At 36.7% G+C, this 72089-nt stretch overlaps 2 protein-coding genes across 3 annotated transcripts; both read right to left on the minus strand.

The window, feature by feature from the left end:
- Positions 1 to 2168: 2168 nt before the first annotated feature.
- On the minus strand, positions 2169 to 25483 carry LOC149797972 (uncharacterized). The gene is made up of 7 exons (XM_089963058.1): positions 25272 to 25483; positions 23855 to 24158; positions 20488 to 21278; positions 19591 to 19759; positions 19094 to 19174; positions 4993 to 5088; positions 2169 to 3686 (listed from the first exon to the last, which is right to left on the minus strand). Exons 2-7 carry the CDS (start codon positions 24134 to 24136, stop codon positions 3372 to 3374), a joined length of 1734 nt encoding a protein of 577 aa, XP_089819184.1. The 5' UTR covers positions 24137 to 24158; positions 25272 to 25483; the 3' UTR covers positions 2169 to 3371.
- Positions 25484 to 27014: 1531 nt separating this feature from the next.
- Positions 27015 to 34504, minus strand: LOC149797973 (uncharacterized). 2 transcript variants are annotated; one of them, XM_089960511.1, is made up of 7 exons: positions 34126 to 34504; positions 33433 to 33512; positions 32371 to 32566; positions 30338 to 30409; positions 29387 to 29476; positions 28512 to 28851; positions 27015 to 27587 (listed from the first exon to the last, which is right to left on the minus strand). In XM_089960511.1, the coding sequence occupies exons 1-6, from the start codon at positions 34384 to 34386 to the stop codon at positions 28540 to 28542; spliced, it is 1011 nt and encodes a 336-aa protein (XP_089816637.1). In that variant the 5' UTR covers positions 34387 to 34504; the 3' UTR covers positions 27015 to 27587; positions 28512 to 28539. The 2 variants fall into 2 exon arrangements, with proteins under 2 accessions (XP_089816637.1, XP_089816636.1); XM_089960510.1 differs by having other exon boundaries at positions 29378 to 29476.
- Positions 34505 to 72089: the final 37585 nt, after the last annotated feature.

Consider the following 72089-nt stretch of genomic DNA (forward strand, 5'->3'; position numbering starts at 1 on the left):
CTGCACGCTGAAATTCTTTGCCAGGATCAACCTGTAACAGCTGTGGCCATCGTAGACCACCACGTTGATAGATTCGTTCAAACACAGAAGCTACTTCAGTTGCTGTCTTTGTTGACAACGACTCTGCTTCTTTGTATCTACTTGCAACATCAACTACAGTTAGCGCGTACTTGTATGTTATTTGACGTCTTTCTATTTTTACGGTATCATGTGGTAGAAATAATATATCAGCCTGGTGAACTTCATTGGGAACGCTGACAATGAAATGTGCAAAGTGAATTTGTTTAGGCGGTGGTAGATAAATTTGCCATATTGCCTGCTGGATAACCATTTTTCAGCAGTGGCACGTGCAACTTTTGCTGCTTCGGCGAGTTTACTAATCGCTGCGTTACCTTTCCAGTATCCTCTTGGGGAATAATAAACTGATTCCATTTATAATTAATTAACAGCACCTAGCGCTAATTTACCTTTCATTGCGGATCTTACTAACCAATTAGCCAATGTTTCCTTGAAAGATTTATTCGTAATGGAATTTAGCGCGTGAATTAATTTCACATCTGCGATATGCCTATGCTGCAGATCTTTACTTTTATAAGCTACATCATGAGCATGACACGCTTTATCAATAGCATTTATTGGATATTCACTGGTTTTGGTTGGTCTTGGTTATCAAGTCTGATATCAAGTCGGGTTCCAGGGCCACAGTAATTATATCCTGGGAGATGTTTTTTCTCCTGGGTATTTAGCCCACGGAGTCCCGGGTAATTCTGTTAATTTTGCTGCAATATCACCTCTCGTTTTTTTAATAATATTATCTGACTTTGACTGTGAGGAAATAAATTTAAATTTCTTTATATCGCATCGTTCACACTTACCCGTAAGCGCTGATCTGTTATTTTTTGTTGTAATAGTTGTTAGATCACCTGTTGGGGTACGCGCCCTGCATTTCACGCAATATAAATCCATATTCTTTTTATATATATCATGAATGTAATTGATTTTTCTGCGACAAGAAAACAAGAGCCAGTCAAGCATCATGCAGCGCTACCAAATTCGGTCCGTATGATTATTATAGGACCATCTCGAAGTGGTAAAACACAACTGCTACTTAATTTGACAATGAGATGGCTCAGGTGGGATAAGTTGTATTTGGTAGCACCATCAGTTGATGACCAACTGTGCTATGATGTACCTAAGGATTTTAATGAAAATGCAAAATCGTTGGATGAGCGCGGAGACGATGTTGTTGAATTTATCACTGATATAAGTAAAGCACCAAGTGTTGATGATTTAGACAGATTTATTAATAATTTGGTCGTTTACGATGATGTAATGCTTGATAAACAATCAAATCCTGCTAGAATATTTTAGAGGCAGACACAAAAACACTGATGTGATTTATGTAACCCAGCGGTACACACAAATTCCTAAAGTAATCAGGGAGAATTGTAATATTCTTGCTGTGTTTAACGGAGTTGATACTCACACGTTACGAAATATTCATCAGACCTGGTGTAGCGGTGATATGGACATAAATAAGTTTAGAAATTTATTTAGTCAGGTTCAGTTATCCCCGCATGGATTTATAACAATAAATTTACATGATCCTCGAGCACGATACCGAGTCGGTCTTGATACAATTTTTGGATAATATCAGCAGAGAGGGCACTGCCTCCATCTTGACACCGACGTGATCGCGTATTTTCCTTCGATGTATCTCGATCAGCGATAGGCTGGGTAAGTCAATTTGAGTCTATTAAGTTCGGTGAACAGGGTTGTTTTATACCGGGTACTGAGAAAAATCGCAATTTTTTGCGATTTTTCCAGGAGAGCTTATTTTGCGAAACGGAGAGTGAACCAATTATAGGTTGTTCGCCCTCTCTGCTGCTGCAGATGATACTTCATAATAAGGTTTTCTTTTATAGTGCTTTTATTATTATTCTATATTTCCATTGGTTTCTGGTCTCCTTTAACTTTGGTAATTGTTCAAATAATTACAGTCAAACCTGTTACAGCGACCACCTGCATACAGTGACGACCTGTGTGTAAAGGCCAAGTTCGATAGACCTCATTGGTACACAAACATTTAAAGGCAACCTGCTCAAACGTACCATTTCGAGATGGTTCCCTTTCAGGTCAAGTTTTCACGAGTAAAAAAGAAAACGCGCTTCTTTCAAATGCATTATTTAATAATATGATTTCCTTTTCTTTGTACATAACCATCGTACATCAGACGAGAAAGATAAAAACTGTTTTAATATTCACACATAAATCATATATCTCGACTCCCAACATAACTGCAAATCTGTTCATGGTACATTGTTGGCCCACCACAATGCTGAAAACGGACATAAAACTTTTGATAGCGTGACGGATGTAGTCGCAGATACACATAAATGTAACACGATATCCCACCACAGTCGTATTTGTGAGCCATGAGTTGTAACCGCATACAGAATAGGACGGTGATTATTTTACAAGATATAATTATATTTTATGTGCATAACACTTTTTTTTTTATAGTTGTGCAAGATCTTATGTCACATTATATTTTTTAATGATACAGGAGTGAATTCTTTAATTACGCACTATTTTCAGATTGGGTCCCCCTTCCCTTCCTAAATTTAGAAGAAAATTGGCTCTCCCCCATATCATCAGATCAGCGTGAACCTGTACTGCACTTGTAGCTATTTTCAAGTAAATTGATGCACGATTGAGGTTAAAACAGATGATTAGATTTATTTGTCTCAGACCAAACTTTTAAAAGGATATTATTATAACATAACACATCGGCTAACCAAAATTGATCATTGAAATAGCAATGTTTTGACGGACAAGCGTCGGGCGCAAAGGGGCTTAAAAAGGTTCAGAAGGTCTTACGGTTCGATATAGTCAAACAAAACAAGCAAACAAAATAAAGCGGTACATCGAGGGTTTGAACAAAGCTTAGCACTACAATATACAGGTGTTGGATGGTATCATACGGTTTTTGAGTCAAAGGCAATGTCTGTATAGTTATCTAATATCTCCATTTAATTCTTCAAAGATGGTACTATTCGATCGTTACTTTTTATCTTGAAACCATAATGTCATCACTTTTGAGAAAGACATAAGAAGTTAAAGCATACATCAAAACCAGGTGCGTTGGAACGAGTTTGTATATTAAACAGTCCCTTTGGGTCCGGGATAAATTTTCGACAGCTAGAATACCTCTTTCCACAGCGAGAATCTCTCTCTCGCAGCCAAACCCAACCATTGCTCTGACAACCTTGAAAAGTCATGGTGCACTTGTGCATTCGTACACCTTCAAGCACTTTGTATAAAAGAATGTTGTGGTGCTGGTGGTAATTATGATTATAAATTCAGTTCATTCAAATGGATATGCCTTGAACGATTCCTTTTTTTAAAATTGGACCATTTTCGTGCAAGAGTAATAAAGGCCAGACACAATAGTCTACGTATTTCTCTGGCTTTGTGTAGGGTTGATAAAATTCTAGATTGAAAAGATCCACCGCCTCTCCCTGCTTCCGGTCAGATGGCCACTTCATACATACGGGTGGTTCCTGGGTACAAAGGCCCCATACAATCTCCACACATCGTTCAGCATAGCGTCGTATCTCCATCCTGGCTATTTCATCCAGGGGGTAATGTGGAAGCAGACGTTCATAAGCAAAATCGAAATATTCCTGCAAAATTGAAAACAAAAGTTACATAACAGGTTTCGAAATGATTTCAAAGATTTTCTTCAAATAAAAAGTTTCTTCCTTTATTTGTATGCCCTTGCTGCGATAGCATGCGCTAGGGGTATATAGTGTTCATACTGTAAATACGCCCGTCCCGACTCCATTTTAATGAGGCAGTTCAAAAACAGTTGAACTGAAAACCGCAGAATGTTGCACGAATTATCATAATTTGAGTGGGTAACGTTGTAAGATTTCCTGACCATTACTGCAATTTGGCTTTTTTATGCATATTTTTGAAACTGTTTTGCATTTTTGAACAAACACCTTTTTAGCACAGTTAAGCAAAAGCCACTTGCGGTAGACATATGCAATTTAGAAAGCATATTTTGTACATCTGTAGGTGACCTTATCAAGTTTTTAAGTAATCACAACAATTTTTTCCTTCCTTCCTTTGTTACATATTGCTGAATATTCTGGATTGGCATTTTGGGCACAAAATCCTTGTTTTCACAATCAAAGAAAGACCAATTGAGGTAGGCAAATAAAATTCGTTTGACACTTGTGTTCATAAGTAGGTGATCTAATTAGATTTTCATGGCATTGCAGCAAATTGTTGTTCTTTTTCTTAATTTTTTTTTTTACTCATTATTGAACTTTTTAAACTGTCTTTTTAAACAAAATCTTTGTTAGCAAAATTAAGCCTAGACCACTTGACAGAGAGATACTATTCGATAAGTATGTTGGTGTCGTATGTAGATGACATCGGACCTCTATAGCAATTTAATTTAAGATAAATTAAGTAAAATCGTGTGAGATAAACCAGTGAATTTGTGCATATTTGTATACATGAATAGATGACCTGATTAAATTGATATGCCGCTGCAGCAATTGTTTTCAAGTTTTAAAAGTTTTGGAACTATGTTGTTTTTAACAGTGCAAGAACAACAAAGATGCATTTGTTTTGTACATCCTTACCTTGTATCAGTGCTAAAACATGACACGCTGATAAACAAAAGATTGTTTTATTACGGATCATGACGTTCTTTCCTGGAAGGGACAACGATGATTTGTGATTCTGATTGATGATAATGATGATGATGATAAGAAAAAGTATCTAATACTAGCATTACCACTCATTTCGTTGTAGTAGATTTCTTCTCTCCTGGATTCGCGATAAACTGGTTTATAACTCACTTCTTCATATTCTCTCTCTCTCTCTCTCTCTCTCTCTCTCTCTCTCTCTCTCTCTCTCTCAGTGCAGATTGCAACTATTCAGCTAGTACAATGACACGATACATTATTTGCTAACCTTTAGCACTCTGGAGAGAACAAGCTGCACAGTCCTTTTGCGTCTGTCAAGCAAATGTCTTTTGAAACCTTCATCAACCTGCCGATTCATGAGAGCCTGAAATTACAGAATTTGCCGGACGTTCAAAAGCTGCTATCTCTCTCTTTATATATATATATATATATATATATATATATATATATATATATATATATATATATATATATATATAAGTTGAGAGATTGAGACTGCATCTTCAACTTTACAGCCACAAATTACTATTATGTAAATATTCTTTACGCTTCAGAATTTACTAGTTTGTAGTTTTACTTTAAAGCTTAAACTAAAATTGTAACTCTGCAGGTGATATTCTCACAAAATCAAATGTGGCGAAAATTGTTTCTGTAAAACCTAGTAAAAGTCGTTTTTTTAAATAGATTTTGTTTCATCAGTTTGAAAGGAGGCTCGCATGGAATCAAGGCCTTCTGCCAGAAATTAGTAGTTTTCAACTGATGGTGGAGCAAGCTGCTCCACCTGCTGGCAGTTTATCTTCTCAAGAAATGACACTGCCACCTTAGGCTGAAACCAGTCAATTTCTTGCAGAAAACGCATGCCATTATTTTGACCCAATTTAGCAACGGATTATGCCAGCAACTCTAGCATTATTATTATTATTATTAACTTTATGACCACGTTTGAACAGTAGTAGTTAATGAGGGCAATATAGCGTCAATGGAAAATGCATACAGACCCCCTTGGGCCTGTAAGCGTCAAGGCTTTTCAGATCACCCTGGGCACGTTTAGCGTCAATGGGAATATAACATGGGGAATACTGGGCCTGTATAGCGACAAGGGAAAGTGGGGTTGTTGTACAGCGATAACAGGAATGGAACATGTGAGGTGACGTCACGGTACTGGAGATTGGCAACAATGTAGCAAGGGGCTGACATCAATTGGGTGGACACTGGCAACAATGTTGCAAGTGGTTGACCTGAATAAGCGCTACCCTAGATAAAGACAAATACAGTAGAGACATAGACATATATAACACATATACATAGATTGATGAACATCAATCTATCACAAACAACTATACAACTGACTAAAAAAAAATTAGGCAAGAAAGTTTCTTCTATTTTCATACAAACCCCAAATATACTATCCACACAAAACGTATGCACACGCATACAAACACACACTCTACTATCCACACAGAAGGAAAGGGTAAAAAACAAAATAATATCTACTATCAAAAATACCACAATATTTACTATAGAAAAACCCAATATATACTATCCACACAAACATACGCGCACGTATACAAGCACACACTCTACTATCCACACAAACGTACTCGAACGCATACGAATGCCAAATATACTATCCACACACGGGAAAAGAAAAAGAAATATACTATCCACACAGAGGGAAGAGGAACAAAAAAAAAACCAAATATACTATCCACACAAACGTACGCGAACGCATACAAACCCCAAATATACTATCCACACACGGGAAGAGAAAAAAATATACTATCCACACACGGGAAGCAGAAAAAACAAACCCCAAATATACTATCCACACAGAAGGAAGAGTTAAAGAAAAACAAACAAAAACCAAAAAACAAACAAACACACACTCTACTATCCACACAGAAGGGTAGAGTAAAAATCCCAGTATCTACTAACAAACATCCCCCAATATTTACTATAAAAATCCCAATATCTACTATCCACACAAACGTACGTGCACGCATGCAAGCACACACTCTACTAGCCACATAAACGTACGCGCATGCATACAAGCCCCAAAATCTACTATCTACACAAACGTACAAGAACGCATGCAAACACAAATACACACGCACACACACACTGAAAAAGTATAAAAACCTTTGTCTTCGTGCCCAAGGTGACATTCCTTTTGCACTATGGCTCCCTCTGTTGTCTCTGCTCCCTTTCCTCCACTTTCAAAGTCATCTACGATCACTTAGATCGTGCTAGTTGGGAGGCCTTGTATCTTGGCTATCCCTTTAGCATGTTAATTGCTGGACCTAGCGTTTCAGGCAAAACCGAATTTGTCAAACGTTTGATCGAACATAAACATCATTTGATCGATCTTCCACCTCAAAGGATCGTGTGGTGTTACAAAGAGTGGCAATTGGCGTACAGTCTCCTGCGAGAAAGTCAAGGCGATTCAATCGTGTTTGTGGAAGGCATTCCTGGCGAGGACGACGGAATCGTGTCTGACCCCAGTCAAACCCATCTGGTCATCTTCGACGACATGTTAGGAGAAGACGAAGAAGAAGTTAAACTGATGTTTACGCGCATAGGACATCATCGTAATGCCAGTGTCATTTACAGCACCCAAACTTTGTTTCAACAAAGTAAAGCCCATTGCACCACCAGTCTCAATGCTCATTACGTGGTCTTGTTTAAAAGCCCTAGAGATGAATCGCAAGTACAAGTCTTTGCCAAACAGTTAAGAACGCCTTGGCTGACTCATGCGTACGACGATGCCACTCAAACCCCTGCTCCCAAAATCAAAGTCCAAGAGAGATTGGGCATGTTAAAGGGTCTATTGGCTTTGTCCAAGCAAGAATTGTTCCGATTGAGTCCGTTGCGAACCCGCTCACGACGTATGATGCCTGTCATCAAGTTGATTGGAAGCAAAGACAATCAATTCCAGTATAAAAAAGACCTGCGCTAAAGGATGGGGATCAGTGTTTTTGTGATTCTGAACACCCAAGGATGTCCCCTAAAAGAAGTGAACACCACTCTCTGGCAAAAAAGGAAAGAACAGAAAGAAGTTCCTCCTGGTTTAGCCAAACATTGGGATATGTTGTCTGTCCTGTCGAAAGCTCCTTCACCCATGCGAAAAAACTCATTCAAACAGCCTCCAAAGACGTTGTCGATACCATGTGTGAATGTTACCTGAATGTCTTAAAAGGCACGATACCGTTGTCTCCACATCAGAAAGAATGCTTAGCCAAACATCGACACGTTCTTCGCCAAACGGTCCAAAAGAAAATACCCATCCGTCAAAAGAAGAAGTTGTTGGTACAACGCGGTGGAATTTTGCCCATGTTGTTAGAATCCTTGCTGAAAGGAGTATTGGGAACAATGCTGGGAGGACTCATGGGAGCAAGATAAAAAAAGGACCAAGAAGAAAAAACGGACCTCTGGAGTCAAAAGACCTCAGTCGTGGCCATTGAAATCCGATGGAAGGACGAAAACTGGCTGTAGTGCCTTACAAACAATGGATGGAATATCACTCCTCCTTCGACAGAATTCAAAAAGAAAGAAGGGAAACCAGAAGTCAAAAAAGAAAAGAAGACCAAAGCCATTCCATTACCACCATCACCACTGCTACCACTGCCCTCGACTTCTAATCCCGTGGCACATCGGACACGTAAAGCCGGTTCCATACCACCAACTCGTCCCATCCAAAGTAGCATCAGCGAAGAGTGGGAGACTTATTAAAAAACAGAGAAGGTGTTAGCCAGCATTTACTACGATCCAGCCCATCCTGCACGTTACGGAGGAGTTCAAAAATTGTATCGTGCTGCCAAAACCCGTCTGAAGAGTCTCCGTTTACATCAAGTGCAACGAGGGTTGCAAAAACAAGCCATGTACACTTTACACAAACCCATTCGACGAAAATTTTCCAGAAGTCGCACCCGAGTGGAAGGCATCGATCATTAATGGCAAGCCAATTTAGCCGATGTATCTCATTGAGCCAACTACAATAGTGGCTACAAATATTTGTTTTGTGTCATCGACGTCTTTTCCAAATTTGCCTGGGTCGTACCATTGACTTCCAAATCGAGCAGTGAGTTAGTGCGAGCCCTCATACTGGTGTTCAAACAAAGTGGTCATCACCCTCTCGATGGCAAACCGACAAAGGCACCGAATTTCTGAACCAAGCTTTCCCAAAAAGAACTTAAGAAACGAGACATTCATATTTTCACCACTGAGAATCCCGAAACCAAAGCCAGCATCGTGGAACGTTTTCAACGCACCTTGAAAGAACGCATGTGGAAATATTTTACGCATCAACACACTCTCAAGTACATCGACGTTTTACCGCACCTGGTCCAAGCGTACAACCAATCTTACCATCAGAGTCGGATGTGCCCCTCAAGAAGTGACTCCCGACAACAAAGTTACTGTTTTTGAGCGCCTGTTTGGTACGTTCCAGACGGTGGCTGTCCCCAAGAAAGGTGGAGTGTTGGCAACAGGAGATTGGGTGCGCATTGGTAAAACCAAAATCACTTTCGACAAAGGTTACTTACCCAACTAGACCACCGAATTGTTTCGTGTCACTGAAAGAGTGCGTGGCAGTCATCCTGTCGTCTATACATTGGAAGACATGAACGGGGAAGTGATAAAAGGAACGTTTTACTTGCCCGAGTAACAACGCGTGACCAAAAAAGAAGACGAAGTGAACGACATCGAAAGCATTCTCGAACCCGTAAAGTGGGAAAACGCCGTGTCAAAGAAGTCAAAGTGCATTGGAAAGGATATACGCCCAGTTTAGAATCTTGGATCAACGCTTTGCAAGTCATCGACTATAAAGAGAAGTGACCATCATGCCTTTCAACAATACCTCAATCGCTACCAACGCAGTTACTACTCCTTCACTGAGTTCTTCTCTGTAAGGTCTACAAAAGCAACCCTTGTGGGTGTGGTGTGGAGAACGTGTGCCTAAAACGTAAATTGATTATTTCTGCCAAATTTTTTTGGTGTATTGTGTCATCTGTGCGGACATTGTCAATCTGAGTTAGCAACAAAGAGACATACAATTGTGGACAATTTTACTGAGCCGTTGCATTGGTTACCATCTCCCCAATCCATCCCTGAAATACTTATCAAACGGGAACAACGGGAGTCTTTTGTCCAACGTCAGTCACCACTCCAACAATAACCACAACAGCAATCTTCTTTTAGACACTCCTCTGACTTCGAGTGACCCCTGGGACAGCAGCGGAACTCTGGAATTATGAACAACAACAACCAGTTTTACTTAACGTTACCCAGTGACAGATCCAGGGAGGTGTTTTCCAACAATACTTTGTGTTGTTACATGGCCAAATTTCCTCAGGCCATCGAATTAGATCACGAAGCCCATTGGGAAGTGGCTTTGGTGGAAATGATTTACCCTACACAAATCAAAAACATCACTGAAACTCAAAACACTTTCCAGGTCGAAATCCTGAACGTCCAATCGCAAGAAGAAATGAATAAAATCTGGATTTTATGTGGCACAAAGTTAGTAACCAATTCATCATTCAGCATCTACACGTTGGAAATTTCAGCAAGCTATTATTTTAGCGGTGAACATTTGTTGGACGCAATTGCTGACAGGTTCGAAGCAGCGTTTGGCAAAGTTCTGAACAGAGCCAAAAAAGTGTTAAGATTGAGGACCATAAAGTGGTTAGTCGCCTACTGATGAAATTTTAGGATACGGAAACGTTATCCATCAGGTTTAATGGTAGTTTGTTTGAAATTTTGGGTGGACATCCACAGATGGTAGCATATAATCTGAGCCCGAAGATCAACAGTAATATGGATTTTTAAAGGACTTTTGGATCCCCCGTAGAACTGAACCAAGGACGCAATTTAATCTTTGTGTATTCCGATGTGGTGGAGTACAACGTAGTGGAACACACCTCCGTACCGTTACTACGTGTCATTCCTTTCAAAGTGGATTCTAACACGACCAATGACCAGGAAGGTGGAAACACCTATCACGTTCACCGCAAATTTGTACATCCTCACTATTTACCCATCAGTAAGTCATATTTTCCCACTTTCAACTTTACCATAAAAGGAGATCTAGAACAAAATATTCCATTCTCCAAAGGGAAAGTCAAGCTAAAATTCCATTTTCGAAAACGATTCTTTAACGAGTTATAAGTCATATATCCACTGTACCGAGGCTTCGCTCGACAGCGAGGACATGGTTTAGGAGATATGCTGAAATGGACCTTTCGTTCGATGGCCCCGGTTTTGAAACTAATGGTGACACGAGGATTGCACGCTTTGAAAGATGACGCATTGACGCACGGTAAAGAATTTCTCCAAAATGTCATAATCGACAATCAAAAACGCAAAGAAGCATTTTTGAGAGCAGGCAAAAATGTCTTGCTTCAAACGGGCAAAGACATTTTGGGACGACGAGAAACTCCTTTAAATGCCCTGGACGCTGATGAGTCAGGCATTCCTGTTTCCCTGACGATACAGCAAGGACAATGCAGAAAGAGACGACGAAGGAATTCACATCCCTAGAGCTAGAAAGACCAAATAAAGAAGAACCGTCCGAAACTTAGACGTTTTCGATTATTAAAAAAGAGAGAGAAAATAGAAAGAAAATGTTGCACCGAGAGTCTTGCGCATGTTCCGGGTCGGAACTGGATCTATTTGCTATGCCACCCACCATGATGACGATGCAAGAATCCCAATGGGTCGAATTTCATCCCGTCTCCCTGTGAAGGACTCAGGATATAGCTCCCATCGAGTTTGAAATCAAAGGACAGCCCGAAGATTACATCGATCTGAATAGCAGTTACTTGTACTTGAAAGTGAAAGTGATCGACACGTCGACCGAGGGTCCCGATATAAAGGATGAAGATAAAGTAGCCCCCGTCAACAATTTCATTCATTTCTTATTCAGTGGAATGGATTTGTACTTGAATAACTAACTGGTCAGTAGCAGCATGGACACTTACCCTTACCAAGCGTACCTGGAAAATCTCGTGACGTTCGAAAAAAATAAGCCAAGAACACCCATCTGGATGCTTGTGTGGTATGGAAACCTGACGCAGCAGACAAATTCAACGATACCGATTTGATTACAGATAAAGAACCAAACCACAATGTAGGATTCAACAGTCGACGAAACAAAATCAAAGGACCCAACAAAATTTTAGAACTATTGGATCATTTAAATTTGGACATGTGGTTAAAAGAGAAGTATTTGCTGAACGGAGTGCATGTCCGCCTGAGACTGAATCGTAGCAGTGTCGCTTTCCATTTGATAGCTGAGTCTGCCTATTACAAAACAGTCATTCAAGAAGCCAGACTCTACGTACAATGTGTGGAAGTGTTACCTAAAGTGGGAAACGACATCAGTCACACTTTGAGCAGAACGACCGCCAAGTATTCGATACAACGCATGGAAGTGAAAACATTTACCATTCCCGCTTGACATCAATCGATGATCGAACATCATCTGTTCCAATGACAGTTACCCAAAAATGTCTGATCATTGGTATCGTCAAAAATACAGCCTTCATTGGAGCCTTCGAGGAAAATTCTTTTGAGTTTCAGCACTACAACGCGTCCAAGATCGAAATCGGTCTAAATGGCAAACCCTTGTGTACCAGGCCTTTCGAACCTGACATTATTGACGAGAAGAAGAATTACTTGAGATCGTACTTGTCCCTGTAAGAAGCAACGGGACAGCTAGGAACCAACACCAGTCAAGGCATTACGTACTAGGATTATGCAGAAGGTTACACTCTGTGGGCCTTTGATTTCACTCCAGACCAAGGCAGCGACGAGGGACATTTCCACCCTATAAAATCTGGCCAAATTCGTGTGGGACTTCAGTTTGCAAAGCCAATACCCGTAAACAACACGGTGAACGTCATCTTGTATGCTGAATTCGACAATACTATAGCAATCAACAGTTTGAGAGAAGTCATTCTAGATTATTAGAAATTATGGAAGACACTTATCCCTCTTTAAATGGTGGAGAATCTATGGGAATGGAATTGGAGGATACCGTGGAAGCCAAACCCCAAGACAATGACAAAGAGGACATAGTAATGAAGTCCAGATGGCCAGAACAAGAACAATATTTAGTCTCTTGTTATGCCAAACACCTGGCAGAAAAATTACGGAATTGATCAATAAAGATTGCTATGGATGTCAAAACGATCATCCCAGTCAAATTCAACATGATAAATGTCTGATGATGAGTGAAGAAGATAAATTGGACGAGTATCTGGACCAAGCTTGCAGTCTCATCTGGGAAGAAGCCGTGTTGCATCAGTGGTATAAGGACTTGCATGATCATTCCTCCCCTCCATTGATGGCTCTAGAGATCCATCACATCGAAGCTCTCTTGGCCCAGAGTGCGGAGACGAAGCGAAGAAACGGTTACTTGTCAAAGATTTTCAAGCAGAAAGGTAGGATTGAATTGATGACTTATTATTACCTGTGAAGAAAAAAAAAACAAGAAGAAAAACAACAACACAAAAGTGGATACCTGGGAACTTTATTACCGTTTGAAGCACAGTTCGTACACTGCTTCTTGGAATCAGTGGTGTGTGCTAAAGATGAACTGCCTCATCGCAAACCTCAAGATCATCAACTTTATGTCATCAACACGGACGACAGTCATCTCCCAGGAAGCCACTGGGTAGCTGTCTACTTCCCTAAAGAGGGTTGTGTGGAGTATTTTGATTCGTATAGATTGCCCAGACGACACGATTCAATAATGTGAAATTACAAGGCACATATACCATAGTGTGTGGACAATATTGTGTATTTTCTTCATCAACGCAGTCTTGGATATTGTTTAGAACATCTAGTGACTTATCTTGATCGTCACTCTTCTAGAAACGATGACAAAGTAGATCGATGGTTTTGTGACCATTATTGCTATCTCTTGTCTTTAGCTAGGAAACGTAGTGTACATCAATGGCCCAATGACTTCCATCAGTGGAAATTTCACTTCACTTCAGAACGTTGTCAACCTTGACAAAAATAGTATATTTGTTTGAAAAATTGTTTGTTTGTTTGAAAAAATGTTTTATGCTTAATTGATGGTTGTTAGTTGTTTGAATAAAAAATGGTGTGTTTTGAACAAATGTGTCTGTCGTTTTTTCTCTCCAATATTTGTCATTATACGTGCTCTTTAACTTCACTCTATCCCTCACCCTAAAAAGAACTCTATAGTATTCCGACTCCAAAAAAAATTCGAAGGAATGTTTTCTATCACGTCCGTGCTTGGACCATATAAAGCGAGGCAGTCTCCAGTCCGACTGTCTATTGTTGACTCGTTCGCCTATGAAGATGCCTTTTAATTTAGCTAAACTAAACGAAACCTACGTGCATCTGATTCGTGTCAAGCAAAACCTGATACCCAGACCTGAAGAGATAGAGAATGTCAGGATGCTGAAAGAAGCCGAAGACCTGATAGAAGAGGTCTTCAGAGAGGAAATCAAGAAGGAGAAAGAAGAATGGAAGGAGAAGCACAGGCTTCAGAAGCAATTGCCAGTTGGTATGAGTGTGGAATAATGTGACTATAAACACTCACTCCTTTACTGATATGTGTGTGTTTACGTTTGTGTGGATAGTAGAGTGTGTGTTTGTATGCGTGCACGTACGTTTGTGTGGATAGTAGATATTGGGATTTTTATGTAAATAATGGGGTATTTTTTGTAGTAGATATTGTTTTTTTACCCTTCTCTTCTGTGTGGATAGTATATTTTGGCTTTATTTTTTTTCTTCTTCTCGTGTGTGGATAATATATTTGGGGTTTGTATTCGTTCGCGTACGTTGTGTAGAGAGTATATTTGTTTTTGTTTTTTTTCTTCGTCCCTCTGTGTGGGCTGCGCTGGTATGTGTTTGTGTGTGTGTGTGTGTGTGTGTGTGTGTTTGTTTGTATGCTTTCGCTTACGTTTGTGTGGATAGTAGATTGTGTGTTTGTATGCGTGTATGTACGTTTGTGTGGATAGTAGATATTAGGTTTTATAGTAAATATTGGGGTATTTTTGATAGTACATATTAGGTTTTTTACCCTTCCCTTCTGTGTGGATAGTAGAGTTTATGTTTGTATGCGTTCGCGTACGTTTGTGTGGATAGTAGATATTGGGTTTGTTTGATGGTAAATATTGGGGTATATTTTATAATAGATATTGGTTTTTTTCTAGTAAATATTGGGTATTTTTGATAGCAGCTATTGGGTTTTTTATCCTTATCTTCTGTGTAGATAGTAGAGTGTTTGTTTGTATACGTGTGCATACGTTTGTGTGGATATTAGATTTTGGGGTTTGTATGCTTGAGCGTACGTTGTGTGGATAATATATTCGGGTTTTTTTCCTCTTCCCGCCTGTGGATAGTATATTTTGGGTTAGTTTTCTTGCCCTCCCCGTGTGTGGATAGTATATTTGGGGTTTGTATTCGTTCGCGTACGTTTGTGTTGATAGTACATTTTGGGGATTCTTCTCTTCTGTCTGTGTGTGGATAGTATATTTTGGGTTTGTTTTTTCCTCTTCCCGTGTGTGGATAGTATATTTGGGGTTTGAAAGCGTTCACGTACGTTTGTGTGGATAGTGTGTGTTTGGATGCGTGCGAGTAAGTATGTGTGACAGTAGATATTATGTTTGTATGCGTTCGCGTACGTTTGTGTGGATAATAGTGTGTGTTGATATGCGTGCGCAAACGTTTGTGTGGATAGTAGAGTGTGTGTTTGTATGCGTGCTCGTACGTTTGTGTGGATAGTAGATATTGGGTGTTTTGATAGAAAATATTGGGGTATTTTTGATAGTAGATATTGGGATTTTCCCCACTTCCCTTCTGTGTGGATAGTAGAGTGTGTGTTTGTTTCCCTCTTACCTCTGTGCGGATAGGATATCTTGTGTTTGTTTTTTCTTCTTCCCGTGTGTGGATAGTATATTTTGGGTTTGTTTTCCCTCCCTTCTGTGTGGATAGTATATTTTAGGTTTGTTTTCCTTCCCTTCTATGTGGATAGTATAAATGGGGTTTGTCTTTTAATCTTCCCTCTGTGGTGTGTTTGTGTGTGTGTATTTGTGTGTGTGTATTTTGTTGTTTGTTTGCGTTGAAGTACGTTAATATGGATAGTATATTTGTGTTTGTTGTTTCTTCTTCCCGTGTGTGGATGGTAGATATTGTGTTTTTTTTTACTCTTTCCCGTGTGTGGATAGTATATTTGCGGTTTGTATGCGTTCGAGTACGTTGTGTGGATAGTAGATTGTGTGTTTGTATGCGTTCGCGTACCATTTGTGTGGATAGTAAATTTTTTCTTCTTCCAGTGTGTGGATAGTATATTTGGGGTTTGTATGCGTTCACGTACATTTGTGTGGATAGTAGAGTGTGTGTTTGTATGCGTGCGCGTAAGTATGTGTGAATAGTAGATATTGTGTTTGTATGCGTGCGCGTACGTTTGTGGATAGTAGATATTGGGTTTTTTGATAGTAAATATTGGGGTATTTTTGATAGTAGATATTGGGATTTTTCCCACTTCCCTTTTGTGTGGATAGTAGATTGTGTGTTTGTATTCCTCTTCCCTCTGTGCGGATAGTATATCTGGTGTTTGTTTGTTTTTGTTTTTTTCTTCTTCCCGTGTGTGGATAGTATATTTTGGGTTTGTTTACCCTCCCTTCTGTGTGGATAGTATATTTTAGGTTTGTTTTCCTTCCCTTCTATGTGGACAGTATATTTTGGGGTTTTTTTTTTTCATCTTCCCTCTGTGGTGTGTGTGTGTGTGTATTTGTGCGTGTGTATTTGTTGTTTGTTTGCGTTCAAGTACGTTATTGTGGATAGTATATTTGTGTTTGTTTTTTCTTCTTCCCGTATGTGGATGGTACATATTGTGGTTTTTTCTCCGTCCCGTGTGTGGATAGTATATTTGGGGTTTGTATGCGTTCGCGTACGTTGTGTGGCTAGTAGAGTGTGTTTTTGTACCATTTGTGCGGATAGTATATTTTTTTCTTCTTCCTGTGTGTGGATAGTATATTTTGAGGTTTTGTTTTTTCTCTTCCCGTGTGTGGATAGTATATTTGGGGTTTGTATGCGTTCGCGTACGTCTTTGTCGATAGTATATTTAGTTGTTTTTTCTTTTCTTCTTCCAGTGTGTGGATAGTATAATTGGGGTTTGTATGCGTTCGCGTACGTTTGTGTGGATAGCAGATATTGTGTTTGTAAGCGTTCGCGTACGTTTGTGTGGATAGTAGATATTGGATTTTTTGATAGTAAATATTGGGGTATTTTTGATAGTAGATATTGGGTTTACTTTCCCCTTCCATTATGTGTGGATAGTATATTTTGACTTTGTTTTTTCTTTTTCCTTCTGTAGTGTGTGAGTGTGTGTTTGTGTGTATGTGTGCGTGCGTATGTTTGTTTGTGTGTTTGTTGTTGTAGTAAGGTTTAACGCCATTTTTCAGCACACGATAGGCTATACATGGCGGCCAGTATTAATGGTGGAGGAAGAACCCGGGAAAACCCCAGAAAGAACCACCGACCCATGAGAAGCTACTGGCAAGTTTTCTCACATACCCACATTAGCCGAATCTGAGACTTGAACACACGCAGACAGAGGTGAGATGGCAGTGATCCGTAACAGAGAGCGCTTTAGACCACTCGGCGTTTGTGTGTTTGTATTGGTCTTTGTTTGTCTCTATAAAACTTCCTTTATCCCTATCAAATATATTTCACCTACCTACCTCTAGTAGCGCGTATTCAGGTTATCCACTTGCAACACTGTTGCCATTATTCCCGTACTGTTCACTACAGTGACGTCATTGAAGGTGGAAATTTTGAGACTATAAATATAGACTTGGGTTTTTCCACAGGTTGTAGGTATAAATAGATACTAGGGTTTTAGAACAGGAACGTCACACAAGTTGAGGAAAGAAATAGATAGTGGGGTTTTCTAAAGGAATTTCCCACAAGTTGTAGCTATAAATAGATAGTGGGGTTTTCATAGAAATTTCAACATGTTATAACTATAAATAGATACATGGATGTTTATCTACGGTCGTTACACAAGTTGAGACTATAAATAGTTATTAGGTTTATCCATTTTAATCTAAACCAATGTAATCTTATGTTCGGCGATATGTTTAGTCTCCTTAAATTTCTGGTACAAATCGTCATTTAGCGTTACTTTTAGTCACATCCATTTTGGCGTTTGTCTTTTACTTGATTATACCTATATATAGCATCATTACAATTATGCAAATTTATGAACACCACCAACAAAATGTCAGGTCTAGGTAATGCTTTATATATAAATATCGGGCTTGTATTAGTATATGTCTGTCTCTGTCTCTGTTGTTTTTGGCCCTCTACCATCCTTGTCCCTAGACACGCCCTATACAATTTCCCCATTGTCCCTATACAGTCCCAACCTATGTTAAGCTTTCCCTTGTCCCACTATAGTCCCACCCATGTTAAATTTACCAATGTTAAATTCCCCTTGTCCCTATATGTTCCCAGGGTATTTTTCCTTATATGTTCTCATTTGCCGTTCGGTATCAGTCTATGTCTATGTGTTGTATGTGTTATATATGTCTATGTATATATCTATCCTTTACAGCGAGTATTCAGATCAGCCCTTGCTGAATTGTTGACAGTATCCAGTACCGTGACGTCACTCACCTCTTCCATTCCTATTATCCCTATACAACAACCCTACTTTCCCTTGACGCTATACAGGCCCAATATTCCCCATGTTCAATTCCCCTTGACGCTAAACGTGCCCAGGGTGATCTGAAAAGCCTTGACGCTATACAGGCCCAAGGGAGTCTGTATTGTATTTTCCTTTGACTCTATATTGCCCCCATTTACTACTAACAGTCAATCAATGTTCAGTTAGTTAAATGCATGCACTGGTATGTTATTGCAGCAACTGTGTACTGAACGCAATGAAGAAATTCATTCTATTTTATTAGCAAGTTTACTTTGTTGTTAAGGACGACACGTCTTCTAGTCATTGTGATGTCAATGAAATTATTATAATAGGCATGTATTAATTAATTGGACATTGCAAATAAGATCTATTTCATTACTAATCAGCACCAACCAATAATCAACCTTAATCAACAAACTGTGATATCAACATTTTGTTTGCAATTCAGTAACTGGAACGAACACTTTATATGATTTGTTCCGAACAACGATCTTATTTTAAAACCTTTATGTCAACTTTCAACAAAAAAAGCCACTCTCTAAAATCCTTTAGTCAGTAATATATATATATATATATATATATATATATATATATATATATATATATATATATATATATATATATATATATAGATAGATAGATAGATAGATAGATGTAACAAATATATGACAATACTTACAGCTCTGCTCTGAAAGTCTAGACCATTGACTTCCTCATCCAGCATCTTGTCCCTATGAAGCAGGCAAAAGTCATACGCTTGCTGAAAACAAATTCGTGTGTTGGAATATTATTTTTTTGCAACATTTGTTCAGAGTAATAGCTTAATAAAACTGATCGCTTTTTATATCTCGACTGATTCGTAATAGAAAGGGTGTTTTTGGTAGTCGTCAGCACTCGTTATCTAGGTAGAAGTGTTGGTCACATTATTTAGATGTTTTGCCAACTTTTATCGCTTTAAAGCGTTAGAATTTGTTTTTTGTTTCTGTTTTTGTTGGCACTTTTAACACAGTATTGGCTATATCATGGCGATTAAATGTAACTTATCAATTACACCGCTTTGAATGTTTGAAAATTGCATGCAGAATCTTTTGATATTTTGACTTATCTTGTATTAAACATTTATGGGTTCTATATCATTATAAACAAATATAAAACCAGAGAATCGGATCAATTAACCTTAACAAAACGGAGAAGGTAGAATACAGCATCCCGCTCAAAATAGCGATGACGTGTAAGCTCATTGAAAGCCTCCACATATTCATTGTTGTATAGATCTGTAAATCTCTCCGCCAGACGAACTGCCCGGTTGTAGTCGCCGAGGGTCTCGCCTGAGTTATCATCTTGTCTATAATAAAACACATTTTGGGTCGATACATTTGGAAAATATCAGGGATTTTAATGGAAATGTCTCCAAGAAGTTGAAACAAACTCTGATCTACTTCAAGCGAAATATGTTTACTTCTACACTGATCCTTTGTTGAGCTTTAAATGTCAAGAACGACGAAAACTTAATATCACTGTGAAGGCCATTGTTTCGTAAGGGCAAGTTTAAACTATAGTTTCATAAAAACTACAAACCGTTTTGATCGACTAGTCTTTATGAAGTAAAGAAAACGTCGTCTTTGAATCGTATAAACAGTGTCGGTCAAGGTTTTGTATTAACATACAAGGTTTGCTTTTCAAAGTCAATTTATACCTTCATTTTTAGACCACACTCGGAGATTATAAACTCTCGTTAATCAAAATCCAAAATATGATATTCATTGTTTAAAAATATTTATTTTCATCAATTTTTATTATAAAAAAGAAAAAAACGGGATTGTATTTTTATGTGCTCTTATGTATTTTTATTCCATTAGCTGTACAATTTAAAGAGCAATATGTATATTTATACAAACTTTTGCTCAGAATAAGTATGTGCTCCACGCCTGGTTTCCAATGTTACTGCTCAAACGCTTCATTTTAGAACCCATCTTAAAATATGCAAATAACCTCAATCTGACCCATTTCCCCGTGCACGAGTTTTTCTCCTCCTCCTACCCACCCCCACCCCCAACCCCATTACAGTCTTACCTGACTGTTGGAGTTTTGCCGCGATGATCATGAGTAGCGTTATTCTGTCCTTTATATTGGTCACGAACGCTCTCGACAGGACGTACAGCTCGAGCTGTGTTTAGTTTCTCCTGCTCGGACGACTTCCTTGCATCTAAATGTTGCTCGTCTTTAAATTTGTCTGACCCATTGTAATGGTTCCGTCTATCAGGGTCTGATCCATTAGAACGGACTTCTTTGGACATATCTGAGCCTTCATTTTGATTTTTTTTGTATGTGCTTGGACGATCGCTTCCTAGTCTGTCAGGATCTTCGGGTATGTTCATCTTGCTTGTACGAACGTCATTGGAGAGATTTTCTTTATATTTGTCCAGACCTTCAGATTGGGTTTTCCTGTATCTATCCTCGACTCTGGGACGATCTTCTCTCGCTGAATCTCTGTACGTTTCCGGTTCATAGGGTTGGTATTTTTCTGTCGTTTCTTCATATGGTTCTGGTACCCCTGGACGACCAAGTCTTGACTCTCCCAATTTTCCGACTCGAACCCTTCTTGACCAGTTGGGGTAGACGCTAGGTTCTTCTAAGGTCCTGTCAGATGGAAATTGCCCTCGATTTACGGGATCATCAGGATCATTCTTCATCGGGAAACAGTAAGAAGATGGCCTGACGATACTATCCCTGTCTTTGGACCCTTCCGGATTTGGTGGTTGGTATGATTTTGGCCTAATATTGGTTCCGGTTCTGTTATCAATATTAGTATTTGCGACTCTACCCTTAGAATTTCCAAGTGATTTATCGTCACTCTCCCACTTCTGAAAATAAACAATGACTGCTGTATAACTATGGCGATTTAATTAAGATAACATCATCAGTGCCTTATTATTTAAAAAATATTAAATCGATAACAATGCGTCTGAAGAATTTGATTCCTAGAAAATATATTATAGTCTACGAAACAAAAATCAGTTGATGGTCATCATTTATATGCAAGATATACTGAATGTAATATGTTAATAACTATTCTGTAAGGAAAGTAAAATGTTACAAAAAATTACTGTACTCATAGTTTACTTTATCGTTCTTCTTTCTTTTCTTGTGGAAAAAAAAATTATTAAGTATGTGAAGCAGTTAGTTAATTTATTAGTTAGTTACTTTTTTGAATTGAAGAGCCGAAGACAGCTTACGTTTATGCTTAGCCTTCTCTTGTTATAAGTATATTTTGTTTTCTTTTTTTAAAATAAACGCGAGGTTAATATTCCTAGCAGCTATATTTTATCCAGCTCCAGAGGAAAAGGTAAAATACATTCACATCGGTTTTTAATTGTGTTGTTTCTCGTGATCTTCGAGAGGCACATAAGTTTAGTTTGAACTAAAAATTTGTTCTATTATTCTAGTACATGCTGGGCTGGGAGGTCGGCAGGGGTGGGCGTGCTGAATACTGCTAATTTTTTTAAATTCTAAATCTGTAGCAACAACAACAACACTCTTCAGACCCAGTTCAACAAAGTACTAATGCAACAACCTTAAACAATGGCACCAAGATATGACGGTAATTGTGAATGTAAAGGCTAAAGGGACCCTTATAGTTCGACATAAAGATAATTATAGCACATATATACTTAACTCCAGTAGTTCTAGTTCACTGGGGATTGTTTGACTGTTTTTTGTTACAAATTTGTTTCGTAGTTTGGCAAATTTCCAAAGCACGGACTGTTATCTCTATTCTCATGAGAAACAATACATTCGATAACTTTTTAAAATGGGAGTGTCCTGATCTTTACATTTACAAGGTAGTTTACAAATGTCAAATCAGACAAGGCCAGTATTCACATAAATATACACAACTCATAATTAAGGTAGAGAGGTACATATTCAGGTGGAAGTACACCGCAGTTCAGAACAAAGCGCTGCCGGTGGCGTTTACTTTGTAAGCGTTTGGCTGGTGGTATTGGCTTGTAGGTGTTGGGCTTAACACGCAACCAGTTTGCATACGTACAGACAATACCAAACTGTTACGTTCATCATTTTATGCTGTGGATTGGGTGCACAATCAAAATATTATAATAAATGACAATAGACAAACTTGGCATGAATTACAAACATAAATTACACAGAAGAATTCATATTGTTTATAACACAAGTACTGGCCTCAGGGAGAGAGAGAGACTGCAAATTATTATTTTGAAAATAAATGAAACAAAGTACATAATTAGCAACAAGTTAAGATTTTGGTTGTTATGTTTTTGTTGCGGTTGTTTTTAACAGCACTTTCAGGACATTATTGGCTATATGATGTTGAGGAAATGGGAGATATATGACTTTCCAAAGGATACACAGAGGCGGCCAACCCGGTCTGGCCGGGGCAGGTAAAGAAACCACTACCCTTGGACTACAAGAACGACGCCCTATCACCTTATCTACAGCGGCTTTCAATTTCTTGGCTTTCTTTCGCTCCCCTCCTTAAAAGTTTTTCCATCGCATCTGATGGGACCTATTACCTTAGGGAGCACGAAACAAGAAATATATGTACTAGATATTATGTACGAATAGTGACCTTTCACCCTTAATCGCACTCACTCATCCCTTAATTCCCACCCCACCCTCGCACGGGGCTTTATATGTTGTCATGTTATCATGCATTCATTCTGATCAATCATCATATCCGATTTCATCAGTGTCTTCCATTTGGAATACAGACTCAGCTTGGAATCTTTCACCCCCTCCCCAAACTTCTTCCTCCTCTCACACCTTGTGTAGCGTAGACCAAATCACTTAAGTTATCAATCACGGAGAGCAAACCAATGTCAGAGACTGCTCGTAATGTCATTCATGTGGTTGAAAATGACAACGACGGAGGGCACCGCATGCAACCTACGGTGCATGATTGAACCTCCGTTGTAAGCTGTTCCTTTCTGCTCTCCATTCCATCCACACCCATCCACCACCCATGCCGTTGTCATTTTGTTTCTTCACAATGTGGTCATGTGGGTTTTTCCCCTCTGACCTTGCTCTATTCACCGTCGTTGGTAATTCAAGTAATTTTATATGTACGGCGTTTACTCTCTCCCTGGACTGTCGTCTATTTATCTTTGTTTAACATATTACCGACTGTGATAATTACTTTTTTGGGGTTAGACAGAGTTCAGGTTACAAGGAAAATCAAGTAACAAATGTACGGACGGACTGATGAATTGTCGGACGGATGATGCACAACTGAACACCTTATATCCGCTAAAACAACGCACACATCGTGATTACGAAACTGTTAAAGTTCAACCGGATTAGTATTAGATATTCTGCTTATCGTGTCATAGCTACCGAGCGATAACCATCAATAAAGCTATAAGGTCTTATTTCAGTATAATAGGAGAAAGCCGTTACTACTTACTGGAGTTTTTATTTCCTCAACCACTTTCAGGAACTTAACGTATTCTTGCTTGGCTGACGGAAACTCTTGTCTGGCAGTTGTCCAGTGGCCAAATTCCAGGTCATCGACGAAAGCTTTAATCTTTTCAAATGCTTCAGGATCTCCTAAATATTTTCGTACTATTTCCAGTGCGAGGATAAATTCTTCCTGCGCCTTTTTCATGAAATGAGGGGTTAGAAAGCTCCATTTTCCTTTTTCGAACTCATTAAAACACTGGTCAATAAGAGCTCTTCTGGATTCCATGATTGTTTGCGAGGGACATCAGCTGTTTACATGAGTTGAACAGTATCAAAGATGTCCAATCTATATATGTCTGTCTGTCTGTCTCTGTCTGTCTGTCTGTCTGTCTCTCTCTCTCTCTCTCTCTCTCTCTCTCTCTCTCTCTATATATATATATATATATATAGTCATTATTGTAGCTGTCGTCATTTCTATCTTCATTGTTGTCGTCCTCCTCCACCTCGTTATATTCATTATCATCACCAATATTGTCATTATAATCATTATTCTCAAATTATACCATTTCTGTTTTTGCTGTAGTTTTCATGAGATGCAGGCGTTTCATGATTATTTTATATCATACAATGTTAAAAAAATAAAAGCTTTCCTTTGGAGTAATAACAAATTCATAAACCAGCCAACAACTAGAACATTTTTGATCATGTAGTACATGTCACATCGACTCACTTCTAACTATAATCTGGAACTTAAAAACGGAAGCACAGATGTGTCGTATGTTATAAGATATACGTGTTAACATAAATTGTATCGAACAGGCATGTTTATGAAAGTCGAATGCTTATAATCGGGAGGAATTTATGCTTAAGAATATGTTAAATGACAAGTATAAAACGCAGCTTAGATATACCCTTGCCATAGTCTACATCATCATAGTCATCATAGTCTGCATAGTCATCATAGTATACATAATCATCAGAGTATACATAGTCATCAGAGTCTACATCATCATAGTCATCATAGTCTACATAGTCATCAGAATCTGTATCATCATAGTCATCATTGTCTACATAGTCATCAGAGCCTGCATAGTCATCATATTCTGTATAGTGATCATAGTCTACATAGTCATCATAGTCTTATAGTCATCATAGTCTACATAGTCGTCATAGTCTGCATATTCATCATAGTCTGCATAGTCATCATAGTCTTATAGTCATCTTAGTCTTATAGTCATCATAGTCTACATAGTCATCATAGTCTACATAGTCATCATAATCTACATAGTCATCATATTCTGCATAGTCATCATAGTCTTATAGTCATCATAGTCTACTTTGTGCTTCTAGATTTTTGTTCCATAATATTGCAATAACTATTACAACTGAAAGAATCGATACATTGTTAAAACAATACTTGCCTGAAAACAACTGATCCTACAGATGCTTTAAAAACTCGTCAATCAAATATTGGTAAAACGTTTGCAAATCTGAAGACTCTCCAAAAAGTCCGATTTAAAAAGTCCTTTATAAAGGAGTTGACATTTCTATGTTAAACGTATCGTGCGTTTAAAATCTCTGGAGTATCAGCAAAAAAATATTCCCGTAATATTTTGTTCAGTTGTTGGTCTTAAGTTACCGTCACGGTACGAAAGTTTTTAAAGGAACATTGACAGCGACGGTTTTTGCGTTGTTAAATATGTTTCAACTGTCAACCAAAACAATACTTTCGAGCCAGTACTGCATTCAATACTTAGAGCAAAACAAGGCTTGGCAACTTTGTATGCATTCTTTATCTTCCGATCTGGTGATATACTTTTGTATGATAATGAGAATCTGTTTAATAATAAGGGACAAGACTGTTTTCTTCTAAATTAGAGGGGAGGACATATATTTAACAATGTGGCAATATGTGTAAAGTCAATATATTTGAATTATAATTTAATTTGTAATAAAAGGATAATACTAATAATAATAATAATAAAGAAAACAATACTTTCAAGATCAAAATTCATGACTTGTTTGGGGTATTTTGTGTTGCTTAAATTGTCCTCGCATTGTTGAAGAAAATGATAGAGATATTGGCCTGTCCGTGCGTTCGTTCTTTCGTTCGTGCATGGTCACAATAATCAGCAAAAAGGTTGTGAGCAACGGTGACTTCCTACGATGGGCAGAGGAAATGAATTACTGGTTTTCACAGACGTAGATACTACAGTGTTTAGAGTGCCGGATTCATGACAGAAAGTGTGCTGGTTCGAATCCTACCATCATATCGGCCAGGGTCATTTGGCTGGGCACTTTACTTCAGTTACTTAGGCACCAAATAGTTGTATTTTTGTGCTGTAAAACATCAAATCTAGCAGAACAGACAGAGGTACTATCTATTGCAAGGAGTTCATTTGATGAACCGGGATGAAAGCAGTGGTTGAGAGGTGAGTGCGCTGAGAGTCTATGGGTCACGCATAAGGAAGCTGATCCGATTCTTTTCACAGCAAATGAAACAAGAAATGAAGCTATCAGAAGACGGCAAAGATCGCTATCACGTTTTTATGTAGGCAAAACAAATTTGCTTTTCTTGATCAATATTGTCAGACGATGCATGAAAACAATATGGTAGATACGAGTCACTATGACAAACGTTTGGTGACGTAGTATTTCTCAGGAATTTACACAATTCATGTTTCATGACTACATGTGAACAATAAGGAAGAGATTGGCCTAAAAAAAACGTGTAAATGATTTCTAAAACGTGACAAGAAGATCTCAGTGATCTTTTTGTCACTGCATTATCACTTGAAATGCTTGCAGATAGTAAGTTTCATTTCTGAACAAGCAAATAGTTGGACAAGGATAATAGAGCAGGAAAAGTAGGCCTAACATGCCTTTGAAATAGTGTAGTTCGCTCGTTAAGTTTCCTAAGTCGACAGGTAATGGTACTGGAAAAATTATCGTAACATAAAATGTGCAACGATCAGTCGAGCGTGAAGAAGTATGTCACAATGACATGCTTTGATATGGTTGTGTAGTAAACTCAGTATAAGCACATTTTTCATCCGTGTCAGATAAACTGGTCTATTAACGCCCAAAATACATATGACAACCACGACGTCGCATATATGGGTGGGGATATAGCACCTCGCCTTCACTTTGTGCAGACAAAAATGTAAAGAAAAAGACAACATAGGTTTTATTTGTCCATATTTGTCATTTGTTTATATAGCTATCCATAAAAACACTATTTCTAAAGAACTCTGACCTAAACAATTTATGAAATAAATGTTTTTAAAAAAAATAATAAAGATGTTATTAAAACAGTAAAAGAAATATATTTGTTAAACTTTGATCTGGATTGAGAAAACTATACAATACTGCACTTAGGTAAACATGTTAAGGTTCCCTCTAACATTTAACTTTAGAGACGAAACGTCATAACCCTTTATTGACACATTAATCATCAGTGTAAAATATTACTTCAGGTTGGAAATATACATTTACCAAGGAATACAGACTATACGCGTATCGCAAGTCAGCCGTTACAAAGAGGATATCAAATTTTAAATGAGGAATAATGACATGAACTGTTCTGCACTAATTGTAAATTGCACCCGTGCATTTGATACTTATGAAGGCAGCACAACGTTTGTGCGGATGAAGTGGCTCATCCCTCCAAATGGCTTTCAGTGTAGTGCTAATGATGCAGTCTGTCCATCAAGTTAACTTTTCTCCATAGAGTTTTACTACAATTTAAAAAAAATATAATAAAACAAACAAACACACACACACACACATACACACAAAGTCGAAATAAAGTAAAAATTAAGGTTCCGTTTTGAAATATATGCTACGTGATTCTTCAATCTTTGGAACAAGTAACCTCAAATTTGAATGCTAATCTATTGCATAAACCAGAATGTGATGGGACACTGGTGCATAAGATCCAGCGACAAGTATCCGGTTCGATTCCTGCTTGGAACAAATTACAATTATCAAACCTGCTTGATTATATTTTAGTGTCATTTTGTATACATTATTTTTCATATAATCACGTATCTAGCATAGAGTGCAGGGATAAGAGCTTTCCCGACATTTCTAGTTATTATTTCATGCATATACATTGTATTTCTGAATATAAATCTTGTGGATTTAAATTTCGCTCTGTAGAGAATTGCTATCTTGTCTTTTACCTTCAACTAAGTGTCATCTCCTAAACCATACAGATGAGAGTTCGCTCCATAGAGAATTGCTATCGTGTTTTTATCTTCAACCGGGTGTAATCTAAACCATACGGATTAGAGCATGTCCGAGTGGGATATGGCTTTGGTGCATATATATATATATATATATATATATATATATATATATATATATATATATATATATATATATATATATATATATGTGTGTGTGTGTGTGTGTGTGTGTGTGTGTGTGTGTGATTGTTTACCATATGAACTCTCCACAGCATAATAATTAAAAGGTGCTAATATCGCTTATAATACATTACTTTTCATTACCGGCACATCTTTGATTCATACGGCCGTCTCACTTGCAAATAAAGTGCACATACGTACATACATACATTACCATAAAATTAACTTTTAGAAGGATTATAATTTTACATATGTTAAACTTGAAACCGGAAAGGCTTATCAGATTCTTACACATCTGCTTTCAAGGATCATAGGTGTTTTAATCACAACAATGGGCTATGCCCTTCGCTAGTATCATTCCGCTGTCATGCCATAGCACCAACGGCCATACACAGTAGTCAATAAACTGTCCGGACTTTTTATAGCAAATGAAGCTCTCAGGATCGAACAGGGATTTTCTTCCAGCGCTAGTCTCTATCCATTCCAGGCAAATACGAGGCTGTTGAATGCACATCAACCATACGACCCGTACACTTCTTTCGGCGAAGATTCGTGACTTCTCGAAGGCTTGAGCTTTCTTGCCAGGAATGGTGGGAGGGGCGATGTAGGGATAGCGAGAAATCATGAATTCCTGTGAATTGGAAATGCAAATTAGGGTACTTGAATTTAGGTCTAAATAAATGTATAAAAAAAATATGCTGAAAAGAATTATCGTCTAAACAAATGTACAAAATACCAAAATAATTTGCTAAGTTAATACAGACTTTGATAACACTATGGCGATGCGATCACGATGTAAAATAACGGAGAAGAGGTGAAATGCGGCGTTGCATTTTAATTTCAGTGTTATATGTCACACAGATACAAATTTAATTAAAACTATTTTTAGCAAACTCAGTGAAGTAACAGCTACACAACTCAGTGAATTAACGTGGCATACCATTTTAATGATGAAGTCTAAAAGCTGATTTCATGTAACATTTATCTGTCAAATAGTCATGGACTACTAGAGCCTACAGGATGAATATTACGGGAACACTGGTGTCAATAGATTAGTTTTAATTATATATAAAAACTAATTTTAACGTATCATGATCCATACCATCTCCTTATATGCGACATAATGAAATGATTTCAATTTAAGTGCATATGAGTACCTTACATACAGATGGGAGCTTTTCCTCTGCTTCTTTCCTACGTTCCTGCATTTCGTTGTATCTCCTCATGTGTTCATCGGTAGACGCTTTGTTTAGGTTCTTCAAGTAAATAAAAAATTCATCTGTATACATTATTATCATGGTGTCGAAAGTCTGAGTAATAAACACGTGTCCCTATAGTATTAACAGCAAAACGTGAAAGATCATATCATTCTATTTAATCAGAAATGTTTTGAGAAATTAATTTTGTTTCTCTCATGGACTTTGGTAACTGAAACAAACTAACTCCACCAAAACCTAACTGTAACTGTGCAGAGAACACGACATCAAAATTACAGTCAACATTTTTTGAACACAAAAATAACCAAACAGCATCAGTAAAATAATAACTTTTTTAAACCTCACAAAAATGTATGATTCAACTGTAATTTAAAAGTATACAGTTTCATTTCTTCAACACTACAATTCTTTTTTTTATCTTTCTTTTTAAGGCATAAACAATCTTCAGTCAACACCACATTTAAAGTCTAATTTAAAACACTGATTACGTTCAATGTGACTAATAAATATTGTGAAAAGCTGACTTATAAAAATAGACACCTATTTTTGAAAGAATCAGCCTTTCGGTAGCTTAAAAACTTACCTGAACTATATTATTTATATGAAAGTTGAATCAATTCTGATATAAATTTGTAACTGACTAGCTAAGTGGGTCTTGATTCAGATATATATATATATATATATATATATATATATATATATATATCAGAATGCATCCTTGTTCAGTATAAATTGAGGAAAGGTTTAAGTTTGGATGAAGATTATATTTCTTGTTATGTTTCTTCATCTAAATACCTTAGCATCAATAAACAAAATCTAGAAGAACTTTATTTTATGTCATGGAAAGTTGCTCATCAATGTAAAATAAATGCAGGAAAGTAAAACGTTTAAAGCACTTACCGGTCCTATCAATTTATCAATATGACAATCAAGCAAGCTTTTCTTTAGCTCCATGCAGCTGAAATACACGTGCTGAAATAGACAAAAATGGAGACTAGATATTTATTCAAGATTAATCCGTATCTTTATGTAGCGCGAATTTTATGTTCCTTGGACACATTTCCATTGATATTTAGGCGCAGATTGATAGTTGCTTACGAGATAATGCAGTTCACAAACATTTCTACACCCTCACTCTGAGGTATTTCCTGTTTATTTCATTGCACTCCTTTGGTAGCTATTAATTTCTAAGCATACTAAAACAATATTCACAAAATACTATTACTACTACGACTACTACTACTACAAACGCTACTTATTATCATTATCATTGTTATTATTATTATTATTATTATTAATATTATTATTATTATTATTATTATTATTATTATTATTATTATTATTCAGTAAATGTTTAAGACATTCCCGATCTTTTCACTGGAGTAAGTTCGCAATTACTTTTCCTGTATAGACCCTACGTTTGTTGGTCAGTGCTGAACTTTTCGGTGTGTCCAAATCCTAACAAATTATATGTTAATCTAAAATATCTTTAAAGATGAGCTCAAGGTGAAGTTCTTGTCATAGGTTAACCAGCAACTTTTTGAGTGGCTGGACTGTAAACAAAACAAGGAGCATGGGTCACAGATTTCACTTCCGAATCAGCATCAATGGACCATCAATCACTGTGGACTGTTGCGAAAATACACACATATAACCATAGGATAGTGCTTATGTTCTAAAGAATAGACAATTTCTTTTAAAACAATACAGATAATGCGAGAGGAGGAAGTGCCCTAAAAGTATACTAGGACTACATTTGTGGGTACTGACCCTAACAATTGTGACCCGAGTTCTGCTACACTAATTCTGCAATTCATTCGATGAGTAGTAAATGTTCCGTACTACTGTTTCGTACTTTGCACATGGTCTAATTTTTAAAGAAAATAATTTCACGGGTTTTCCATACCGATTATTCTGAAAAATGCATTTTATATGTTAGGCATTATTAAAATAAGTTTAATTCTCTTTATTTTAGTGTATGATTGCTGGGTGTAATTTAGGTTACGGTCTACAGCTTGGCCTTACTTCAGATTGGTCAATTTCACTTCCTGGACACTACAGAGGTATACTTTTATTGTTATATTTTATAATTCATTTATTGCACTTTCCGAAGTTACTATTGTCTACCCTGGAAAATTAATTTTCACTATTTTAATAACTGCTGAAGTTACTGTATTGTGATCTATTTCAAGTTTATTTCTCGAGCACATGGGATCAGCAACTTCGATCAGCTGTCTGCTTTAGGCAGTGCGTTGTCTCCCTAGTACCACATATAAATAATTTTCAGTCAGAGTACATGAAAGTAGCATAGATGTATTCCAACATTGTCTCCAATGTGCTTGCTGCAAATACACAAACTTCACCTTTTAACAATCTCGGTATCAAAAATGCATAATTGCTGTAGAGCGAACCAGAGGCAAAGCCCACAAGCAATCTAATCATTATTATAAGTTATTTCCCTTTATATAGTGAGCATGACCCGAATGCATTACATCTGTTGTATCTCAATTTAAATCCGTTACATCCCGAGATATTTACATGAAATATCCAGATCAGCTTCCTTGTACAATATGTAGGCCTACATGAAATATCCAGATCGACGTACTTGTATAACGTTTGCATGAAGTATCCATATCTACTTATTTTTACAATATTTACATGAAGTATCTAGATCAACTTACTTGTGCAATATTTAAATGAAATATCCAGATCTTTACACGAAATATCCAGATCGTCTTACTTGTGCAATATTTACACGAAATACCCAGATCGCCTTACTTTTGTACAACATTTAAATGAAATATCCAGATCGCCTTACTTGTACAATATTTAAATGAAATATCCAGATCGCCTTACTTGTACAATATTTAAATGAAATAACTAGATCGGCTTACTTGTGCAAATATTTAAATGAAATATCCAGATCGCCTTACTTGTACAATATTTAAAAGATAGTAGATAATGTCCTCCTCTGAATGTCCATGTCTTCTCAGCTCCACGAAAGCGTCTTTGTATTCATTTTGGTAGATTTTAGAAAAGCACTCAGCCAGATGGACGGAGTACTTTGCATCGACGAGATCGGAATTACCAGAACTCTTATCTACAATGATGCTGGAAACCCTCCTGCTCCTGAAATTGCGTAGCGTATTTTATGTATTTTCTCTGAAGAAAGTAACTTCATAAAGAAGGAGAATTATTGGACTAGTCAGATTCTGAAGCATCCTAAACCTCAATCAGCTTTTATTTATGATCCCCTTTAATATAATTGTCTGATCGGGTGGTAAGTAATAAAACAGGCGAACTATTTCGAAATAAAGTGTTAAGATTTTACTTTTTTTTAAAAGTCTGAGTACAAGTTTCCTAGCCAGATGAACATTTTGACACAATTTTCATTCTGGAAATAAAACCTTTGCGGAAGTTTTAATGTTAATAAAATTATTAATACTCAGTTTTACTTATCCGTAATAGAGATTGTGATTGTTGTGAATAAAGTGTTATTTGAATGCATATATCCTTCGTTTGAGTGTTATCTATTTATCTATGTGGCTGTAGTAGATATACATAATATATGTATTATGATCCTCGTCTGGTTTTATATGAGATGCTTTTTCCTTTGCAAATACATTCGAATGAGTTAAAAACGTAAATATCATGAATTTCGATAACCAAAATATGCCCCGGTAAGTCGAGCGAGTGTGTCTTCTGCGTGCCTATACATGTATTAATGGTAGTGTTTTGGACGAAAAGATAAGTTCCCATCTCCAGATCAGAACCGAGAATACAACAGATAAGTGAGGTATTTATTTAAGAACAAATTTGAACTGCTGTATGTATAACATGTGTTAAGTATGTGCATGTATCTGTGAATATATATATATATATATATATATATATATATATATATATATATATATATATATATATATATATATATATAGTCTGTTTTGTGCGTGCGTGTGTGTTAGATAGAGAATGATAGAAACAACAAAATTCACTGGGTTCCTAATTCTTCTAATTCGTCCTTGGTGTCTTTTAGGTTGCTATTTGTTGCATTACTCTTAGAGGAGACGGGCACCTAGAATACAGATAGATGAATATATATATATATATATATATATATATATATATATATATATATATATATATATATATATATATATATATATATATATCGGCAATTATTAATGCACTTACTTAGGAAACAAACGGGACAAAGATCAACAGTTATCATGTATTATATATGTATCTCTCTATGTATGTATGTATCTCTCTATATATGTATGTACGTATGTATGTATGTATGTATGTATGTATGTATCTATCTATCTGTCTATCTATCTATCTATCTAACTGTCCGTCCGTCCGTCTGTCTGTCTGTCAATATGTCTGACTACACATAAATTGTCCATCACATGATATAAAATTGGTAAAATACGAAAGTATATATATATATATATATATATATATATATATATATATATATATATATATATATATATATATGTCAATATTTCAAAGAAGCCTATGATCCTGCTTATGATAAAATTATCTATTAAAAAAATTATGCTGTATGATGACCACAACAAATAGGTGTAAGTTCACACACACACGCACGGACGTAATGTGCACGCTGGCACGCTTTAATGTGAGTAATTGTTAGCTAGAGATATGTAGTTTATTTCTCTCACCTGACGTAGGTTTTCATTGAATTTTATATATCTTCCATATTCCTCTGTGGCTTTTGGATATAACGATTTAGCTTTCGTCCAGTTCCCTCGTTCAAGGAAAACTAAAAAGGCAGATAACGTTTCTGTGTTCTCTTTCTGTTCTCCTTGTACAGTTGACTCGAATTCTTTTATTACCCAGCTTATGAAATTTCTACTTAATTCATGTCTTTCGTCATTTTCAAATAGTCGAAAACACTTTTCTAAATGCGCCTCGTCAGTCATACTTTGTTCTCTGTCGATGATATAATGTATCTTCCACCTTCTGCGATTCTTCAAACGAAAATCATATTCAATTCATATTTTGAAGAGACCGAGTAAAGACACATTGGTTAGAGGACAGTCATTGATTACCTGCTGTTGTGTTTTATGGTTTAGGTATGGTACGTGAATAGAATACATGTTTGTTCATAAAACTTGTTTGTGACACAGATGCGTATAGCAGTTTAAAATGAGTACATTCTTCTGAAACAATGCGTGTTAACGGTTTTTATATTTGCCACTATCAGTTAAATATAATCGGATTACATATCGGTCACGAACACTAGCTATATTGAATATCTGAAATTCGTTACAATGACGTTATCTTAAAGCATCTGAAATAATTAATGTATAATTCATTCTTAAATGTATGTGTGCTGTAGAGATAAAGTATTTGTAAAACATGTCTTGTTCCTACGTATAACATAGCCAAACCGATACATGTGATTGTTGTTGTTGTTGTTCTAGGGTTTAACGCCATTTTTCAGCACAAGATATGCTATACATGGCGGCCAGTATAACTAGTGGAGGAAGAACCCTGGAAAACACAGGGAAGAACCACCGACACAAGAGAAGCTACTGGCAGGCTTTCACAGGTACCCACGCTAGCCGAGAGATACATGTGAACAATGGTCATCATCATTATTATTATTATTATTATTATTAACATTATTGCCGGATGATAAAATATACAGTGGTAACATAGATGACATACGATATCTCAACTGATCCTTAATTTATTAGGCAATGTTATGGATAAAAAGTTTACACACTCAGTAAATAAGGTAGTATGGTCAAATATTGTGTTAATTTATTAGGAAAGGCTCTGATTGACAACGAAAAATTGGCAAAGATGTTAGAGATATTATCAAAGTGATAACTTATACGAATAAACATGTCCAACAGATCTGTGATCTCGATTTATCCCACGCTTCCGGTTGTGACCCACTAGGAGAGACCCCATAACTATCGCATGAAGAAGATCGGTGATATCGAGACCCAGCTCAAGGTGGAGATTGATCAAGGATGCTCTTTATGTAAAAAAATATGGGCGGATCGTCAACATTGTCGACTACCGGTATATGCGGTGGCGTCTAACACAGTAACCATAAGCTAAAAAATCGCGGTGTAGAGGTGCTCGCGACTCTAGAGGCTGCCCTGGAAGTCATATCGCTCGTGTACGGGACAGTTTACCGTCTGACACGCATGCAAGTCCAGGCTGAAAAGCACGAACTAATTCGGATCCTGGCAGAGAATAAGTTCAACAGCATCGAAGATTTGGTCTGATACTCCTTCTTGAGAAGTACAGTCTGTTGTTCTATCGTCGGCAATGGCACGTACAAAGCAAACTTGGATTACAACTCACGGATAGTTTTTCCAGTGTGGTAAGAGTTTCGTGTACTAATTGCTTTATTATTGTTTTCGTTTTTTTCTTTTTCATTTGTGTCTTTTGTGTTTTTTCAAGTTGGGAAATGATGTGTTAGTTGTAATTTTGTTGTATTTTCCAATGTATGCGTTAATGACCTTTACTCCCTTGTGGATTGAAGGTAAAAGACTTTGTAGAGGAATTATTTAGTGCCTTTTCATCAAATTCTGTAGGGCGTGACCGCCTATTTTTGAAGCATTGTAGGATTTCTAAAGGGAAAATACTACTAGTAGTGTGAGACCCAGAGTTAGTGAAATCATCTCAAATACTTAGGATGGAATCAGCAGTGTCTGAAACAATGCCCATTAGAGCAATACCTAGGGGAACTAAGCTCAATCAGTATTTTAAGACAATAGTGGAAGATAGAAAGCTAATAGTGTGCCATCCAGAAGGGTGCCAAACACTGGATTTCGGAAATGTAGCGAATGCGCCAAAACAGGGAGAAATCCTGATGGCACTTCACACTATGGGGTTAGATATAGGGAAAATCGATGGAGTGCAAAATGGGGGATACAACAAATGTGTTATATACTCCAAACAGGCAAAACCCTTACTTGACATGGCGACAATCGAAGTTAATGGACTGACAGCGACGGTTAGACAGACAGAACCTTTCGTGAGAGAAATAGAGCCCAGAGCAACAGAGGTATATATCACTGGTCTCCCGTTAGAAGTAGCCACTGAAGAAATAGTGCGAAAAGTGGAAACTAAATTCAACACAAAGGTAGTAACCCACAAAAGGGCGACAATATGGGGTTTCGCCCCAATAAAATCAGGAGCCAGAGTCATTTATGTGGCTAAGGAAGACGCTAAAAAGATCCCTAAGTACTTTCATGTGCTATGGTTCAGACTGAAAAGTTGGTACCGAGGGTCAGAACAAGACAGGAAGTGCCCATGGTGCTTTCAAACGGGCCATGGACCCAGAGATTGTCCCATTCCACAAACAGCACCCACAGCACCAAGTGCCGCCACATATGCAAGCAAGACTGCCTCATTGACCAATTTTCAAACCATGGACTATCAAGAACAGATAGGTACTCTGATAAAGCAAGTTAGAGAAGGAAAGGAAAGGAACGAAAGCAACAACAACAACAACAACAATAATGGCAATGAAATAGTAAACTCCTAACCTGCGATAGACCTAACAGAAATAAGTGAGGACACACAAAGAACCCCGGAGTGGGAGAATATTTTGAGCCCGAATAAAATGGAAACTGAAAACTCCGGCAAAAGAAGGGCAACTGGAATTAAGAAACAGGTTTGAGGGACTACAAGATGAGGGACTACAAGAGGAAGGAGAAAAACCAACATAGAAGGAGGATACCGACCTTATAGGAATAAGACCACTAACATCAACTCCGCTACCTAGAAGAAATCTAAACAAAAGGAAAGCACATTCAGGCTTGGGATCATCCCAAGAAAAAGAAATCGAGGAAACCGGAAATGACACACCAAACACAGCCCATGAAAAGAACGAGGCAAATAGGTTAAAAGTACAACTTAAGAAGAAAAGAGCAGAAGAAGAAAAAGAGGACAGTGAAATAGAAAGTGAAATGGAAAGCGACCATGAAAATGATGATGAGGATGATGGGGACGACGACGAAGACGAAAATTTTGAAACTGGGGCAGAGTATGAAAGTGACTCACAGGACACAAAGCTGACAAAAAACACAATGGAAACGGACCAGGAAAATACAATGGATGGAACAAACAGGACTGAAAATAATACAATGGGGGGAGGGAACCTCTTTAAATAGTATTTCTGAGGGGGGGGAATCAGTGCCTCCTCCAACAGTATCATATTTAAATAAAATCTAAATTTAAACTCATTTCTTAAAAAACTATGCAGTAAAACAATAACACATAAAGAGTATTTATTTACTGCGGCAACCTGGAGGAGACAAAAATGGAGGGAAAAAACTTCCAAGTTTTGTCAATAAACGTAAATGGGATAAGTAAGGATAAACTTATAAGATTTGATAACGAATTGATTTATGATATTTTATTTATACAGGAGACACATAATGGATTTACCAATGAATTAAAAGCTTTGTGTGAAAACAAACTAAATGGGATTTTAATATTGAATGATTACGAAGGGAAAGATATAAAAGGGGGAGTTGCTACTCTAATAAAAATAAAAGAGGGAGAAATTGGGAAAGGAAAGAAAAAGGAAATTTTTTTTAAAGGTAGATTGTTACACATAGTGATAGAAAATACACATTTTATAAACTTATACATGCCTGCGAATAAATATCATAGACAATAATTTTTGGAAAATTTAACGAAATACTTAGAAAAATACACAATGGATAATGTTATATTAGGAGGGGATTTTAATTGGGTTGGGGAAAATATAGATAGAGCAGGGGAATTAACTACAAATGACATTAGATTTAAAACGGAAATATAAAACTTTATGAAAAAACACAAATTTATAGATGTATATAGATATTTAAATATGCCGAGGAGAGAATTTACGTATGAATACAAAATTAATAAGGGTAATAGATTAGATAAATTTTTATGTACTAATTATGATGAACAAAAATGTAGAGAAGCAGGAATTACAGACTTTAAAGTATCACAGCATAAACTAATATATATATAAATAGAACTAAAAAACAAAAGCAAATGGGGCAAAGGGAGTTGGAAACTCAATAACAAGATACTGGGAGATCTAGAATTTATAAAAGAAATTAAAGAAGAAATAAAAACATTTGTAAATAAAGGAAACAGGGATATAATTAAGGAATGGGACCACCTAAAACAAAAATTCAAAAATATAGCAATTAAAATCTCATAAATAAGGAGCAAAAAACAGAAAATGGAGAGGGAATCAATAGAATTACAACTAAAGAAAGACAACACAGTGGAATAAGATAAACAACTTAAAGATAGATTAAATAAAATAATAGATGAGGGAAATAGGGGTAGGGAAATGAGAGCAGGGAAGTTCATTCAAATGTACAAAAAAGCGGAAGGATTATACAAAAGGGAGGAAATAAGGAGGGGTGGAGGGAATTATCGATAGTCTTAAACTAAATGGGAACAGTAGAACATCGGACAAGGACGAAAGTTTACATCACATTAAGGAATTCTACAGCAAATTATACACCTCACAGGAAATTGTATATGGTACAATCGAAGAATATCTATAAGAGATTAAATGCGAGATGATATCAAAAAAACATAAGGACCTATGTGATGATTTCATCTCACAAGAAGAAATTATGAGTAGTATTAAAACATTCACTAAAGGGAAATCCCCAGGTGGAGATGGACTCACCCCAGATTTCTATGTGAAAATCTGTGGTGAGTTGTCGCCAATATTAGAATGGTTATACAATAATATTTTGCTATGGAACGATACAGTGACAGAAAGTATGAGGGAAGGAATTATAATATTAATATATAAAGGGAAAAGACATAGGGAAGATTTGAAAAATTGGAGGCCCATCTCCCTCCTAAATATGGACTATAAAATTTTAAGCAAGATACTAGCGGAAAGAATTAAGAAGGGAATGGAAAAAATTATAAATAATAATCAGACATGTGGGGCGAAAGGTAGGGACATACAAAACAATATATTGAGTATCAAAACAATCATAGAGTATATAAATGAATGTGGCCAAAAAGGTGCCATGGTACTTTTTGATCAGGAAAAAACTTTTGACAGATTAGAGCATAACTATATACAAAAAGTGTTAGAGAAATTCGGATTTGGAAATAACTTCCAAAAATGGACTAAACTCCTGTACAATAAGATAACCTCAAGAGTACAGGTAAATGGAGCAAAGACCGGTAAATTTGATATTAAAGATCGGTGAGGCAAGGATGCCCACTATTTATGCTATTATACGTAATAGCAATTGAAATTCTAAGTATAAGCATAAAAACAAACAAAGATATAGAAGGTATTAAAGTTCCAAATATAAAAGAGGAGGTAAAAATGTTACAACATGCTGATGATTGCACCAACTTTATAAGAGATCCAAATTCTTTCAAACACCTGATTAAGGAATTCGAAAAATTTGGAAAAGCATCAGGATCCCAAATTAATCATGATAAAACTGAAATTCTAAAAATAGGAAACTGGAGGGTAAATTATCCAGGATTACCCCACATCTAATCAGACAAAAAGTTAAAGCACTAGATATCTATTTTGGAGTAGGCGATGAGAAGAAAAATTAAAAAAAAATGAAAGAGGAAATTGAAACAAATGTGAACATCTGGGCACTAACGCCGCTATGCCTCATGGAACGGGCCCAAGTGGCCAAAACATACATGTATGCCAATATTAATTATATTTTAAAATCTACAGATATTAGTAATGTTACACTAAATAAAATTGATAACAAAATAATAGACTACATATGGGATTTCAAAATGCATTATATTAATAAAGAAACTCTATATAGGGCTAGGGAAAAAGGGGGGGGGGGGAGCTAGCACTACCTAGCCTCAAACTACTAATGTGATATGATTTTGATTTTTAACGTAGCTTTAACAATTTTTCAGTCATATCGCTACGATGTCTGCAATGTGGCAGTCTATAGTGATGTCTAGCACAGGGGCATCATGCCGCAGACATGTAGCATGATGTCCCACCCAGTCACATTATCCTGACACCAGGCCGACCAGTCCTAACACTAACCTCTTAATGCTGAACGCCAAGCGAGGCAGCTGTTAGTACCATTTTGTAAGTCTCTGGTATGACTCGGCCGGAGATCGAACCCACGACCTCCAGCATCCGAGGCGGACGCTCTAACCACTAGGCCACCGGAGCGGTCTCATACTACTAAAATGTTCAAATATTCTAAGCAGATTTACAAAAATACAGGCAGAACCGAAGTCACCGTGGGAGGGAATTTATATATATTGGTTTGGGTTTATTATAAGAAATAGATTGGACATATACAAAAATAATAAAGTCATTAAAAAGCTAGAAATACCTAGAAAATTTAGGAATATAAGGAAATTACTGCGAAAATATAGGGAATATAAAGATTTATGGGATTTAAACGAGAAATTAACATATAAATGGGTAAGGGAGGATATTACAAAGAAAATTAAAAGCAAAGTTGAGCAAGAGAATATACATGTTAATTGGACAGAGCATGGGGGCACTGGGTCAAACTAGGTTTCCTAAAAATTCAAAGCCTCTGCTTCAAATACATGCACGATGCATGGTTGACAGGAGAGGTTGCAGTGAGACGGCATATGGTCAGAGTACCGCCTAAATGTCCACTGTGTAAAAAGGGGCCCTTTAGTAAAGGGAATACTATGACACAGTGTGAAAAATCTAGGAATAACAGAGTAAGAGTTATACCGGAAATAAGCAACAATGATAAGTACAAAATAAAACCCCAAAACATATTATCTTTAGATGGGAATTTTAATAAAAAAAAACACTGCATGTAATATCAGAATATATTGTCACAACAATGAGGGCCTGCGGCCAAATTATAGTTATAGGCAGATAGTATGCGTGTATAGGGCGAAGAGATGGGGGGGGGGGGCGATGAAACTATCCTTTTTGGATAAGTAACCCAAAAGGGACATAGCCCCCCCCCCCCCCCGCCCCCCCCCCCGGCTTGGATTTCGTTTACTTCCAATATGCCTATAAACTACACATAATTTTCAATATTATTATTTTTAAAAAAATTCTTTCATATTTCTACTATATAATAAGGGGAAACTATAACTCAGCTTCTTGTTCACTTTGACACCAATGTCTGAATGTCTAACAGGGGGGACAGGGACCACCTATGGGGAAAGTAAGAGACAATGACGCCATGGGGCTATGTCACATGGCGCTACGCGAAGTGAACAGGCCCATGGAAGAGTCTTGGAAAAACAACCCCATGGGTGATTTCATTGCATACAAAACAAAGAAACAAGGAGTCTCTTTCTCTAATAATACTAACCTCATTCACGGTACAGCTCCCGGACTGTACAGTTTATCCCCTTAGTGGGAAATTAAACAATTTTGGAAATTCATTTGGCAATAATACAATAAATAAATATAGGCAGCCAAAATCGAGCTGGGAGAAGTACATTAAATAAAGAAAGTATGGACCCCATTCGAACACAGCTGACCTAATCTAACAACTATACTTGCGAAGAACGACACAGAAAATAGCAAGCACTAAACATTAGGAAATTTTGTTCTTGAAAAATCATTATCGCACCGTTGCTTCGCCAAAATTCAAAAGCAATAAAATATATATTTAATCAAATTTAATTAAATTTGAATCAAATCAAATTAAAGTAAATTGGATCCAAATAATAAGGATCATAAGACAACTGGGAATAAATTTGATATAGACGGCTATCCCCACATGAATACAATATATAGCACTCACAACATATAGCATACACATAAATAGCACACATGTTATATAGGCGACTTCTAGCCAATGTCAAAGGAGGAAAAATAGGAAAGGAACTCCGAGTTAGGTGATAAAAACCTACAATCCTATAGATAACACTAAAATTCAATGAAAATTTTTGATCGAAATTCTGTTTATAAATTTTCAAACAAACAACCTATCTGGGGGACACAATAATATATAAAACACTTTAATTTTTTGGCTAAGTAGGAGGCGCATCTGTCTGGTGCCCGCCCCCCCCCCCCCCAAACAAAAGAAGTAATTCGGATCCTGGCAGAGAGTAAGTTCAACAGCATCGAAGATTTGGTCTCTCATGCCCTCCGCGATGCATACCTGTCTGAGCATTAGTTCGAGCATATTTTGGACGAGGAAAATAATTATACGACAATATAGAGTGATATACGAGCAGCTGCTTGAATGGCCCATTTGACCATCTAATCCCAGAGATTTTATGTGAGGGTCACGCTGATGGCATCAAAGGTTAGGCAAGGGTGCGGCCTCAGTTGATTCGTCTATTCCTCTAGCCTGCCCACTTATAAGCTTTAACTGGTCAGATCGTCTGTGTTAGCTCGTTTCATACGACTCCTCCAGCATATCTACGTACTCCATAAATTCTTCTTTCCAGGCGCTAAATAAAAGTTCACGCAGGGTAACTATGGAAGGAGATTAGATGTAATATCCCCATCGTACAAGGTAAGGACATTGGGTCTAATCGTACCGGGTAAAATAAATGTTAACTGACACTGGAACTATGGTCTCGAAGGTTTCTACGTGGGTCTATGCAGTGCTCAACCTCCTCTTCAGGATGGTCACACGACTCTTCACAATCAAACGTGATACTTTTATCACTAGAAGATTCATCCCCTACGCTTTCTTCCAACTAACACTTCGGGCTGTCCATGTCTTTATCAAATAAACCCCTCGCGGCTCTAATTGGTGTTTTGGTGATAGTTACCTATTGTTATGCTACTGTGACCGAGGGAGACCTGCCGCCCACTAATAACCGTTTCTGCTCGCTGATTTAGCAAAATGTGATGCATGGTGGTCTCAAATAACCCCGCACGCATCCCTAATGCTTTGATACCATGAGCTCCCTAATCCTACCTCCACTAATCCTCGCCAGCCAAGGTTTCGATATGTTAACCCTATCTACACCTTGGCGGATCGAACATACATTTTAGTGCTTTGTCCTAGCGACATCTATTAGATTTCGTGGTATGACCTCTTCCAATCCCCTAAAAGCTTACGGGGTCTAGTAAGAATATTGCTGCTCCGTGACTTAACAAAATGTTACGTATGGTTATCTCAAAACGCCCTTGTACTACTTCTAAAGTACATAATAGCCCCTTATAAGAAAAGTTTATTTTTTAAAAATTCATTTTTGCCTTTTTTTCATTTGAAACCTTATTATTCCAGAAAGAACAAGATAAATTAATGGCTGAGACTGTATTAACACTATGTGGACGAATGACATTTCAACTGTACGATCTTCCTTTCTATTCTTCATAATTTGTAAAATATAGATACAAAGTATTTGATACATATATGATTCCTAATTTGCTAATTTTATTGCCACTGCAGTTATGTATCTAAACTACATTCCCATTGTAAAAGAATAATTACTACCTATATCTGCAGTTTCTATTTCACACTTCACAGACAAAGGTGCCAGAAAGAACTGAAAGACTTTGCAGACTTTCGTTTACTGCTGTTATGAACTTTAACATGTTACAGGAAGTAGCTTTTTATGCATATCACACTTGTACTAAAATCAATCAAATGCCTTAATATGAACTTGCTTGTAACAAATGTGTTATGTATATTTAATATGCATTCTTTGTTAGTTAGTTTTTAAATATTTCTTTTATTTCATTGTATGATGTTGTAATATAACATTATACGTTGGAGTTAACCTTGTTCAAAATCAAGTTTATTTTCTACTAGACTGAATTATTGATTTTGTTTTATTCTGTAAAAAACTAATGCATGTCTAAAATATCCTCTATCTGTATGGGTGTAATACTAGGATTATTATTAATAGAAGTAAACATGTTTATGTGGGTCTGGATCTCGGTTATTGGGATTCCATTGACGTATCAGACATATTCCATGTTCGATGTTAAAATGTTCAAATTTTAGTAACAGACCTTCTAATTATAACTAACGTTTTATATTGCAAACCTTTAGAACCTTCCAGACTGAAATTTTTCATTGGGTAATAGTTTAATAGAAACTGTTAATTGTGACCTGAGGTGAAGTAGAGTACTATATGATTTTGTTACCAAAAAAATAATTATTCATGCTTTAAGATCTAGCAGAATCAATTTGTATTATTGTTGTGTCCAGAAAATAATTTGGGCTGGAATTTATTTATTCAAGTCATTTAAAGTTTCAAGTGATTTTTCTCTGGAAATACAGAGTGCTCATAAAAATATTATTCTTGGACAGAGATAGTCACTGGGATTTATAGTGGGTTAAAGCATGGAATCAAATTACTGTTTTTGAAGAAAGACTGTTGGTATAACACCACAACTCAGGCCACCACAGAGACATCAACAGTTTCAGGGTTGGATTTAATTTGGATTTCTACTAAAGTTTATTCAGAACTATTTTTGTTACGACTTGTAATTCTAGGATCATTTGGAATTTAAAAGACAACACCGTAAGTTCCTATTTTACACTTTCACTTTATATTCAAGGGAAATAAATTATTTGTTGAATTTTACAAAGCTTGTTGATTTTTACTCTTTTCTATTATTTATTTTAAGAACATAGAGTCGTAATAGAAAATTGGGTGCTTTTCAGGGATTCGAATTTCTCCAAAATATTTCAGAAAACTTTGTTTTTGAAATTCAAATTATTTTGTTTTTGGAATTTCCTAAGTCCCAGGTATTATTTTACATTTTAGAAACATACAGTGAAACCAACAAGGTTTTAAAATATAATCTAGAGAAATTTATTTTGAATCCTACCCAGCAGGATTTAGAATTTTTTTTAAATAGAATTACATCTTAAAAGGTTTCAATTAGAGTTTGGACAGGTTCAGTTTCAGATAAAAATGATGCAGATGCTAAAAGAGAGGGACGAGGGAAAAAGTTGCAGAAAGAAAAAGGAGATAGGCTAATGCAAATGCAATGCAAAGAGAAAAGGCTAAAGGGAATTTCAATTTAGATTAAAAGAATTAGAGCTGGCAAGTTGAAAGCACTACCCCACTTTTGATGTTATCTGAAATACCAAGTTAGTACTCCACCCCCCTTTCCTGAAAAAGAAAAAGATCAATATTTTATTTATTCTGAGAAAATTACAAAACGTTTGAGATGGCCAAGAGAGCACTGGACTTTATTACTGCAAAGTGTACTTATTGACACAACACGTGATATTTGAATTTCACTGTCACTACAGCAGAGTTCTGATTATGATGCGGTTAAGGAATATATCTTGAAGGGTAATGAGTTGGCACCTGAGGCTTATCGACAAGGTTTTACGAATTGTAGAAAATAAATTGACCAGACCTATGTCGAATTTGCGTGGGAAAAATCGCGACAATTTGATAGGTGGTACTTAGCCAAGAAAGTTGGTCAAGATGATGATACTCTCAGAAAACTCATATTAGTTGAAGTGTTCAAGAATTGTGTCCATAGTGACGGTAAGACTTATCTCGAGGCGCATATGGTCGCAACTTTAGAAAATGCTGCTAGTACAGCTCAGAAATATTCCGTAGCTCATAAAGTTTATTTTGTCAGTATATACTCCACTCAGCAGTCCTCTGGTAAAAAAAATAAAACTATTTCAGCCAAATACGTGCACTTCCAAATTTCAAACTGGCACAACTTTTAGAAATCAAGATTCTGATAAGACTGATCTGAAGCGTTTATCTTTTCCTACATGTACCTACTGCAAGAAGAAAGAGCGCGTTATTTCTGACTGATACAAATTTTATAAAAAGCAACAGCATCAAGACAGACCTATTCCAAATGCTCTTATTTCTATGAAGTCAAGGTCGCTGTCATTTATTGAAAGAAATACATGTGTTGGGTCAAACTATCCCAAGTCTGATTTTATTATGGAGAATTATGAACCGTTCATGTTGAAGGGTTCGATATCACTCATTAATGATTCGGCCAATAATATCTATATTAAATTTTGAAGGGACACAGGAGCTTTTCATAGTCGTTTATTATCAGGTACATAGCCTTTTTTTCTGAAAAGTCTTCTTCTGACGAGAGTGTTCTTATTCAGGAAGCAGACTGCAGCTTTGTTAATGTTCCTCTCTATTGTGCAAATTTGTCATCGGACTTTGTCTGAGGACTCTTATCAGTCGAAACAGTGTCGTCTCTTTACCTATAAAGGGTATTAATTTATTGCTAGGCAACGAACTAGCTTGAGATATTGTTGCGGTTAATCCACTTGTAACTGACAAGCCTTGCTTGTATCAGAGAGTCAATCCTATTGAAACTATGAACCCTCTTAATCAAGGATGAGTGAGAAAAGAAATTATGTATTTGCTGCAGAATGATTTCATGGAACCAAGTAAAAGTGATTGGAGTTCACTATGTATACTTGTACCGAAAGCAGATAATGCTTTCCACATTTGCACATATTATAGAAAGATGAATATGTGACAAAAATAGATTCATTTCCATTGCCAGGAATATAATCGATGACTGCATTGACAAAATTGGAAATGCAAAATATATCATCAAACTTGAACTTTTGAAAGGATTCTGGCAAATTAGTATGACGGAAAGGGCATTGGAAATTTCTGCATTCGTGACTTCAGATGGACTTTATCAATATAAAGTGATGTCATTTGGGATGAAGGGTTCGCCTTCTACTTTTCAACGTTTAATGAACATAATTATATCCTGTCTAAATAACTGTGATGCTTACTTCGATGATGTCATCATCTACACTTGGAAAGATCACTTAGAGACAATTCGGAAATTTTTGGATAGACTCACTGAAGCAAAATTGACACTTAATTTATCCAGGAGTGAGTTTTGTCGTGCTTGTGTTACATTTCTAGGACATATCGTGGGAATTTACTAGTTAAACCTATTGATGCTAAGGTCAATGCTATCTATGAATTCCATGTACATATCAGCAAAAAGCAACTGTTGCGATTCTTGGGTATGGCTGGATACTATCGGAAATATTATTCCATTTTTTTCATAATTGCTGAAACTTTGATCAATTTATTGAGTACGAAAACCAGGTGTCATTGGTCTGATAAATGCCAGGAGGTTTTTGATAAGTTCAAGACCATACGTACGAGTGCGCCAGTTCTTATAGCTCAGCTTAATGTTGCAGGAATACAATATTGATATTAGGCACGTTAAGGGAAAAGACAATTTAATAACAGATGCACTTTCACGTGTATAGTAATATTATATTGTTTCATGTATACTTTATGTCACTCATAAGATTTCATCTAATGAATTTTTTAATCACATGTGTCTTTGGCTGATATTAGAAAGAAAGCTTTATTGCATAAATCTGTCTTTATCTTTATGAGGGGAAGTGTCACGTATATTTAATTTGCATTGTTTTTTATTTTTAATTTCATTTTATAATATTGTAATGTAACATTGTCTGTTGTACTTACTGGTATTTTTGATATTTTTTATTCTGTAAACATCTAATACATAGATAAAATATTATCTATCTCTATGGGTTTAATATTACGATTATTATTAATAGAAGTAAACATGTTTATTTAAGTCTGGGTCTATGTTCATGGAATTTCCTTGACGTACCTGACATATTCCATGTCCTATATTATGATTTTAGTCGCAGACCTTTTTAGTATAGCTAACATTTTATCGTGTGAACATTTAGAACCTTCCAGATTGAAATGTTTCATTCGGTAGTAGTTTTCATTAGAAAATGCTAATTGCGACCTGAAGTCAAGTAGAGTACTATATAACCCTGTTACCGGAAAAATTATTCATTCGTGCTTTAAGATCTAGCAGAATCAATTTGTATTATTGTTGTGTCCAGAAATTATTTTGGGCTGGAATTTTTTTTTCTACACATTATTAAATTCAAGTGATTTTTCTCTGGAAATAGAGAGTTGTCATAAAAAAATAATATTTGTGGACAGGGACATTCACTGGGATTTATAGTGGGTTCAAACCTGGAATTATATTAATGTTTTCACACAACGATACAGGCCACCACAGACACATCAACATTTTCAGGGTTGGATTTAATTTGGATTTCCGCTAAAGCTTATTCAGAACATTTGTTATTATGTCTTGTGTCTGTAATTCTAAGATTAATTGGGATACAATTCGCAATAACGTAAGTTCCTTTTCTACTCCTTCACTTTGCATTCTAGGGAAAATTATTTGTTAAATTTTACAAAGCTTGTTGCTTTTCACTCTTTTCTATTACTTATTTTAAGACCATACAGTTGGAAGAGCGTCGGACATACAATCCATGGATTGTGGGTTCGATATTAACCCACACCATCCCGGATCGGCTTCTACGGTATGTCTTTGAGAAAGGCACTTAGTTTCCATTTTCACGGCATTATAAAGTTAATGGTGAGTTAAAAGTGCCCTTAAACCTATCAGAATCAAAGAACGAGAAAACTATGTCCATTACTGCAAATATAATTGTTTTTTACCACAATGAATGTGGTATGGATATAGTTACCCTTTATAATTCATTCGTCCATCTGGTAAATTTTACGTTTAGGTCAGTGTTTAGGCAGCGGAATGAAGCATATTCTGTTCCATGGAAACATGTCTACTTTCCAGGCGGGGGTCAACTTGCACAAGTGTATCACCGGATCATTAATATATAAAAGAATGCAAACAAAAGTTCTAACCATTGATTTCATCTTCATAATGAAATTAGATACGTAAGCGAATGACTAGACGTAAGGATGAATGAGTACATAAATGAACAAATGCACAAACCAATGAAGAAACAATAAATGAATCTTCGAAAAGAGAAAACTAGAAGAATGTAGAAATTTAAACACAAATGAGAATAAACTAGAACGTAAGTACACGAACATTGCGAGAGTGTAAAATTATAAGATGAAATATAACACTCTTTTTTATCAAACAATTACGCTTAATTTCGCAAATGGACATTTCATTTGTAGTGAAACCAGAAGGGGAAATATAGTGACAAGGTCTACATTACGAGAATGTACTGATGTTAGTATTACATTTGGATTTTTAAAAAATTACTTTCTGTTTTTGTTTGTTTTCAAATTGATGAGATTGAGCAACGACCCAAGTACCTTCCATGCTAATTGCCCTATTTGACAAGACACTAATTTTCCCATATTATATGGCATATAGATGTTAACGATGTCTTTTCTATTTAATCTACTACATCAATATTTTATTTTACCCTTGTGTGTCCTTTGCACATATCGATATGATCCGAACAACATAATTCAGATTGGGCCTTTGACAATCTCAGTTGATATAATAAATAGCCGTCTTGGTCTAAGATCCCTTCGGTAAATCAAAACTTTCGTATCTGTGATAAATTGAGAAACCATATTCGTTATTATACCTTGTGCATGAAGCGAAATCTATTAATGTTTAAAGCGGAAGTGTAAGACGTTGCGGAGTGTCGTCCTCTTCATCAATAACTTCTCCATGGCCTACGTAGTAATTCTCGCAAGTTCTCATGTCACTTGGTGAATCCTACCCATGCATACAAACAGGGCTTAGCGTTTCTTGTTAAGAAGCAGATAGAAATAATTTTAATAGGCAAAGGAAAGCATATTTTTCTTCTTGGAAGCTGGAACGTCAGTATTATTTGTCCTGGAATAACTGACGACCTGAATGCGACAGAGGATATCCGTACCACAACATTGATTAACTGTGAGGTACAGAAGCTGAACATCAACAATGCATCCCTCCAGGGTACAATATTAGCTAACACAGACTCCATACGTGAGACCAAACCAACATTCTACTGGCAAGGTTAGAGCGCTTACAAACACCATGAAAATGGTGCGGGTTTTGCTGTCATCAATGCGTTGATCCAGAAGATCACAACACCGGTAGCAATATTAAAGCGAATGAATAGTGACTGTAAATGCTTATACGTCTCAACATCTTTTTATTCATCTTAGAAGATGATTTCTTAGACGATTTAAAATCGACTCAGTAATAAACAATAAACACTTGTTATCATCATCTTCCACATGGATTCAACAATCCTAATTTTTCACCCATTCGGGTTATGTACTGTCGAACAATGCATTGTAAATATCGTTGTTCATAAGTATTCAATTCTGCCAAATCTCCATTTGTGATATCAGTTAAATTGTGGTCCGAGTGAGCAGAGTGTCAATTATTAAAGTCTGCTCAGTTTTATTATGGATAGCTTAAGAGCTTGTCGGACAGGTGTCATGTTGAAGATGTCTGGCTACATTAATGGTATCAACGTGTCATTGAGAGGAATGAAAGCATTATTCCTGATTAAAGATATCATCACCGACTTGCTGGATCCAAACCATTACAGCAGTTTGATCGGAGCGCTTCTTTGAGATCTACAGCAACCATCAAACAGACAGTTGGATCAAAGAAGTGAAGAAGTTAAGATCAGTAATATAAATCGCTTAAGAATTGTCCGTATTTCAACATAGGACACAAAATGAGTTGCCAAGGTGTGCTTATTTAAACTAAAAATCCTATGAACTTAAAGTTGATTTTGATACGAATCACTGGGTAGGAATGATTACCATTTCATGCATAACAGTGTGGTAATATAACATGGATGACCAGAAAGGAAAATATCAATTATTTGCTTCTAACAATTGATATTATCTGCTTTTTTGACATCTTTCTCACGTTTTATGGGGATTGTATAGTACCTGTACAGATATATTGGAAGCGTTATAGGTCTGACTGGACAAAGGGATAAGGAAACAAACAAAGAAACAAGCAAACAACATACAAACAATAAATAAATAAATAATAAATAAATAAATAAATAAATAAATAAATAAATAATCGGATACTTCGAACATTTGATCTTCATCCCAAACCCAGAGACCCAACAAGAGGAAGCCAATACTAATATCCTCTGCTGATTATTAAACTTTTATGTGAGGAATTTAATGTTGCACATTTAAAGTCAACTGAGGTTGTGAATATCAAGAAAAAGATACATATCCATAACCTAAATGAAATTAATAATCTGCAACTAATGTTACAATCCCACCCTCACTCCCAAAAGAAGGATAAAACTATTGCTTTTCGCTACATTTTGTGCTCTTGAGAAGAAATTATGGTTAATAAAGTAATTCAAAATATAGTAACAAAACAAAACTGATACAGAAATATTGAAAAATGTTACATTTACATGTATTTATTGAAGAGTCAGTGTAATCTCACGCATATTGTACAATAAGGTTACTTCATAGAACATATCTATATTTTCTTGTAAGCGAAAGTTTGCAAATTATAATTATAAAATGCATCTAGTTAATGTGGAATATATGTAAATGCATTAAGTGTTTATTTTTTCCAAATCACATTGATTGTGCTAAAATTGTGTTACGGTACTTGTTAAAAAATTGGTGTCATAACAATATGGTGTGTTTAAAATATAATATTATTTGTATTTCATTCTTAATAACAATGGAATAAACGAATAGATGTATGCAGTAAAGCAAACTATTACATTTATCTGCTGCAAAGAGTTGATGCCTCTATGGCTTTGTCTTAAATGAAGAGTCACTTTTCCGACAGCCACTTTGAAATACTCCGCTGACCTAAACGGGAAATAAATGAAATGTTCATATTTTTCATTTAAAGAAAGTATTATTCCAGAATATATTTAAATCTTAATCAAGATAAACTTACAAGTCAGAGATCTACTATATTGGTACTGAGAAGGCTTCAAACATTATTACATGTGCCTATCACTTTGTTAAGATTCTACTGCAGAAACACAAGTGATATAATAAAACTAATCACCCTCTCTCAAGAACATTATTGTGTTATTAACATATGATCGTCCCGTATTTGTCACGTACACTGAAAAGCATTCATTTTAAATGAATCTGACTCGGCACTCAGACGCATTGAAATATATTTCGAGTTAGTGGTGTTGTCTGGGACAATTTTGCTATGCGCATGTTCGTCGAATCTATTTTCATCTGGATTCATACAAAGCAGTAAACCTATCAGCATCCTTGAACAATTCCTTTTGTAAGGATGGGCCCATCAGGATACAAGAGCGAAACAGGCCACACACAAAATTCAACAAAAATTTCCAGATCTGGTGTAAGCTCTGTAACGATCTGCGTCAATTTCTTTTTCTCCGTACTTGTATCAATGAACTCTAGTTGAAGGGGAAGCTGTTGGATACTCATGAACCATAAAATGTCCACACACTGTTCGGCATACGTTTGCGTTTTTCCTTGCAGTCGTTCTCTCTGCGATATCCTTGGGCAGTGTCGGTCGACGAAGTCCTGATAAATAAAAGAAGATACAAGTATATTTTTTATGTCATCTATAATCAGTGATTATTGGGAGAATTTGTTTTGTTTTAGAGAATACTGTTCAAACGCTGAAATCAAGGAAAAAGCATGTGAAAATAGTACGATAAATATTCCATTTAATTATAACTATAAAAGTATCTAAAACGTAAAGATTCAACTACTCTCTTAGAAACTTTTAATATGCATTCCTTTTAAAACAAGAGGCAATTGTTTAAGAAGTTCTTGACATCTCATTTAAGAGTAATTTATACCCACTGACTCAAATAATCCTTGCTAACAAACAGAAATTTGCTTAAGGTCTTAAAGAAATGTCAAAGTGACAAAAATATATGTCAATAATTTCCAAAATAAATTTAAATTTGCATTGAGAGGATTGAAATGCTTGCACTAGCTGGATCGCGTTTTTTTTTTCTCTTTTGAGTTTATGATCTGAAATGAATGCATGTGCATAATTTGTACTTTGGTTTTGAATGATTAGCAGAAGCTGTGCATTGGCCCTATTGATTTTACAAGAGGGGACAGCTTTTTTGTTGCTCGATGTTCTTTTTAGAGAATTTTCATCGTTCTTGTTGTGTCAAGCTAGAAGTGAAGTTATGTTGCAACCGTTCTGTGGAAGAAAAGATATGACAGTTTATAAAACAGTTTTTTCATGGTCATTTTACAAATCTCACACAAATCACGGACTCTTATGCAATTTCAGAGTGTGTTTTGTGCCATTTTTCATCTAAAGCATTCCTTTGTACCTTAGAAGGTCAGAGAGAGAATATACACATCAGTCTCTCTGACTGATCACTGCGCAGTCAAGCGCACTGTAAATACAGTTAAGCAGTATGATTTTATTTGCCTTGCCATTATGAACTTCCGCTAGACTATCACGCTTTCATAATCTGACTCTGTTTAAGGTTAGACGCAACAAAGATGTATACAAAATGTCCAAATATCTTTGTTATTTAAAATTTGTTTTGTTTGTTGCAAAATCTCTGCATCAAACACAAAACAGTTTCCTCCGGCAATATCGTTAAGCACTATTCAGGCTTCTCTCTGTCCGAAATGGGCGAAATCTGTGCGTGAGTTAAGTGGGGAATAGGCACACATTCGTTTATTAAATCAGCTAAAAATTATTACACTTTACTTCCACACGTCATACTCCACAAAAACTTATTCCTGAATGCATCTGCCTACCTGCAAGGTTACACCTTTTCTATGGCAGAGTTGTACATGTGATAAAGGTTAAAATGTGGCTGATTTTATTTTGTTTTTAAGCAATAAAGCACAGCACTTCCCATGCATCTAGTAACACTAACTTTTCTGCTACAGCGCAGTTCAAGCGTATCTGGTACAATACTTCAGATGTCAACAATGATTTTGAATTTAATTGTATATTGCTTTATTTTGGCAAGATATTACTGGTCAAATATCTTTAATTTCTCAAGTGTTTGAAGTTTGAATATTTTCTTGATTCTTTTTCTACCCCAGGTCATCAAGACCGACATCGAATATAAATCTTGAACCTTAAAGTATGATAACTGGTGCATCTCTCAGCTGAAGTAGTCATATTGATTTACTTTTGTTTGATTAAGTTTACATAGGAGATGTTAATCCCAATTTTTTCTGTCTAGGCACAAGTAAGTTAAGGACCATAATATCTATCTTCATTAACTGTTAAACGAGAAAAGAAAGTAAACATTAACATTTCCCTATCTGGTTACAAATGCGGATATGTTTTCATTCTGAGGTAAGAATTTACATGCTGTTTTCGTACTAATATGCCCCTAATGCATCAGATATGGAGACATCGTCATAAAACTCCTTATCATATTCCTTAACTAAGTCAAGAATTTGGCGTACGTGGGCGGTGTGGTGGGGTACGGACAATCAAGGGTTTGAAAACCGAGTATAATACAACTATATTCCTAAACAGTTGAGTTTCGTTATAGATAAATATTTTCTTCTCAAACAACTGCTTATTACCATGCCTTGAAATGTTGAACTATAACCTTTGATATTTTCTGAAGTGTCAAAACCTTGGAAACCGGACAGTAAGCCATTCTTTGCATTTTATACTACCTTGTATACGTTCGTTGCAACGACTTGGAATAAAGGGCTTCATCGATTCACACTGTTTATTCACGTTTGTTCTGAATCAGGGAAAGGATGAGTTGCATATGATGCATGAATAGGTTGAAGTCTATATATGGGTGTGTGGTGACATAATGGGGGGAGGACTCAATTGCTCTTGCCTAGCGCCTCAGGATAAAGAATAAAGAAGATTGTCCTGGATAAAATAGCTTCTCTAGTTGTTCCTACCAATATTTGTAGTTGCCTATTTAAATATAATTCACTGTAATATCCATATATATCATGCCAGTAATAACGTCTTAGAAATAATTGCTAAGACAAACCTTTCCAGCATCCTGATCATTCTTTTTTAGCCAGCAATAATTCAACATTTAGAGATGATTGTAAAACTGCAGTTTTGGATAAAAAATAAACTAAAGTTAAACTTAAGCACTTCAAGTTTTTATGTAATTGTAAGGGAACAATTGTATACAGCAAGCAATAAACTTCTTATTAATAAAGCTGCATTTATGTATAATAAAACTTTCTATTCATACTTGTACAATGTTAGCGTGGAAGTAAGAACACACAACGTAATTTAAAAAAAGATGACTGCTATGATTGGGTTTACCTTCAAGATTTGTAAGAGATACACTAGATAATTTTCTGTTCCGAATATTTCGCACGACTCAGCTCTTCAAACGCATCCGTATACTCGTTAATGTAGAGTTCGTAGAAGCGTTCTGCCAACTTGCCGGGACGGTTCGGGTCTGACAGATCGGTGATATTGGGGTTGTTGTGCATAAGACGGAGGCTGGCAATTTTGCTGCGCCTGAAATAAATGTTGTAAGCACCGTTCGGCAGGTTGGTAGGTCTTTGTATCACAGCTTATTCGTGGGCTTGTTTACACCTGTATTTGTCACAGAATATAAAGCATTTTGTACATATTGCTACATAAGCATGCCTTCACAAAAAAGGCAGATTAAACACACTAAAATCAATACAATAATGAAATGCAACTTCAGAGATTTTATGTGAAGTATTTACATTTGAATAAATTTTGTATAATTTTTAAGTTTCTGTCTGGGAGAGAATGACCCAATGTTACATTAAACTCGTATTATATATTTATTCTACAAAATGTACACTCTATGATATATATAATCATACTGGTTTACATACATTTTTCTAATATTACTCAGTTAATTGCATAAGAAAATATGATAATCCTGTGTCCTATTTCTGCGAGACATAGATAATACGCACACCTTCGTGCGCAGTTTGTTCTTTAGCACCTTGATTTCGTTGGTAATTTATGATTTTGAGTCACTAATAACTGTTGGAGTTGTTAAAACAAAATAAAACAGAAAGAACCCTTCTCTAAAAAATCATACTCAAAACGAAACGAAAATAAAACAACTTAAACAACTTAGAAACAGAAACATCCCCTCCAAAAGCAAAATTTAAATGAAAGCAAAAGAAAAAAAGACAAGTAACGACATTTCAATGGTAGGATATTTGGATGTTTATTTGTTTATGGTCACATATCTGCTGGTAAGTTTTATTTAAGTGGCAGGGTAAATTACATTAGACAATTTGACGAACCTTTGTATATATACCTTTCAATTTGATTAAAAAATATGTTACCGCTCAAGGTTTTCATCTTTGCTCGGAGTTGGTCGATTTACATGTTCCTTTTTGTCCCTTGTCTAGATAAGAGGCTGAATAAAAGACATTGTATATCACCAGATTCTGAAGTTGATCTTGCAAAGTGAACATATATTTAGTTTCAGAACGTTGAAAGAGTGTTTGCATAGAACACACGGAATATTGAAATGGAGATAAGAGACTTAAACGTCTCAGTAAAACCTGCAATAGATAAATGATCCCAAAATGATTAAATTGCAACCGACACGGTTGCATAGAAAATAGCCGGGTCACTCATTTACCTTGCCTAAATTCTATCGAAGCTCCTAACAAATAAAAACCAGTGTCCAGCAAAACATAACTGTCTTTCCTGCTACTGGTACAATAATGCCCTCATATCTGAGTTACAAAATCTTTAAAACTTTAACATACATACTTAAGCGTTGAAATTGCTGCCATCGCATTTGTCCATGCCGCAAAGTGATCGACTTATTACTCATTGGTAAAAAAAGCCCCAGTAAATTCGCCTATTCAATATTTAGGTATAGTTATTTTTTCGCCAACGAAACCCTGCGAGTGAAAAGTCGCGAATGCTGGCAATTCTATTTCGACCAGTTGGTGACTCGGCGAGATGTCGCTCTCTGTTATGTACAGTCTACGAATTGACATCTAGCTTTCTAAGCGACAAAGTGTCGTACTGGTGAATTTGTCTTTCAGCGAGATATCGCCTGAGCGATTTGCCGTTCGGCGCGTTGACACATTATCAATTTGTTCTTTGGACAGGATGTCATTCGGTACCCCCTTATTTATTCTAAATCTGAATGGATCAATGTCCACTCTCAAGCCGGACTGTATTCAATTTTATGGCATAAGTATGCCTGGAGTGCTCAGCTTGTTCGACTCTAAAGCGATCTGGTTCACTGGTGGTTTGATACCTTCACCAATTTCATTATATAACATGTACAGATTCAGATAACGTGGTATTGTTTCATCCAAATTTCGTTAATTTTCACCATGAAACAAAAATTACTCTTAAATAAAATGGTAATTCTTATATATGTTTTTACAAATAATCTTCTATTTTATCAAAATTATACTGATATATGGCAAGCATGGTTTTGTAAGGTCTGGAGATTCTTCAAGTACCCACCTGGTTTTTATTGCCGTTAGCTTTGGTGTATCTCTCATATTCATCCTTTGCCCTTGGGAACAAGGATGTAGCTTTAGTCCAATTTCCCTCATTACATCATTGCAGGAAGGAATTTAAAGTTTGTACGTTTCCCTTGTCCTTTCCCAAGTAGTGGTTGTAAACTCGTAAAGTCCTGCTCATAAAATGCTTATCCAATTTACTAAAACATTTCTGCTCGAAATTATACAAACATTGTCCGAATTTTTCTTCAAGAGGACTCGCAGCCATATTGACCTTTGTTCAGATCTGTAATGGTAAGTAAAACGGTGACCTATCTGCACAATACTATCCCAATGAAAATAAATCTACTTCAAAAACATATATTCAACACAAACTGACCTTCATTATTAATTTGACCGTTTTCCTTTGTTACATATGGTTGGTGAACAGATATAGCATGGAACACATGAGTTAATAGCATCGATCTTTCTACCCAACAAAGAACGAAGAGGTGTCGAAAATCTCAATGACCGATATGTGTCTGTGTAATACTTACAACTCCAACTCTCATATAAAGGCTTGAGTTTTTTTAGGTCCTAATCACGATTGTCGTATGTTAAATCAACCTTTAAATAACATGAAATATAAACATGTCCACACAAAATGTAATTTACTTCCATTTTAATCGTTTCACATGTACACACACCGACACAAGTGTCAAATGGAAGGGAGATAACTGGATTAGCAATATTTTAATTTTATTTTGATAGATAATTATAAGAAAGAAAGAGCTCCGACTAGAGTGGCACAAAAACCTATAACCAGGAATGATCTGAGGAAAACTTTGTTTACACGTTTTGATAAAAATTTCATTAAAATGATAATCTATGGAACAATAAATATGAATGGAGATAACTGCATATTAAATCGAACCACGAGAATAGAAATTTAAATGTATAAGAGCAAGGATACCAAGGAAAGTTAATTTTAACATGTCGAGGATCGATTTTGCTAGAAAACGCTTTCAACCATAACTTTAAAATTTACTGCGCGCTTGTACTTTTTGCGTCGAACGTTTCAACCTCGCCAATCTTTATCAGATGAAAATCTTGTTGGTCCTGGAATTTTAGATATAGCAACATTATAATTGCCCTTCAAGTAGCGTGATATCAAAAGTTTAAATGATCTAGAGGAGTTGGTCTTGGTCAGATACCTTGCGGATACGCACCTCGAAGATTTTCCCGTGGCTTACTGGTAAGACGGAGGCGATGTCAAATATGCATCTATTTGCTTGATATCACTAAATCTGGATATAACACGGACCTCAACACGCCGTCAACATGCTCACCAGGAGTAACACATACCGTGCCCAGTGTTCGCATGGTCAATGACTCTGTTTTCTTGAGCTAATGCGACTGAATGCGTCTTTTCCGTTTACAGCTTTGTTTTCTCTCCAGGAAAGACGATCGATGTAGAGTCCTAATTACCTTGAGAGAAAGTTTATAGCTGAGGGCGTTTCGCCAAATGCCATGTTGTCCTTGCACAATAGATCCAACACCCTTCCATTTGGCTGTTGATCCGACCATGAAAGGGCAGCTCATGTTCCGGGGTTGGCTTAGGATTATCTGCGTGACCCAAGTACTCGATGTCCATCTGATTTTCATTATCGTTCAGCTTCAATCTGCATGGACACGTGTCAACCCCAATGACACTTAGGCACTCTGGCACCATTAGTTTGTGTTCCTTGTCGATGTCATGTACTAGTTGAGCGAATTATTCCTATAATCCGTTGTCGATCACTGATTTATGTTTATTGTTTATGCAAATCAATCAATCAATCAATCAATCCTCTCTGCGCCGTCTGGTGCTTGAGGCGACAGCAAGGGAGCACCATTTTGGTCTGTCGGCTGCTGTTATGGGGGCGGTCTGCAGGGTGAGGCCTCTGGTCTTGAGTTCTCACTCCACGGTACGGCGCCAGGTCTCTTTGGGTCTGCCACGGTTCCTTTTCCCCTGTGGAGTCCATCTCAGTGCCAATTTTGGTAGTGAGTCAGGGGGCATTTTGCAGACGTGGCCGAGCCATCTCCATCGACGAGTTGCAATGGTCTCAGCGATGGTGTTTGCGTCCGCTCTGTACCGGAGTTCCTCTTGTTTATGCAATCACAGCTGTATTGCTAAGCTTTAAGCTAAGTATATAGAGAGTTCTTATTGCGAAAACCGTACATAATTATAATTGATGAAACCCGTAATGTTGTACGTTGACACTGAGACCCTTGCACCAGAATGTCTCCAAAGTTAGACAAAATTAGGTGTAAATCTTTCATGTGAAACTTTAGCTGAAACGACAGACTGATAATCGCTTTCATTACATGCCTGTAGAACTCCGTTTACAGAGATTTAAAGCATTGTCCACGTTCAGTCATCACGATTTCAATCGATGATAATTTAAGTACACTGTACCTAGTATCGCTGTTGCTGCTGAGGGTAAAACCACCTATGTTTCGAAAGTTTTGCATTTAATCTCAGCGATAGTAACAAGACACATTTATTGCAGTAACTCCGTTGTCCGATGAGACGCTGTTAACCGCTAAGTACACGACCTTAATAGTAGCATCAGTGCCGGTGCTTGCGATGGACGTGCTTGCAATGCCCACCATGTGTTTGAGAGTTGTAGCATCGAGGGCGACATTAAACGGGGAGATGGCCCGAAGGTACTTGCAATCCGGCAAGTAAAGTAGCCCAGGTCACGTTGATTATATATGTGTTTGTCGTTAGTGTTTTCCACGGGCACTAGTATTGATTTTTTAATTTCAAAGGTGATAGTGCACGCCACGATATTAACTGGGGATTGTGTTTCATGTTAAATATTTACTGGTAGCTCCTGCATGCTATCTTCAAGAAGACGGCGCCAAGGTGGTTATCAATAAAAGACAGTACCCGTCTGTTCGTGTGAGTCACCCACCGCAGGAATTGTAGCAGAATACTGTTTATTTTTTCCCCCACCAAACATTGGTTGTGTGCCAGATATCACAACACGAGTGATTTGAATTCAAAAGTTAGGTTGAGCGCGTTGAGATAGACCTGAGAGTTTGAATTATTGAGTCTTTTCGATATATTCCGCACTAATTCCCGGCATAACATCTTGTATTACTGTTTCGGGATTATCCATAATGTTTTACCAGTCAGAAATGGTAACGCCACTAAAACAGTCGTGTCTGAGACCCCTGCTTTAGGCTATTGATCGGATGGTTGATGATTATGATGGACGCTAAGCTCAAAATACAAAGTGACCAGTTTGTGTTAAGTTGTGGGTTAAGCCGTTCTTCCATTGTTAACCGAGCACCGGCAATTGTTTTGATGATTGCGGCCACACTTAGCCATGATCAATGACCGCCTCAGCTGTTGAAAGAGTGCGTTTGCATGAGAACATTTAAGGGTCACCACCATTACATTTTCACTATCTGATCGACACTACGTATCTTCAATGCATAATTATGACCAGGGCTCTCAAACTCAAACCACCCCAAGGACCGCACGAGGGCATTTTCGATGGTCCAAGGGCCGCACCATCTTTGTTATCTCTCATGCCACCTTGTAACGCCAATCATTTTGTGGGTCACAGGATACGGCTTGGCGGGTCGCATGCGGCCTGCGGGCCGCGTGTTTGAGACCCCTGCTTTAGGTTATTGATCGGCAACCAGACAGTCGCGGATGTATTTTTGGTAAAGCAAGAGGGCTATAATCTCAATGATCTGCTTTGGGCGTTAAAATATTCGAGAAAACAACTACGCTTTTCCACTTTAAGATTGTGACTTTCTAGCGTTCGGCATAAGGAAACGTGAACACGAAGGCTGATTTAGGACACCCTGAGAGAAAAAGATGTCATTGAAATCTAGCGTTTATAGGAGGCCTAAGAGCTTCTTCTGCGCACAGACCCATCAACGTCCTACCACTTTGTTTCCACTTCCTGCAGTTCCTATTTGCTCGTGAGCATACTTTGAGCGACATACTACTTGCTCGAGAACTAGCTCTGGCGCGGTCGTGATGTGGTGATTTTGTGCATGCGTTGCCAATCAAACCTAACATTAGCAACTTAGGCTACGCTCTACCTCAAGTCAGGCTGTCAGTGAAACATATCAAGAACTTCATATTAAGGATGACAAAAGCTAAAAGTAACCGTGGTCTAGAGAAGATAATCATTAGGCTGGAAGTTAAGTCAGCAGAAGCTTTGGTGATTACACGGAACACTTGGCGGTACCCCACAATGACCAGCACTGTTTGAATAAAGGAAACCGGGGGTAAGACTGGAACAGCGTGAATAATAGGAACAACAGGAATCGGCGAAATGACTGCAAGTCAGCGTGACCGCCTGTCTCTGCTAGTGGCTTCTAGAGCGGTGAAAGAAATCAAAGGCCGGTAGTTTACGTTTGAAGGAATCAAGGCAACGTCTCTGTATGGCACATTCTGATCATATATGGCCAAGAGCACCTTGCACGTGATTTCAAAGGTTATCCTTTCATCCAGATATCTTTGGCGAGTATCAATAGTTACCTCTATTTTAGGTACGGCTCTGTAGTAACACCAATTGCAGTTGGCATTATCATCTACCGGTATGTTAACTAAAAATATTTCAAAAACATATTTTTACAGAGGTTGATGAGTGCGAGTACGTTCGCTGAACGCAGAATCACCGATGTCGGAACCAAAGTAGGAAGCAATACTTTCACAACTGCGGATCAGGAGCAGGAAGTGATATATTTTGCTAGGGTTAAAAACCAATATAGAGTGCCTACTGTAAAAATGTGTTGCTGTGATGACACATGACTGAAAAAAGCGCCGAATGGGCGTGCCTAACGTTAGCGGTTGACCTCGCTAACGCCTTATTATGCGGATCAACATCTAAACGACCAGCGTAACACCTGCAAGGGCTGGTAACAGAGGGCCCGTAGGGACGTCAAAGGCAGCAAAAATGTGGGCGCAAGTAGTCAATATTAAACACATTCCCAAACCTTTTTATATGTACGCAAATCCAGGTAAAACAAACGTACGCCAATGACCTTGGGAACCTTCTTTAGAACTTGGCGGCCTTGAGGTTAAGTATGCGGTGATTACCGAACGCTTGCTGAAAAAACCCAGTTGACCTTGGTCGCCTAGATTTCATAGATAGAGGAAAGGCTGTTACCATCACTGCGCTGAGTCTTTGGGCACAGGACACGCTAATTCAAAAAGGCACCATTCCTGCTAGTATTATCACAGCTGCGTAAACGCAAAAACAATAATGATATCCGTATCTCTCTTGATCGATGGTGAAATTACTAATGCCCTTGTATTCGTTGGCTCAAACAACCTCTTCTATAAGATGTATAATAAAGGCCGACGGATACAAATAATGCAGTAGGAAAATTGCATGCTGAGCAGGCTGAGTAGCAAGGTCAGCTGAGCTTTTTGACTACTACAGTGAAAGAAAAAAAGATTAACATGTAACTGCGTGGATATACCAAGACGTCGATGAATCTGTTGTTATCCCCAGACTGGAAGCATGGTTTGCACCCAAGACAAACATTTCTGACTTTTAAACACGCTTGCCAATAAAAAAAAAATGAAATCATATTTTTTTTTTGCTATGTGGCTTTCAAGTACTTTTAACATATCTCTATTGTCAATACAGGAAGTGGTGGCATCTTTCTAATTTTTATACCCGATGAAAAGAAATATGAAATCATATTGTTTGGCTATGTGGCTTGCATGTTCTTGTAACATATCACTAGTGTTAGTACTGCAAGTGCGGGCATCTTTATTCCGGCATTTTATGATACTAACAAAGCGATCACGGTAGAATTATGGAGCGCAATTCAGGACGAGTCACCCAACCGTGAAAGGTGACTCAATTCCTGGTCTTATTATTCACCTGAGAGAATAGGCTAATTGTCTTATTAACAACTGGCGTTGATCCCCGTCTTCGTTGCGGCAGTTAGCTCACCATGTTGCTGGTATGTACGTATGTCGTCCTCTGGTACCCCACCCCGATAAGTACAAAGTCATGCAAAGTTCGTTCGTAATGTGTGGTATATAGCGGATGACAAGCAAATGTATTTTTTTGGCTGCCACGTTGGAGCTTTCAAAACAACAAAGTACAGCAAATATTTTAGCTTGTTAGACCATTGAACGTATGGATACTAAGCTACCTTCGATATACAACAGTCTGCGTGGTTAATGGAATATGTGATTATATAAAGAAAAACCTGCCACAAGCTGCTGGAGTATCACAAGCTATTGGCATGACGATGAAGCAGACCACGTGGCAGGTATTCCTGCAGGCGCCGAGCAACATCTTACAGCTTCAACTTGATATTTCAATCTCAATCGAGGTGTTACCTGAAGCACGATGATCCTCTACATGCAAACGTGTCTGAAACCTATTTTGAACCTAACGACTTTTATGGCTTTGCCTCGATCCAGCTAACATTTGTAGGAAGATAACCACCGTTTTGGCTGATTCATCCAAAGAGCTATAATTTTGGAGAAGCCCCCCATTTATTATGAGCAGTTTCATGACTGGTTCCTGACACTATAATCATTCAATGAGATTGGCTGAGCGAGTACCAGTTCGATCTAGTGAGAGAATGGGGTCAGCGGGGGAAGTTCACAGACAGCGTGTAGCAGATGCCAAGCTAGCATGACAAATCAGACCCCAAAATCTGTATTGATACTGGTGGACGATTTTGTGGGTATGATGTCATCTGTTCCTTAACATGTGCATTTTGCGAAATACAATTCTTTCCTGAACAAACCTACGGACAGTTGAGATACCTACCGGTAATTGGTAACAACCTTATCTAACAGGAAATTCAGACTCGCTACATGACATAGCTTTGTACTGTTCCACGTGGATTTACAAGTCGTGAAACATATGACTTGATCCGGAAATATTATGCACATATTGAAATTAGAATCCGTCAACTGCTACTAACTCAAGAGATGCGAGAAATACCGGTACGTGTGTAATATGTATATCGATATGTTGAGGACAGTCTTGTCTGCAAACCGTTCATCATTGTTTGTGAATTGGTGTTATAATGTATCAGTGTGAACATAAATCTTGGGGTCTGATTTATCGTTCTAGTGCCAGGCCAGCGAGAAAAGAAGCAATACATAGTTCACTACGGAAACTTCCAGGTGTCCACAAAGCTCGTAATGCGTGTAACAAAGATGCCCAGGAGACTGGAGTGTGACCAAAGCACGTGGATAACCCCATATATACAGCTAAACAGAGATCTTGAGATCAAGGTGGCATCGGAACTTGAAACTATTTCTTCAAGCTGATGAAAAACTCCGTATTTGGGAAGATTGTGGGGAAAATGTGGAAGTGGATCCAAGTAGATCATATGGACTAGAAGGTGAGTAAGATAGGTATTGCAGCCTGAGCGTTGACCCAGTGATACGGTCGAAGAGAGTATCTGACGATAGCCTAATCGCCATACATTCCAAACATTCCAATCAGAAGTTAAATAATCGAGCAAGCTCCTCATAGGTGGCATTGACTAGAATATAATTAAGACCAGGTATGGAGACAAGGCTGTCCTGCTACACAGAGATATCGACAGCCTGTTGTTTAAAATCGATACAGTCCATGACTATCTCGACATGGATGAATATGCCATCATTTACGACAGAAGCCAATACCCACATGAGCACTAAGTCTACAGCACGATCATCATGAAGGTCATAGCATGTTTAAAGATGAAAGCGAGGGCCGCAAGTTGCCTAATTTGTTGGCATTTCCTCAACATGTTCAGCATTTTGCATGCGACGCAATCAAATATTCTTAATGGACGGTAATAAAAGCAGACCTCTACCTGAAATGCCTCAAGAAAGAAAATAGTTTTGCCACACTATGACTGTCATCGACAGTAACCACTACAAAATAGGGGAGGGTTTCAATCGCATAAACAGACTCGCTGGGCCACTAGCTCAAGATGTTCGTCATGGGGTGCGATGAGTACACTGGATAGTAGTAGCCGAGTATCTTCTGGAAAAACCTATATATATATATATATATATGACTTACCTGGGATGTCACACCTACCAGCCAGAAAAATACGATAAACATCATGATCAACATATAGGGTAGATGGCACTGTGTATCGCTCAACCTTGGCATGACATTTATATAACTGATTCTGCTAAAATCTTACAGCAGGAATAAATAATTTTTGCAGTGACAATATTGGATAGTCGTCTACGTGACCTCAAGTCACTATTAGCAGTTTCTAAAACAAAGCCATTTCATAATGGAAAATAACCTTCTAGAAGGCTCTTGATGTTTAAAAGATAGAATCTTAGTTATAATTAGACATTTATTACTAAAATTATAATATAGACAGTGGAATATGTCAGATAGACCAGGTAAATGTATAGGGGAAGTCCAATAACCTAGACCCAGACCTAAATAAACATGTAACTTCTATTAATGATGATCCTGATATTAAACCCATTCACACAGAGAATACAAAACAAAAGAAAAACAATATTAAAAGCTCTTTTCTTTCTGTTTATTCAAACCGAATGCAAAATACGTAAATACTTGCACAAATTTGGACAACGTTGTCTTTCAAAGAAACTATATAAATTGTTTTATTTTTTGTAGCTGCAGCTTTTAATGATGCACATTTGTAATGGTTGGTTTTAGAGTATTCAATGTAAATATAGTGAAATATATTTTTAAAACTTGGCTACGTTGGATTCGGAGCAGTTAGTATAACAGTATTCACATTCGTTCTAACGTTTGCAGACTTTCTTTGCAATGTACTTTGTTTCATCTTATTATCTATTTCGCCACTAGCTTAGTGAGGACCGCTCTCTTGTATCCTTGAGTGACATGTGATAAATGACAAACGTAGCATGGAAAAAAGTATTATACGGCCACTTCCAACACTGCATACTATAGCCTTTGTTTCGTCTTGTCATTAACAGTCAATACAGAAAATCTCATCTCTACTTAGTTTCTTTGGATTTGAGAGAATATATGCACAACTGATTGTAACCTGCGTAAAATGTTTGCAGAACTGTTTAAAACATAATAAGCATGTTTTAATCAGTCCTGCTTTTGTTGGGAATGAACGTTTGGGCTGAGTGCTGAAAGTTGTTGTGAATATAACATTTTGTTCTTCGCGTAAAAAAACAGAAAAACATCATACTTCACACTACGATAACAACAGCAACAATAATTACCTCGCTTGCTTATCCAGGTCCAATTTGGAAAAAGAAAAAGACCAGGAAGAAGAAGCAAAAAAAGGAAGAGGAGGAGGTAGAGACAATCTTTGGTAGAGGAGACTATTATTAATACTTGAATAGAAACGTGTGTGGGACTTTTTTCTTTTAAAGCAGGGCAATCTGATATGTTGAATTCCAAACAGGTGATGTCGCCAACATATTTGTTATTCAAAATTTGGGGAATGGTTTTGTAGAGGTTATGCTTTACTTTCTTTACCATGAACTTGTGATGTTATTGTGTCACTATATAATAAAGTGTAAGTAGGGAGATCTGATATACACAAAGAATCACCTTAACAGGAAATCTTATGTGAATATTTTAATGATGTAAAACGTTTCTGAAGGTATTTGATCGACTTAAAACTATCGATGCAGTTAAATATCGTACACGCAACTTACAAAAGGGCAACTTCTTGTACATGAAAGTGGGTACGTGAAATACAGAGAACATATTAAGTTTGTCTTTTACAGCAGGAAATTATTTATCAACACAACCACACAATATTTACCTTTACTTTACATCGACTCAACAAAATCTTCATGAAATGTACAAAAAATCAATTTACTTATTTAATTTACTTCTCGATATTTCTGCTGTAGTTTGGATCATTGGAGTTCTATACAAATAATTTGGATACGATTTACTTCTTTGCATAAGGTATTTTATAAAATGTCGTTGACGTATTCACCACCCTAATTCTTTGTAGTTGCTGTTTCATGTCCTGTTCTTTTTACACACGTGTCCTTACTGTCTCGACTGTTTTTAATTTGACTTCACACCTTATTAGCATAAAACGCTGTTTGATTTATTAAGTTCATTTTACTTGGTCAAAAGATGTAATCTTCAATTTAAAAATTTTCTACAGCATTAATGCGATCAGAATATTAAAACGTTTTATGAATGCATATAGTTGAAAGACTGTAGTTATCAGTAGAGCATTGCGTTGTGGTTACAACAGTTAACTTTATATTCTGTTTACATTTTAAACTTATATATTACTACTATGTATCAAAGACAGTTTACATATCATCGTAACATAAACAATAACGTTTCGTTTAATTATCCATGATTTAATTTCATCCGCATCATTTCATACTTAAAAATGACTATACTGGGACGTAAGTTTATTCTTTAGGCAATTCCTTTGGAAAGAACGGGTCATTCTTTATGGAGACGAACAAGTGGCCAAACACAAAAAGCAACATACTGCCCTGATTTGGTGTAACTGCGGCAAAAATCCGAATCAAATATCTGCCCTGGTGATTGATTCATGGATCGGTCCTGAAGCAACTCCAAATGTATAAGGGGATTCCGCACACACATCCATCACACTATCCCGACACATTCTGCGGCATATTGGCTGTATTTAGATTGTGCGTTTTCTGTCTCAGCATGTTTTGTTACAGCTGAGAGATCTTTTAGCAACAATGGAACGTCATTTTCCATGAACATCTGGAAAAGATAGATGTTAATCTTCAATAATATTCCTCAAAATAGTTTTAACCTACCAAGACGTGTTTTTTTCAGTGCGAGTCACTATTGTAGAAACAATTATAAAAAAATGAATGTGTTCTAATATTTGTATTATCGGCTGTGCTTTAAGTCTGTAAATGTCTATAAAGTTTGCTGAGTATATATTTTGAAATTGCAGTCAAACCCTATTACATATTAAAATACCAAAAATTTTAAAATATGTCAGTGTCAGTAAAATATTATAATGATTGTCGCAAACATACACACACACACACACACACACACACACACACACACACACACATATATATATATATATATACGCAGCGAATATTATGCATTATAAATCGTCTCATTTTCAGCAAAAGGATATAATCCGAGGATGAATGCACGGTGTACTATATTCAAAGCGTCTCCCGGATGAGGAGGGAAGAGTTTGATCCCATCAGTGAAGTCTCAAGGTTGAGAGTTTTTCCCGAGTGTTGCGGCAAGCGTTTATGCTTAACAAATTAACAAACCTTGCATATACGTTATTCTGACACGAACAATTTTACAATAAAAAACCTTGCAACCGTTTATCACACTCGATTCCTAACTTACGGGACAGTTGATAGCACATAACTAACAACCATCACATCAGCTGGAACAGGCAGATAGAAACGTTTACTATTCACCTACCTGAACCACGAACCGGCAGATACAAATTCGTATTATTCACATACCTGAACCACTACGTCTTTTTCTCTTCCGCTTTTCGTTTCTTTTCCGCCTGGTGCTTTCCTCTAAAATTAATGTTTTGATCGTCCGATTTTGAAATTTCCAGTTAAAAAATGGATAAATTAGTTTAACAAATTTGAAATTCAATAACGACGTTGAGCCAGCACTATATAAACGTAACTATTTCGATTCAAGTTCAGTTCGAAATTAGCTTCCTTTGAGTAACGATGCCCGTAATAGGTATTAGATTGGCAGGATATATTTTGGGACCACACGAAATTGTGATTAAACGTGAAGCTTCACATCGATGTATATTATTATCTCTTAACTGCAGAGGGAGCCACGCCATTTGGAAGACTGAGTACCACGACATCAACTGATAAGTGTTAGGTTTCTCACAATTTAATGTAGGTAGATAACACTTGATCCATTTATAACTCATGGGCAATTCAGCTCATGGGCAATATATGTTACGTGATTTATTCTAGCCCAATCAGCCAGTTTTCGTTAGATTAATTGTGTAAAACTAGAAATAAGAATGTCGTAGATGATGAGGATATCACTGGAAAGGTGATTGCTTGCTGTTGCTTCTTTACTAACGTGGGCTCAACGAAAAATGAAAGGACAATGTGAGTTCTATTTTGATGAAATCTCTTCAAGCAGTATTATGAGAGATGGGTATTTATTTTCGTTGTTTTGTTGAAATGGCGGTAACATTTGATGTAAACATGACAAACTTGGTACAGACTTAAAGGTGCTGGATGCCCGCAAGCAGTCTGTAAAATCTGGTGAAACTGATACAGGTTTTTATTCTCTTACTCACGATGTAAAACAGAAGACTTTTGAAGGTCAATATCCTACCCACACGTGACCTTAGATCCATGAAACCGAAAAGGTAGTCATGTACCTACAAGAGTAACTAGCTTCATATATAATCGCAATGGTCTTTATGTTCTTATGACATATAACAGTAAATACCCAAAGCAATTTCATTTTGAATGAGAAATGTTCTTTGTAAGAGGCTGCATGTTTCTCTTTGGAAAGTTGAATTGTAATATATCAAACTTCTTAAGCTAGCGTACCTACTTCATTCTCAATTCCTCATCAACTTTCTGATTCCATTCCTGACAGTGTTTATAAGCATACTGCTATTGTAATAGACAAAGTGTCATAACAACGAATATAAACATAGAACTGATGACAATTATATGAGTAATTCTCAAATATACAACAAAGACGAAAGCAAATACATTTAATTTAAGCTTCATAAATATTAATTAACATCATTTGAATATGCTATAATATTGTTGGATCGTACATATTTCAGATTCGGTGATGTCATCTTGCAGAATATTAATTATCTGGGTTACATTTTGATTTCTGTGCGGCAGTAATTTATTGTGTTCCATTTACTGATTGTTTTGCTAGATAAATAACAAAATATTCAGCAATTATGTCATGTAACATTATATACCCCTCACAATCTCAGTTTAATAAATGGAATATTGCAATAAATTCTTTTAAATGTTCATTAAACGTAAAAGGATAGACAACAAAATCGGACATATTTATATCAACAAATGTTGCATGCATTTAATATATATATATATATATATATATATATATATATATATATATATATATATATATATATATATATATATATATATATATATATATATATATATATATAATAATAATAATAATAATAATAATAATAATGAGGACTTTGTATAGCGCCTAATCTTTAGAAGCTCTTAGCGCTTTACAACATTAGACAATAAATATAATATCAAAAACATATAATAATATTATTACAAAAAAAACCCATGAAATTAGAAAAACATTAAAAAAATAAAAAACATGCTGAGGATATTTCAGGTAGGAAACATTATTAGGTCTTTAAGTTTGTTCTTGCAGTTGAAATAAGTGAGTTTTGTCTTTGTGTCTAAGTTCAGTGGGCAATTCATTCCACGTTGCTGGGCCCTGGTATGCAAAAGAACGCTGTCCATATGAATTTGATTTCATAGTGGGAATAATGAGTATACAATTGTCAGAAGAGGAGCGTAAGTTTCTTGCTGGTGTGTACACTTGGGTGAGATTGGATAGGTATGTTGGACTAGAGTCCGACAGTGAAACGTAGTACAGAGAACAAAATTTGTGTTTGATTCTGGATCGAATGGATAGCCAGTGTAGGGTACAGAGCAGCGGGGAGGTGTGCTCTGATCGTGGTATTCTAAGTATGATCCGAGCAGCTGTGTTTTGAACTTTCTGATGTTTCTGGAGCAGATATGGAGATGAACCAGACAGAATTGAGTTACAATAGTCCAGTCTTGAAAGTACTAATGAACACACAAGTGTTTTAGTGGCATCAGCTGAAAGATATTTGCGAACTGAGCTGATGCGTCTAAGCCCAAGATATACAACCTTGCACATGTTCATGACATGTTGGTGCAATGTGAGAGTACTGTCCAGAGTAACACCTAGGTTTCGTACTGATTGTGTGAATTTAACGTTGGCGTTGCTGATATTTATTGTTTGAGGTAAAGGATGTGAATGAGAAAGTCTTTGTGTTATGATCAGAATGGCCTCAGTTTTATCATCATTCATCTGCAGCTTGTTACATGTCATCCATGATTTCACATCAGAAATGCACCTCTCTACACCATGGATGGTAGCATCAACTTCAGTTGAATGGCTAGATTTGTATATTTGGGTGTCATCAGCGTATAATTGGTGAGACACTGGATGATGATCTATGACACTTGAGAGCGACTGAGTGTACAGAATGAAGAGAACAGGTCCAAGAACAGACCCCTGTCGAACACCACAACATAAATCAACTGGGCTGGAGTGTATTCCATTTGCAAATACAATTTGTGTCCTCTTGACCAAGTAGGACTTGATCCACAGTAAGGCTGTATCATGAATGCCAAATACATTCTGGAGAAGGTGAAGTAATATATCATGGTGTATTGTGTCAAATGCTGCAGATAAATCAAGGAGGGTGAGGATGAGAGAATGTCATTAACTACTTTTAAAAGAGTAGTTTCAGTACTGTGGCA

Source organism: Sinohyriopsis cumingii, chromosome 6, assembly GCF_028554795.1.
Source record: "Sinohyriopsis cumingii isolate HCF-2022 chromosome 6, ASM2855479v2, whole genome shotgun sequence".
Classification (NCBI taxonomy): domain Eukaryota; kingdom Metazoa; phylum Mollusca; class Bivalvia; order Unionida; family Unionidae; genus Sinohyriopsis; species Sinohyriopsis cumingii.

Bases quoted from the DNA above. Each gene is read 5' to 3' on its own strand.
- LOC149797972 (XM_089963058.1), bottom strand. From the start codon at position 24,136: ATGGAATCCAGAAGAGCTCTTATTGACCAGTGTTTTAATGAGTTCGAA. The intron at 19,175-19,590 runs GTTAATTGATCC...ATTTGTTTTCAG, and splicing joins ACCTTCTCCGTTTTGTTAAG to CAAGCGTATGACTTTTGCCT. The intron at 3,687-4,992 runs GTTAGCAAATAA...TCAATTTTGCAG, and splicing joins TTCTCTCCAGAGTGCTAAAG to GAATATTTCGATTTTGCTTA.
- LOC149797973 (XM_089960510.1), bottom strand. From the start codon at position 34,386: ATGACTGACGAGGCGCATTTAGAAAAGTGTTTTCGACTATTTGAAAAT. The intron at 33,513-34,125 runs GTGAGAGAAATA...TCTGTATTCTAG, and splicing joins TCAATGAAAACCTACGTCAG to GTGCCCGTCTCCTCTAAGAG. The intron at 30,410-32,370 runs GTAAGGCGATCT...TGTCTATTTCAG, and splicing joins ATCTTTTAAATATTGTACAA to CACGTGTATTTCAGCTGCAT.